This window comes from Petromyzon marinus, chromosome 53, assembly GCF_048934315.1.
Source record: "Petromyzon marinus isolate PM22_M1 ecotype Great Lakes invasive population chromosome 53, UKy_Petmar_22M1.pri1.0, whole genome shotgun sequence".
NCBI lineage: Eukaryota > Metazoa > Chordata > Hyperoartia > Petromyzontiformes > Petromyzontidae > Petromyzon > Petromyzon marinus.
Window position 1 is genome coordinate 3,565,977 of NC_133719.1, and position 56,826 is coordinate 3,622,802.

At 55.4% G+C, this 56,826-nt stretch overlaps 2 protein-coding genes across 4 annotated transcripts in view; both read right to left on the reverse strand.

The window, feature by feature from the left end:
* Positions 1 to 395: 395 nt before the first annotated feature.
* On the reverse strand, positions 396 to 38,166 carry UGP2 (UDP-glucose pyrophosphorylase 2). Of its 3 annotated transcripts, XM_076051928.1 has the most exons (12): positions 38,042 to 38,158; positions 21,924 to 22,036; positions 19,727 to 19,876; positions 16,768 to 16,875; positions 14,985 to 15,170; positions 14,417 to 14,550; positions 9,133 to 9,430; positions 8,447 to 8,635; positions 4,143 to 4,385; positions 3,889 to 3,993; positions 3,407 to 3,540; positions 396 to 3,348 (listed from the first exon to the last, which is right to left on the reverse strand). In XM_076051928.1, the coding sequence occupies exons 3-11, from the start codon at positions 19,853 to 19,855 to the stop codon at positions 3,433 to 3,435; spliced, it is 1,500 nt and encodes a 499-aa protein (XP_075908043.1). In that variant the 5' UTR covers positions 19,856 to 19,876; positions 21,924 to 22,036; positions 38,042 to 38,158; the 3' UTR covers positions 396 to 3,348; positions 3,407 to 3,432. The 3 variants fall into 3 exon arrangements, with proteins under 3 accessions (XP_075908043.1, XP_075908042.1, XP_075908044.1); XM_076051927.1 differs by having other exon boundaries at positions 396 to 3,540; XM_076051929.1 differs by lacking the exon at positions 21,924 to 22,036 and having other exon boundaries at positions 396 to 3,540; positions 38,042 to 38,166.
* A 17,012-nt stretch (positions 38,167 to 55,178) lies between these two features.
* Positions 55,179 to 56,826, reverse strand: part of EXOSC5 (exosome component 5) — a 7,812-nt gene continuing 6,164 nt past the window's right edge. The window contains exons 4-6 of the mRNA XM_032974089.2: positions 56,729 to 56,826; positions 56,075 to 56,164; positions 55,179 to 55,684 (exon numbers count right to left, since the gene is read on the reverse strand). The exon at positions 56,729 to 56,826 is cut by the window's right edge and continues 43 nt beyond it. Coding sequence (XP_032829980.1) covers positions 55,592 to 55,684; positions 56,075 to 56,164; positions 56,729 to 56,826 — 281 coding nt within the window. The 3' untranslated portion in view covers positions 55,179 to 55,591. The remainder of the gene's footprint in view (positions 55,685 to 56,074; positions 56,165 to 56,728) is intronic.

A 56,826-nucleotide genomic window follows, 5' to 3' on the forward strand; every position in this document is an offset into this window, starting at 1 on the left:
ACCAGGATTTCGAACTCGCGACCTTCCGATCGCGAACTGCTCGCTCCGAGCCAGTGACGGAAATTCCACCTTCCTATGCTGGGGGCGATATCATCCATAGGACGACAACCACCGTTGACTTACCCACGAAGTGGTGCCAATTTTATCGACTCGAGAGGGGGGGGGGGGAGGGGATGATGATGATGGGCCGAGTCAATGCACAAACCAGGATATTGAACTCGCGACTCTCTCTCTCTCTCTACCGCCGAGCGCCCATCCAGGAGGCCGCCGCTAACGCGAGAGCCGCCGCTCCCAAGTCGCTCCGCGAGCATCAGCGTAGCAGCGTAGCAGCGTAGCAGCACAGCAGCTGTTGGAATCATCGACTCGCGCGGTCCCCCCGCTCACGACCACTCGACGACTTTCCACCTCGCCTTTATTGTCGACGGATGCCGCGAGCTGGTGGCAGACCGACAGATCGCACTGCGGATCCCCGCAACGCGGCCGCTTGCCCACACAGCGGCGGGCGCTTCTCTCACGGGCACGGCTCAACAACACGCGCGGGTTCACATCAATATATTATCGTCATTATTGTTATTGTACCGTACCGTATAGACATCTCATCTCGGCCATCATCGCCACACTCGTGCACCCAACGGGACTCTGTAAATACACAGCGACGACGACGACACGTAGGTAGGTGGCGGTGGCGGAACGTCGTTCGCTTACAACGCTCCGGGCCGCACCGTTATTCACCGCTCCGCGCTCCTCTCCAGGCAAGGGGGCACGGCTGGGCGGGGCGGGGGGGCGGCGAGGGTCTCGTTCCATCGCGCGTGGAGTTTAAAAGCATAAATAAACCAGGGTCGGAGTTCACTCCCTTGCTGGATTGTGGATCGGAGGGAGTAAGGGAAGCGGAGAAGCTGTCAGCGAGTCTCCCACCCCCCCCCCCCCCCCCCCCCGCTGAGATCCATTCGTTAGTTCCATCGCGCCGTCTATGGGACAGCGGTTTGCTTAGCGACTTGTTAGCGGCGTGCGTTACTACGAGGCTTCACCCGGTTTTCCTGCTCAGTTTGGTTCCTAGGAGGGAACAAACATTGTTGGTAGTGGTGGTGGGGCGGGCGGGGGAGGCCGGAGGGGGTGGTGGAGCATCCCTTGTGTGGCACACTGCCTCCTATGAGAAGCCGTGCGAGGGGGACATGGGGGTGGGGTGGGCGGTGAGAATCCCGTCGCGTTGTGCCACCAACCCCGGGCCCCCCACGACTTGGGGCGGCTCCTCTCGCTCCTCCACCGCGTCGGCGTCGCCGCCGCCACGGACGACGCCTCCCGCAGCCGCCCGGGCGAGAATGACGAGAAATACAATTAATAAATAAAGCCTCACCGCAACAACAACAACAACAACAAAATGAATCCCTCCGAGTAACGACGACGAGCGGAAGGAGCAGCCCGCCAACACAGGGGGCATCGCGAGCACCACGGAGCCACGCGGCAGGTGTTGGGTGGGCGGTGTGCGAGGGGGTTGATATCTTTTTCCACTACAACACGCGAGCTGGGGGGGTAGGGTGGCCCTCAGACGATTGGGTGGCTTTCCACCGGACTATTCGGCGTGCCGACCCGGAACCAAACCGTGCCACCGCGTGGCTACGCAAGGCAACAACATCTGAATCTGGCTCGGCGTTGCGTGCGACGTCGGCCGGCGACACCGCGCCGGGTGCGTCTCGGCGTCGGTGGCACGGTTCGGCTGCCGCGGTGGATAAACGGACCGGAGGGGGCTTTGCCGAGCCACACCGGGCCGGTGTCTCGGCACGGCTGTGCGGTGGGGGGGGGGGAAAAAGAGGTATCGGAGGGGCGACCGAGACGGGAGATTCTCTTTCAACCGCGCCGAACGCCGGGCCCTTGTGGCGTACACCACAGGCGATACTCTAAACAAAAACCGTGCGTCCGCCTCCACGTGTCCCAGCAAGCAGCGATCACCACGCGAACGAGCCGGGGGAGTCAGTGCAATGACCTCGACGACCCGGGTTCAAATCCTGGACGGACGACATCAGCGACGAGGCTGGGGGCGGGGCAAGGTTCTAAGTGGAACAGCCGATGTGCCGTTCCGGCCTTGGCAGGCGCTCGCGAAACACGGCACACGTTCCTTCACAAACGGGGGGGGGGGGGGGGGATGCTTTGCCTCCAACGCGAGCCCCGCGGCACCAGCGCCACTCCGGCGTCGGCGAGCCGACAGATGCCGTCGTGGCGGAGTAGAGAGCAGAGATTTGGCCGGGCCACGCGGCAGGAAGCTGCGAGTGGCCCGGCAAAAAAAAAAAACAAAAATTGGCTCGGCGTCGCCTGCTGCAGCTCTTCATTGAAATGCGGAGGCGCATCAATTTGACAAACGCGCCAGGTACCGGTCGGGGCTCGGTAGCGGAACGGCCTCTCGCCCGGCTGGCCAACACCACGGCCGGCCGCCTTTGTCTCCCCAGTGGCGATGTTTAACAGACCGCGCCAGGTACTCATCCGAGGCCGATTCGACCTCGAGGAGGACCCAAGGACCGGTTCAGACATTAGTCACCGGTGTTTGCCGTGAGCGGGAATCGAACCGGGGAGTTACAGGGCTTTGTAGCGCAGCGCGCTATCCTCTGCGCTACCACTCCACACCACCGCACGCATGCAGCCCCTTAATTCAAGTAATTGCCGAGAGCTGCATGCGACTTATTGTGCAGCAGCTGCAACCCGGCGACACCGAATCGCCGACGATGGTGCGCGTGGGCGGTTGCTCCTCTACGGTGGTTAATGCACATTTTTCCGAGGCACCAAGGGGATTTTGTATCTGACGCAAATCGAGGATTCCGTGCGTGCGATCGGACAACACCGGGGTAGGTTCTATAATCGGATGACACGAGGGTTCCGTTTCAAATCACAGTTAATATGGCAAGGAGAGTAATTTAAAAAAGCGTCGTCACCGCAAACCGCATTTCCAGACTACATAAATATTTATTACAGCCGCTCCATCGATCCGCCATGCTGGACGACGGCATCGCTACGGCGTGTCAAGTCACGTGGTTTCCTCCGACCATACTTCACCACGCCGGCAAACGGAGCGGACACTTGGGGAGGGGCGGGGGTGACGGCTCGGACGTCGCTCGCCACCGACCGCCGACCGCTGCCTAAAGCCGGCGGCGACGCGTCGCCGGCGCACGGCGACGCGTCACCGGCGCACGGCGACGCGTCACCGGCGCACGGCGACGCGCCGGGCGAGCGAGGCGGAGGGAGGCGACGACGAGCCGAGCGCGAGACATGGAGCGGGCTGGGCGACGCGCGACCGTCGCCATCGGCGTCGCCCTCGTCGTGGATACTTCGTTGCCGGGGCGACCCCGCCGCCGGGGCGACCTTAGTTGCCGCGGCGACCGCGTCGCCGCCGCCGCGGCTACCCCGCCGCCGCGGCGACGCCGTTGCCGCGGGGCGGGCGACTCCTCAGTGGTCCAGGATGCGGAGATTGCCCGACACGATCTTGTTCTCGAGGAGGGCCCCCGTGGGGATGTCGATGCGGTCACCGTGGTTTGCGATGATGATCACCGTGCCCTGCACGCCAACGCACGCGATGGGAGTCATCGGCAGGCCACGTCTGGATTCAAATGAAATGACGTTCATTTCGCCTCCACGGCGGCTTTTAGTTCCGTTCACAGGAGGCCGAGAAGGACGCGGGCGTCCAGAATGAACGCCTCTCTTCCGAGAGCCAAACGTCATCGCACCGTCCATAAACGGAACGTCATGGGAGGGAGGAGCGGGGAGGAGGAGGGAAGATGGGGGATGAGGACGGAGGGTGGAGGATGGAGGGAGGGGGGAGGAAACGCAAAATCGAGAGCATCATAGCTGGCTTTGGCCAACGGAGCGTGGGGGAGGAGCCGAGGGCCACGCCGGCTCGCTCACCTTGAGCACGACGCCCTTGCCGAAGGTGACGTCCCCGGACACGGTGAGGTGGTCCAGCTCCAGCATGTCGGGGATGCTGGCAAAGCGGCGCAGGTAGTCTTGCACCTGCGCACACCACAGGCAAAAGTTCCCCCTCGTCAGCACGTGTACCTGCGTGTCACACGTGTCACACGTGCCCCCCCCCGCACGTCACGCGTGCACGTGCGCCCCGCGCGCCCCATCCTCGAGTCCCCCAAGCGCATGCCCCCGCGTGCCTTGGTGAAGGAGCTGCCGAGCTTGACGAGCGGCACCGTCTTGAACTCGCGCGCGTCGCTCATGGTGAGCGAGCCGGCGCTCAGGCTGTACAGGTTGGACATGACGAGCAGCAGGTCGGAGGTCGTCTTGACGGGCAGGAAGCGCGAGCGGGGCACGTTGATGCCCAGCGCGTTGTCGAAGTTCTTGAGGGCAGCACCCACGGCCGTCTCCAGCTGGATCACGTTCAGGCCCCCGTCCAGGGTCTGCGCGGCGTGGGAATGGGAATCGTCGGAATATTTTTTTGATACTGCAGGAGGGTTCCGATGAGCTACAAAGCTCTTTTTGACCAGGTGTTCAGTAGCGCGGGGGGGGGGGGGGGGGCACGGGGTCAGAATGTTACGCCAACGACAAACACACCCCCATATCCCCCTCGCACGGCTTCTCAGAGGAGCCAGTGCCACACGACGGATGTTCCACCAAACTACACGAAAGGTAAACAAATCCCTTAAAACAAAAAGATATACCACAAATAAAGCTAAAACTATTTTTTATCTTACCACTGGAGCTATCCGCTTATTTTTCAGAAGGGATGTACGCAGTGCGCGCAGTTGAGAGGATGCAATTGGCGACGAGTAGGTGTTCGCGTTGGGGACACGGGATTGGCGCCTGAAAGGCGGGAGGTGGGGGCGGTGATTAGAGGCGTCATACTCGCCCCTCACTTGGTCGCCGGGCGGGTGCTGGCTGAACCCCCCACCCGGGGCAGACGGGTGAGTGGGTACGAGGCAGCGTGGGTACGAGAGCGTGGGTACGAGAGCGTGGGTACGAGAGCGTGGGTACGAGGCAGCGTGGGTACGAGAGCGTGGGTACGAGAGCGTGGGTACGAGAGCGTGGGTACGAGAGCGTGGGTACGAGAGCGTGGGTACGAGGCAGCGTGGGTACGAGAGCGTGGGTACGAGAGCGTGGGTACGAGAGCGTGGGTACGAGAGCGTGGGTACGAGAGCGTGGGTACGAGGCAGCGTGGGTACGAGAGCGTGGGGTACGAGAGCGTGAGTACGAGGCAGCGTGGGTACGAGAGCGTGGGGTACGAGAGCGTGAGTACGAGAGCGTGGGTACGAGAGCGTGGGTACGAGAGCGTGGGTACGAGAGCGTGGGTACGAGGCAGCGTGGGTACGAGAGCGTGGGTACGAGAGCGTGGGTACGAGAGCGTGGGTACGAGAGCGTGGGTACGAGAGCGTGGGTACGAGGCAGCGTGGGTACGAGGCAGCGTGGGTACGAGAGCGTGGGTACGAGAGCGTGGGTACGAGAGTGTGGGTACGAGAGCGTGGGTACGAGAGCGTGGGTACGAGAGCGTGGGTACGAGGCAGGGTGGGTACGAGAGCGTGGGTACGAGGCAGCGTGGGTACGAGAGCGTGGGGACGAGGCAGCGTGGGTACGAGAGCGTGGGTACGAGGCAGGGTGGGTACGAGAGCGTGGGTACGAGAGCGTGGGTACGAGGCAGCGTGGGTACGAGAGCGTGGGTACGAGGCAGCGTGGGTACGAGAGCGTGGGTACGAGAGCGTGGGTACGAGGCAGCGTGGGTACGAGAGCGTGGGTACGAGGCAGCGTGGGTACGAGAGCGTGGGTACGAGAGCGTGGGTACGAGAGCGTGGGTACGAGGCAGCGTGGGTACGAGGCAGCGTGGGTACGAGAGCGTGGGTACGAGAGCGTGGGTACGAGGCAGCGTGGGTACGAGAGCGTGGGTACGAGAGCGTGGGTACGAGAGCGTGGGTACGAGGCAGCGTGGGTACGAGAGCGTGGGTACGAGAGCGTGGGTACGAGAGCGTGGGTACGAGAGCGTGGGTACGAGAGCGTGGGTACGAGGCAGCGTGGGTACGAGAGCGTGGGTACGAGAGCGTGGGTACGAGAGCGTGGGTACGAGAGCGTGGGTACGAGAGCGTGGGTACGAGGCAGCGTGGGTACGAGAGCGTGGGGTACGAGAGCGTGAGTACGAGGCAGCGTGGGTACGAGAGCGTGGGGTACGAGAGCGTGAGTACGAGAGCGTGGGTACGAGAGCGTGGGTACGAGAGCGTGGGTACGAGAGCGTGGGTACGAGGCAGCGTGGGTACGAGAGCGTGGGTACGAGAGCGTGGGTACGAGAGCGTGGGTACGAGAGCGTGGGTACGAGAGCGTGGGTACGAGGCAGCGTGGGTACGAGGCAGCGTGGGTACGAGAGCGTGGGTACGAGAGCGTGGGTACGAGAGTGTGGGTACGAGAGCGTGGGTACGAGAGCGTGGGTACGAGAGCGTGGGTACGAGGCAGGGTGGGTACGAGAGCGTGGGTACGAGGCAGCGTGGGTACGAGAGCGTGGGGACGAGGCAGCGTGGGTACGAGAGCGTGGGTACGAGGCAGGGTGGGTACGAGAGCGTGGGTACGAGAGCGTGGGTACGAGGCAGCGTGGGTACGAGAGCGTGGGTACGAGGCAGCGTGGGTACGAGAGCGTGGGTACGAGAGCGTGGGTACGAGGCAGCGTGGGTACGAGAGCGTGGGTACGAGGCAGCGTGGGTACGAGAGCGTGGGTACGAGAGCGTGGGTACGAGAGCGTGGGTACGAGGCAGCGTGGGTACGAGGCAGCGTGGGTACGAGAGCGTGGGTACGAGAGCGTGGGTACGAGGCAGCGTGGGTACGAGAGCGTGGGTACGAGAGCGTGGGTACGAGAGCGTGGGTACGAGGCAGCGTGGGTACGAGAGCGTGGGTACGAGAGCGTGGGTACGAGAGCGTGGGTACGAGGCAGGGTGGGGACGAGGCAGCGTGGGTACGAGAGCGTGGGGTACGAGGCAGCGTGGGTACGAGAGCGTGGGTACGAGAGCGTGGGTACGAGAGCGTGGGTACGAGGCAGCGTGGGTACGAGGCAGCGTGGGTACGAGGCAGCGTGGGTACGAGAGCGTGGGTACGAGAGCGTGGGTACGAGAGCGTGGGTACGAGGCAGGGCGGGTACGAGGCAGCGTGGGGAAGAGCAGGGGGCAGCAGCGATGAGTTAGGAGAGAGTAGGTGAGGTGCGGGGTAGATGAGAGCGGGTAGTAGGAGGAAGCAGCGTGCGTGGTGGCAGTGAGAGGCAGCCATAGGTGTACCTACAACTGGTGCGAGAGTAGGATTAATACAGTGTAAGCAGGTGTTATACTCTTTGGTTCTTTCGGTAAAGTCACGTAGGTGAAAAATAAAAAATAAATAAAAGTAAATTAAATCGCGACGTTTCGGATGCAACACAAGCATCCTTCATCAGGTGGGAACAATCAGAGCAAAACAACAAACGTTGCTGAAATAGGCAAAAGAGCTGCGATTACCAGGGGGTTATATAGGTGAGGGGGGGGGGCGGAGCCAAGGATAGAGAGGGTGGAGGGGAAAGGAGGCAAATGAGACATTGAGGGTCAATAGCCTGAAGAGCAGGGGGCGGTACATGGAGCACGTAAGGGAAAATTTCTAAATGATGGGACTGAGCAGGGCTGGGTGTAAGAGACTGGAGATGCGGATATGAGAGCAAACAATAAAGAATATCCTTCCAATTATTGCTCAATTTGTATCCATCTTCTCGGTTGAAGTTATGTCTATGTTTATATATCTTCAAATCTAGAATGTGAGCAGGTGACCCTGTTACTCCGTGTCAGTGTGAGTCATATCATACACTACAAATGTATAGCTCACCCAAGTGGCCCCATCATATGGGAATTTAAAGCAAAAAAATATAATAGAGACGCACGTTTCTAAATGTTGTGGGAAAAACCCGGAGAACAAAATCCTCTCTCCCCGTGGTCACGTGTGAGAAAGACGCCGTGAACTCCAAATATACAGGAGTCAGTGTCCGGATCGAACCCCCGACTTCCTGCATATCAGGCGAGCAAGATAACATCACATAGCCACTGTGGTGGCCGGCGGTGTCACCGCGTGACCAGCGGTGACGCGCTCGCCGAAAAGGTTAGCGGTTCCAGCACGGCGGGCCGCCCTGGTTATTACTGCGGCGGTGCGGTGTCAACGCCGAAGCGCCGCTACTACACGCCGTCCGCCCCGCTCGCCACGGACGTTGAAGATCGCCCGGACGCCGCTCGAAACTGGGGGTCCCCCCCCCCCCCCAGTGCCGAGTCACCTTGCCCCGCACAAGGACGGCTGCCACTGGGGGTGCCCACTGCGCTGACGCGCTGCGGTGAGACGCCATCCCTGGCAGCAGTGTGCCAGGTGAGGGGTGGTGGTGAGTGGTGCAGGTGAGGGGTGGAGGTGAGTGGTAGTGCGGGGTGGAGGGCGAGTGGTGCAGGCTAGTAGTGGTGGTGGTGATCGTTGAGGGTCGAGGTCGCACCTTGGGGTTCACGATGACCTCCATGTCCAGGTCCGTGTTCCTCTTGATGGCTCCGAGCGAGATCCATAGGTTGTTGGTGTTGAAGATCTTGAACTTGGTCACCGACTTGAACTCGTCCACGCGGTCCTTGGGCACCTGCGCGATCTCCAGCAGGCGCAGCTTCCCGTCGTACTGCATCAGCGTACCGCCCTGCAAGGCCGCACGCCACACGGGGGGGGGGGGGGGGGGGGTCACGGCGGGGTCACGGCGGGGGTCAGCGGCAAATGGACACGAGTCGGCGACTCTCCGTTTCGAGTCGCCAGAACGCAGGGAAAAATAAATAAATCGGAAAGCCAAAGACTCGGCGGTGCCGGCTCAAGTGGCTGTAGGGGCAAGTGCTGTTAACGAGCAGCACCTATGAAGGCTGGCATGGCACACGAGGGGGTGGGGTGGCCAACACCACGCCTCGCCGCCTTTGTCTCCCCAATGGCGCTGTTTACACTCTGCACCAGGTACTCATTTGAGGCCGAGTCGAAGACCGCTTCAGATAATCGTGAGCGGGAATTGAACTCGGGTCGCGGCGTTCGAAGCCCAGCGCGCTGACCGCTACTAACACTACCGCTTTCCCACACACGCACACACGCACACACGCACACACGCGCAGACACACGCGCGCCCACACACGCACGCGCACACACGCGACAAACCTTGACGTCGGCGCGTGTCTTGTCGGTGACCTCCATGACGAACTCGCAGCGCTTGCCGTTGGGCGGGTTCACCAGGTGGTTGAGGATGTGCAGGTCGACGGTGGCGCCCAGGTTGTCGATGTTGGAGACGAAGAGGAACTCCTTGCCCTGCGCCAGCAGCTTGTCCAGCAGGCCCGAGTTGCGGAAGCTGTCGTAGATGTCGCCGTGGCCCGGCGGGTACCACGCCTCGCTGGCGCCACCCACGCACGACACGTTCTCCGCCACGGGCAGCAGCGTCTCCTTGTTGATGCGCGGGTACCTGGGCGGTTGGGGAAGGGGGGGAGGGGCGGTGGGGAGACGCGGGAGGTGTCACGGGAGTGGGGAGACGGGGTCGGGAGACGTGGCGATGCGCGGCGACGCCACGTGGTACGGAGGAGAAGGGGGGGGGGGGAGGAGAAGGGACATAGGACACGGACGGGGGACGTTGAGGGGGAACGGGGCGAGAGGCGGGAGATGCAGGAGACGGAGAGAGGGGGACGTGGGCGGGAGACGCAGGGTACCGGACGTGGGATGCGGGGCGCGAGAGAGAAGATTACGGGACAAAAGGGGAAACGCGTGGGACGCAGGACACAGGACACAGGACACAAGACACGAGACACCGAGCGGGGGGAGAGCAGATACAGGAACACCGATGAGGAATAGAGGAACACACGAGAGAGAGAGAGGGGGAGCGCGAGACATCGGCTAAAAAGCACGCGGAATCGATATAGAAAGAAATAATTTTGATTCCACCAGGACGGGGAAACCGGGGGGCATGAGACATTGCGATTGCTCCCCTCCCCCGCAGCAAGTCACGCGGAACGCCGTTGGCGTGACCCAGGCGGGGGTGGGGGGGGTGGCGGCTATTCTTATCCCCGTGCCGTCTCTGCCGTTGCCACGTTTAGACCGCTCGGCAGGGAGCGGCCTCTCGGCCTGCGTCTTCCGTCCGCGTCTCTCGCCCGTCCTTTATTTTGGGGTCGGCGATCACGTCGCGCCACGCCCGCGCCTGTCCCCTTTTTAAAAAATAAGCGGCTCACGCGTGCGTCTGCACGTGTGTGCGTACATACGTGTGCACACGCGCGTTTGTGCACGCACGGAAATACACACGCGTACGCATGCGCGCGTGTGCGTGTTTGTACGTGCGTGCGTGTTTGTGCGCGTGTGCGTGTTTGTGCGTGCGTGTTTGTGCGCGTGTGCGTGTTTGTGCGTGTTTGTGCGCGTGTGCGTGTTTGTGCGTACGCATGCGCGTGTGCGTGTTTGTACGCGCGCATGCGTTTGTCCGTTGAACACCTCCCGGGCCGCTCCACCAGCAGTTTCAACGACTCACGTTCCATCTGAAAGTAGTTCGCGTGAACCGATTCATTCGTGTTACCTCTGGCCCGGCGATTCGGCTTATTGGCCCCCGAAATAAATTACCGTTTACAACGGCCTGTGGCGCAACCAAAGTCCCATCTCAAAATGATACAGTGGATAGGCCGGTGCGCTGGGGGGGTGGGGTTGACGGGGGGAGGGGGAGCGTGCGGTGCAGGGTGAGATTCATCAGGGAGTCGACGAACACCGACGGGCTTCTCACTCTGTCGTGTAAAAGTTGGAGTTGCGAGGGTCAGGCGGGAACTCATTTGGTGAGCGTTACGCGATTTCATTTTCTTTTTGTTGTTTTTTTAAATCTTCCGTGAAGCTCCTGGGCCCCCACCAACCCTGCCCCCCCCCCCCCCCCCCACCTCGAACCACAACCACGCAAACCATGCCAAGCAGCAGATGCGGATACTCGGTGGTGGCGATGGTGATGACGACTGCGGCGAAGGGAGATTAAAAACTCCGTGCAGCGACTGTGGTCATCGTCGCCACCAAGCAGAACGAACGGAAACCATGGAATTCTAGATTTAAAGCTTTCGTGACTGCAAGGATCCATACTCTCTGGTTCTATTGGGTAAAGTCACGTAGGTGAAAAAAGCTAATTCCCTTGTCAAGGGGTGCCTTTGCGGATGTGTATGCTTTAACTTTAACATAGCCATTTCTGTGACCAGTCACAAGCTAATCACTCAGCCATTTCAATGCTAAATTCTATGCTAATTCCTTTGTCAAGGCGCTTTGTTTCTTCTAACACAGCTTAAAGGTCGTGATCTGAGCGTGGCTTTTTTCACTCCAGCGCTGTCCTCCAGACAGTCTCGTCCCTTCACCTGATGAAGGCTGCTTGTGTTGTGGCCGAAACGTCGTGATTTTTGTTATTTTATTTTTTACCTACGTGACTTTACCCAATAGAATCAGAGAGTATGGAACCATTGAACATAGAAACGCGAAGGGGGCATCGTCGTCGTAGCAACGCACCACGCCGCTTACTCCTGACGCGACCGCCCGGCTTCGTCAAGCACCTCCACGTTAAAAACAAAAGAAAGTCACGGCCGTCCCATCCTCTCGACATGAACACCCAGCGGCCGCGTGAACAAGAAGCAGCGGCAGCTTTTGTTGTTGTTGCTGTTGTTGCGACTGCGCGCCAGAAAGCGGCCCCTGGCTTACGTGCCGTTGCCACACGGCCAGAGGGATGCAAGGTGACCTTGGGGAGAGAGCGGAGGGCAGGCGTGGAGGAGGGGCGAGCGGGGAGGCGGGGGGCGCCAGCGCGGAAGGGGCGGGGGGTCGAGCGGGCGAGGGAGCGCGTCCGGGTGACCCCGCCGCTCCCGGAGCGAGTCTTGCCGTTTATTCCGGGACCATGAGTGCAAGCGCCCGGAATAACCGCAGGAAATGTCACGGCGCCAAGAATAGGGCGGCGGCAGCGAGAGGCGTTCGCAAACAGCTGGGCACGTTCGCAAACCGCCGTTTCCACACGCACGGCGGGGAGGGCGCAAACCAGCTGACCTCCGCCTGCTCAGAGAAAAGCCAGACCAGTAAGCGAGCCCGAGCCAAGACTGTTAAACGGCCGGCCGAGTCAATCGAGTGCGAGGACGCGATGGCTGTGGTCCTTTTTGGAAAGGGTCATCGCCCTTTCCTACCGTCAGATCGATGCCCGCTCTCCGGCTATGTGCCGGAGTCACCTTGTGCCGCACAGGGGACAGCTGCCCCCGGGAGTTTCCCTCGGCTAGACCACGAAGCAGCGTTCGCCGCCCTCTCGCCGGCAGGCCGATGCCCGCTCGCAGACCGGCATCCGAGCCGCCTTGCATGCCACACAGTGACAGCTACCCAAGGGGGCGCCCCCCCCCCCCCACCTCCTCTCGAAATTATTTTTTGAGATGTGACGCGGGGGACGTTTTGAGCGGCAGGGGGCGTTTACGCGGGCGTCACCATGCGCCCAAAGACGATTACCCATCAAGATTGTTGTTGTTATTGAGCGTTTACGCAGGTGCAATACGGATTACTAATGCAGCGGGCGCTGCCGTCTCGCCGTGGATTATTACACCCGAGTTCGTCTCCCGACTGGAGTGATTACACAGTAACAATAATAATAATAAGAATAATATATTAACAAGGTGCCCCCCCCACCCCCCCAAAGACAAAGATTCCCCGTGTAGCCTTAACAGACTGTTGGGGCAAGTGCTGTTAGCGAGCACCCTATGAAGGCCGGGACGGCACACGACGGGGTGGGCGGCCAACACCACGCCCGGCCGCCTTTGTCTCCCCAGTGGCGATGTTTACTACACACCGCACCAGGTACTCATTTGAGGCCGAGTCGACCTAGTGGAGGCCTGGGACCGGTTCAGATAAACGTCACAGGTGTTGGCCGTGAGCGGGAATGGAACTCGGGACGCCGGGCTTGTAGCGCAGCGTGGCGCTAATCGCCACGCTACGCTACCGCTAACCGCCACTACGCTACCGCTAACCGCCACTACGCTACCGCTAACCGCCACGCTACGCTACCGCTAACCGCCACTACGCTACCGCTAACCGCCACTACGCTACCGCTAACCGCCACTACGCTACCGCTAACCGCCACTACGCTACCGCTAACCGCCACTACGCTACCGCTAACCGCCACACTACCGCTAACCGCCACACTACGCTACCGCTAACCGCCACACTACGCTACCGCTAACCGCCACTACGCTACCGCTAACCGCCACTACGCTACCGCTAACCGCCACGCTACGCTACCGCTAACCACCACTACGCTACCGCTAACCGCCGCTGCGCTACCGCTAACCGCCACTACGCTACCGCTAACCGCCACTACGCCACCGCTAACCGCCACTACGCTACCGCTAACCGCCACTACGCTACCGCTAACCGCCACGCTACGCTACCGCTAACCACCACTACGCTACCGCTAACCGCCACTACGCCACCGCTAACCGCCGCTGCGCTACCGCTAACCGCCACTACGCTACCGCTAACCGCCACGCTACGCTACCGCTAACCGCCACGCTACCGCTAACCGCCACGCTACCGCTAACCGCCGCTACGCTACCGCTAACCGCCATGCTGCGCTACCGCTAACCGCCACTACGCCACCGCTAACCGCCACTATGCTACCGCTAACCGCCACTACGCTACCGCTAACCGCCACTACGCTACCGCTAACTGCCACTACGCTACCGCTAACCACCACTACGCTACCGCTAACAGCCGCTACGCTACCGCTAACCGCCACGCTACGCTACCGCTAACCGCCACTACGCTACCGCTAACCACCGCTACGCTACCGCTAACCGCCACGCTACGCTACCGCTAACCGCCACGCTACGCTACCGTTAACCACCACTACGCTACCGCTAACCGCCACCCCGCCCACCCCGCCCACCCCCGTCAACGATCGCTCGCCGTACTTTGTTCCACACGCCTGGGGTTGGTTTCCGAGGATGGCCTGCGCCACACGCTGGGGCACCGTCGCTCTCGCGCGGGTCCAAAGGTGCCAACGCCGGGGTGCGGGCGTGGGGAGGAGGAGGAGGAGGGGGGGCGGAGGGGGGGGGGGGTCACGGGAGTCGGCAGTTTTGTAACGAGCTCCATTAACGAGTCATGAAAAAGAACGTGTTCTTTTTTCACGTCCCATCAGCCGCGCGCGGCCGGCCTACTTCTAAGGAGTGCGTTTTGTCCGTCAGCTCTCATGTCAAGGCCGAGGTCGGCTTAAGGGGAGGGCCCGTGCTAGCAGCGAGCGGGAATCGAACTCGGGTCGCCGGGTTCCGATCGCAGCGCGCTCACCGCTGCACACACACACACACACGCTCTCGTGCACATACGTACGAGTTCACACAGACACGGCAACGTGCGGACACACTCGCGCACAAGTACCACAGACTGATAACGCACTTTGCTTCCTTGTGGTGGGCGAGCGACGCACCTGCTCTGGTTGAAGGTGTAGATCTTGACCTGGAAGTGCCCGTACTTCTGCAGGATCTTCTGCGTGTCCTCGTCCGTGTTGAAGGAGTTCATCAGCACCAGCGGAACCTCGCTCTTGTGCGTCTTGTTGAGGTGCTGCGCTCGGAACGACGGCACAAGCGCAAAAAAAAAATCGAGGGTCGACCAAGCGCCCTGGCGTGCCGCTAGCACCGCGGGGTCAACGGGCGCAGCCCCCGCAATTTCCGGCTCGCGCCACTGCCGGCGGGATGGGCCTCCGCCAACTACGGGGAGCCCTTCTAGATGGCATTTGGCCTACTCTTCCACGATGGCCAGGCGTCTTGGAAGAGGTGGGAGCGCCCACGGTTTCTGTCGCTTCGCCACGCTTCACCGTCGCGCCTCTCCTCACCGCCGCACTCACCGCCACACTCACCGCCGCACTCACCGCCGCCCTCACCCTCGCCTCGCCCCCGGCCACACCCTCGCCTCGCCCCCGGCCACACCCTCGCCTCGCCGCCGGCCACACCCTCGCCTCGCCGCCGGCCACACCCTCGCCTCGCCGCCGGCCTCACCTCGATCTGCTGCACGGTGAGGTCCAGGAAGGTGTTGTCGCTGCGCACGCCGATGAGACTCTTGGGGCCCTTGCATCCCATGCTGGTGCCCAGGCCCCCGTTGAGCTTCACCACCACCAGCTTGTTGAGCAGCGACGCCAGGTCCGAGGGCAGCTGCCGGCTGCGGATACTCTCGTACGGCTCGATCTAAGGGCAGTCGCGATAATAATCACGATGGTGATCGTGATGATGATGATGATGAATAATCACGATGGTGATCGTGATGATGATGAATAATCACGATGGTGATGATGATGAATAATCACGATGGTGATGGTGATGATGATGAATAATCACGATGGTGATGATGATGATGAATAATCACGATGGTGATGGTGATGAATAATCACGATGGTGATCGTGATGATGATGAATAATCACGATGGTGATGATGAATAATCGTCATGCAGCAGAACCCCTCTTAACGACCGCCCCTGTTAACGACTAATCGCTTCACGACGGGCTTCCATAGAGCCCAATGTGCAGTGTATAGCGTAGCGTAGAGTAATGTAGCGTAGAGTAGCGTATAGTGGTGTAGCGTAGAGTAGTGTAGCGTATAGCATTGTATAGTAGTGTATCGTAGTGTATAGTAGTGTATAGTAGTGTGTAGTGTATCGTAGTGTGTAGTGTATAGTAGTGTGTAGTGTATAGTAGTGTATAGTGTAGTATATAGTAGTGTAGTATATAGTAGTGAAGTGTATAGTAGTGTAGAGTACTATAGTGTAAAGTACTATAGTGTATAGTAGTGTAGTGTATAGTGTAGTGTATAGTAGTGTAGTGTATAGTAGTGTAGTGTATAGTAGTGTAGTGTATAGTCGTGTAGTGTATAGTGTAGTGTATAATCGTGTAGTGTATAGTGTAGTGTATAGTCGTGTAGTGTATAGTGTAGTGTATAGTCGTGTAGTGTATAGTTTAGTGTATAGTCGTGTAGTGTATAGTCGTGTAGTGTATAGTAGTGTAGTGTATAGTGTAGTGTATAGTCGTGTAGTGTATAGTGGTGTAGTGTATAGTCGTGTAGTGTATAGTGTAGTGTAGTGCCTCCATAGAGCCCAATGTGTTCACTTACTGACCATTCCCCGTTAACGACGGGCTGTTGTAGGTACAGTAAATATTAACTCATGCATTGATTAACCATGTTTCTTTTAATATTACGTGTTTATAATGTTATTAGTATCTTAATGTATTAATATCCATTGTTTAAATATTATAAATATACGTTTTTTGGGTGAAAAAGGGGTAACATTCGATGCTATCGGAACGAATTAAGCCTTGAACGTGCATTTCCTCTGCTCGCTTATAGACATCACTTAACGACCGGTTTCTTGGAATCAATCACCGTCGTCAAGAGAGGCCTTCTACTGTAATAAATAATAAAAACAACGATAAGGATAGTGAATGATAGAAAAATATAAAAAAAAGGTTTTACCCTTTTGTCAATAAATAAGAGATTCAAACACCAAACATCATTAACTGTCTTGGTACTGGCAAAAAATGGTCAGCCCAGCCGCTTAACCAGAGCTATTTAATTATTTGGTTTTGGCATCCTTTGATCTGACTGGGCGAGTGTGGTGTAGCTGTGTGTAGCTGTATGTGGCTGTGTGTGGCTGGGCATGGCGTGGCTGGATGTAACGCTGTGTGATTGGGTGTCGTGTGGCTGGGTGTGTCTGGGTGTAATGCGGTGTGTCCGAGTGTGGCGTGGTTGGAAGTAAGGCGGTGTGACTGGGTGTCGCGTGCCCTGACGCACCGAGCCCTCGGGCGGACGCTGGATCTTCTCCCAGTTGAGCGAAGGCCCCTTCTCCCCGAGGAAGCGGTGGAACAGCTTCTGGAACCCATTGAAGTCCCTCTGAACGGCCTGCAGCAACACACAGAGGTCACACACACACACAGAGGTCACACACACACAGAGGTCACACACACAGAGGTCACACACACGCAGAGGTCACACACACAAGTCACACACACGTAGAGGTCACACACACACACACGCAGAGGTCACACACACACCACACAAAGGCAGATGTCACAGTCACACACACAAGTCACACACACGCAGAGATCACACACACAAGTCACATACACGAAGAGGTCACACACACACGCAGAGGTCACACACACCACACAGAGGTATAACACGCACATCTCTACATCTCTGCTTTACTGTCCTGGTCAAGGCCTACCACCAGTAGACCAGGGCTCTGGGTTATTCTTCATGCTTTCGGGATCCCTGATCCATGCTCACAATCACGAAGGACCTTCGTGATGGCGTGAAGGTCAGGGGAAATCTACGTGGCAGGAAGTTGGAGCCTTAATCTGTTCATGTTTGAGTACGACACGGATGTCATCTTGACTCCTACATTATTAAACATTTTTTTTGGGGATCTAACACACACACAGAGGTCACACAAAGCCAAAGATCCCCCGTATAGCCTTTAACAGACTGTTGGGGCAAGTGTTGTTAACAAGCAGCGCCTGTGAAGGCTGGCACTGCACACAAGGGCGCTGGGTGGCAAGCACCACGCTCGACCACCTTTGTCTCCCCAGTGCGGACGATTTACACACCGCACCAGGTACTCATATCAGGCTGTGTCGACCTGCTGGTGCTCGCTAACAGCACCCGCTCCAAAAGTCTGTTCCGGCTATACGTGGTATCTTTGTCTTTGAGAAAGCGTGCGGAATTTTGCGTGTTCTCTCCCCGTCCTGCGTGGGTTTCCTCCGGGTTCTCTGGCTTCCTGCCGTAGCGAACAAAAAAACCCCAAAACCACGCGTAGCCGGTATCGGCCAAAACACCACCAACGCTGACACATTTCCTGCAAGTGACTCAATTGGGATCGCACCGCACAGCAGCAACATCGACCCCCCTCTGCTGTGAAAAAACTTGGCAGGACCCTCCCGAAAAACACCCCCAGGAGTCTTGGGACTCAGCGAGGCTTCAACTGGGCAACTTAAGCACAGTAGTCATGCCCTGAATTTGCGGTCAAACCCCAAACGGCTGAACTGCAGCGTGCACGAGCGTTGAGCAACGGGCCAATTGTTCTCCTTTCCGCTCGCCCGCTCGCTCGCTCAGGCGAGTTGACCGGCTCTCACAGCCAGGCCCCTTGAGCCACGGGCGCTGACCTGCAAAAGCATTAATAATATTGGTGCGGTTAGGTTCGGCGAGTCACGTGCTAACCCCCCCCAAAAACTGCGCACGTTCTCAGCGACGCTGATGTTCTTTTTACTATTGTGGGGCTCCCTTTCTTTTGTATGTTGCCGTCCACCTCCCCAGTACAACAGCTGGGGAAACCGGCTAAACGGAATCTGCGTAAAAAAAACAAATCAAGTGAGACGTCGACGCGAAAGGGGGGCGGGGCAAAGATATCCCCCGCGTAGCCTCAGCGCGCTCGTTGGGACAAGTGCTGTTAAGCGTGCGCTTACGATCGACCGAGGAGAGGCTCGGGACCATTCAACATGCTTGCCACCGTTGTGAGTCGCGGGCGGGACTCGAACTCGGGTCGCGGGGTTCGTGGTGCAGCGTGCCAAACGCCGTGCCACTCGGACCCGCCAAAAAGGCAAAGGTCCCCCGTGTAACCTTAAAAAAGCTGTTGGGGCAAGTGCTATTAGCGAGCACGTACGAAGGCCGGAACGGCAACACGAGGGGGGATGGCTGGCCAGCACCACACCCCACCGCATTTGTCTCCCAAATGGCGGTGTTTATACACCGCAACCAGGTACTCATTTGAGGCCGAGTCGAACGAGGAGTGGCACAGGACCATTTCATATATTTGCCACCATTGTCGGCCGTAAGCGGGACTTGAACTTGGGAGGCACACGCAGACCACCCCATTGCCGCATGGCCCGCAGTCGCAAAACCAATTCGTCGTCCGTGTGGCGCTTAGCTGGGCACCGCGCTCTGCCCGCAGCCACGGGCGGCGAAGCTGGCGCGACCCACCGTGACCCCCCGCGTCCCCTAGGGCCACTGCCGTGGGAGGGGGACTTGTTATGCCGCGGTGGCGAGATGTTAACAACCTCGCCTGGTATGCAGGAGGTCCTGGGTTCGACTGCAACCCTCACGCCTGCTGTATATTTGGAGTTTGCGTGTTTGTCTCCCTGTAGGAGCGTGGATTTTTCTCCGGGTCCTCCCACTTTGTCCCTCCAAATTTATTAACATGCGTCTCTATTATTTTGATACATTTTTTGCTTTAAATTCCCATGTGATAGGGCTACTTTGCTAAGCTATACATTTGTGACCGAGTCCCTTCTGAAAAGTAAGCTAATAGCTCAAGTGGCAAGATAAACATTTTTTACTTTTATTTGTTTTTTATCTTTTTAAAGTGATTAGCTTACCTTTCCTGAAGTTTACACTACTATCGTGTTTGTCGTTGGCGTAACATTCTGGCCCCCTGTTCCCCCCGCGCTACTGGACACCTGGTCAAAAAGAGCTTCGTAGCTCATTGGAATCCTCCTGCAGTATCAAAAAAATATTCCGACGATTCCCATTCCCACACCGCGCAGACCCTGGTCGGGGGCCTGAACGTGATCCAGCTGGAGACGGCCGTGGCCGCGGCCCTCAAGAACTTCGACAACGCGCTGGCAAGCCGCGTCGTTGAGCCATCGCTCGTGGCGAGGTCGCTTCTATTAAAAAAGAGCCGTGTATATGTATATTATTTTTCCAGGCCTTAACCTGGAAAAATAAAAAAATTGTTTCGAGTTGAGTTTTTAGTTACCTCCAGCTGGTCCTTGCTGCACGTGTGCATCAGCTTCTTGAGCTCATGGTCCATGGACTTCTCGATCTCCAGCTGAACCTGAGCCTGGAACTGCGAGGTGGCGTGAGCGGAGTCCATCGCTGTCGTCATCCGTGTGCGGGGTGTGACCGCCTGCAACAGAGACAAGGGGGGTTCCACCCCCCGTGTAGCCTTTCACAGGCTGATGGGTGCAAGCGCCGTTCGCGAGCGCCTCTTGAACGGACGGCACGGCACACGAGGTGGCTTGGGTGGCCGGCACCACGCCCAGCTAGTTTCGTCTCTCCAGTGCGTATGTTTAATACACACCGCACCAGGTGCTCAGTTAAGGTTGAGCTGACTCGGGTGATGGTCCAGGACCGGTCCAAATATTTGCCACCGATATTTGGTCGCGGGCGGGGGAATTAAACTGTGGCCTGGCCGGGTTCGTGGCGCAGCGCTCAAAACACTATGCCACCGCTCCCCCCCACCCCCCCTCTTCCCCCACACGCCCAGAATATTTCCGACGCAAGTTCGGCAGGTCTGCAGGACGGCTGGGTATTGGCACAATGGAAACCACTCGTGCCTCGCAGCAAGAAGCGCCCTGCGTTCGATTCGCGTCGCGGGCAACTTTCCGCGTGGAGTGCTGTACGTTCTCCCCACCCCTGTTCTGCAACGGGTTTCCTCTGGATTCTCTGGTTTCTGTCCCACAGCTAAAAAAAAGACCACACAACAGAACCGGTAATCTTGTCCAAACAACATCCCAATGCTGGCACGGCAGCGATCCTGGGCTCCAACCCAGGTGTCAGCTGCCCGTGACGAGGGTGACGTTAACTACCCCGCCTGGTTTTACAGGAGGTCGTGGGTTCGATCCCGACCCTGACGCATGCTGCTGTATATTTGGAGTTTGCGTGTCTCTCTCTATCATCATCACGGTGGCCATGAGATGTTAACTACCCCGCCTGGTTTTACAGGAGGTCGTGGGTTCGATCCCGACCCCGACGTCTGCTGCTGTATATTTGGAGTTTGCGTGGTCTCTCTCCCCGTGGTCGCGTGGATTTTTCTCCGGGTCCCCCGGTTTTTCCCTCCACACCTCGTAATGTGCGTTTAAGAGTATTTAGTTACAGGTATAAATTTCCACGCGACAAGCCACTTCGTCGAGCCACCCTTTGTGATGGCCAGGTCGCTTGTGAAAAAGAGCTACATAGCTCAGTGGGGCCTCACCTGGTAAAATGTTTATTTTTTACTTTAATAGTTTAACCCATGACTGCACAAAAATCTCCCCCGTCATATCAAATTCGGACCAGCACTTAATTTGGACCAAATCCCGGCTCTAGCGATTAAACAAGATATTGACGCTCTCATACATGTAGAACTTCTTCCGCGCCGTACGTAGCCAACCGTGCTAATTAAAGCGGAAGAGCGGGTGGGAAAAATACTGCTCCGAGCAGCATGGACTACAGCGTCACTTGAAGCAGGGATCTCAGAGGCAGCTCTGCGGAATCCGCTTCCGCGGAGAGTTGCGGCGCTCTGCGAGATGCGGCTGGGCATCCGCTGAGCGATGCGACGCCGATAGCAACCGGTGAAAACGACACCGGGGAAAAACAGGTTTGTAAAAATACGTTTGAGAAATGAGACGTCGTTTCGATTCCAGGAGTTAAGCTCAGCGTCATTTGAACCAATCGATGCGAGCTCTCGAATGAAGGCAGCGAGTTAAATCCCCGGCACTCCGAAGGGGTTAACGCTCGCGAGGTTCATCCGAGGACAGAGACCGAGCGACTCCGCCTCCGGGTCGCTCGGCACAACCACGTCACGCACGCTCACCCCGCGTCACAACGTTGTTACATGCAAAGATTACGGTGGCGGGGGATTAACGATAGCGACGATGACGACGACGAGAATGCCGATCGTGCGATCATGTCGACGGAGGGACCTGCGCCCGAGAGCCCGACGAGCGCGGAGATGGAGCGACGGAGGTCGGCACGCGTGCAGGCGCCAGATGGATTGTGGCATCACGAGACAGCTTCGTCCAACAGTAGATAGATCACGCTCGACGATGCAGCGATCACGATCGTGATAATAAGATCAGAACCTTGACGACAACAATGATGATGATGATGATGCTAATAATGATCTCGATAACAATGGCAGTGGCGACAATGATGATGTCCGCGATGACGAGGATGCAACAAGACAGACTGACCAGCAACGCTCGTCGACCCGCAAGTACGCTGCGCCGATGAGCGGAGGAGAGCGGAGGAGAGTGGTCGCTGAGAGGTAGGAGCAATTGGATCGGAGCGAATGAAGGTCAACTGACTGCACCAGCCAGGAGGGGAAGGGGGGGAGATGGGGGAGGAGAGAGCGCGGGGCAGGGGACAGGGAGCAAGGGGGGGGGGGCGGGGAGAGAGGCAGGGAGAGAGGAGGAAGGGAAGCAGGGAGAGAGTGGGACAGAAGGAGATAGCGGGAGGGAGGAGGGAGAGAAAAAAGTGGAGGGAGAGTGAAAGGGAGATATAGGAAAGAACGGGAGGGGGCAGTGAGAGAGGGGGCAGTGAGAGAGGGGGCCGGGGTAAAGGCGGAGTGAAGGGAGGTGGAAAACGCTGAGCATTGCATTTTCAGTGCGGCAGCTTGCAACCACGTAGGCAGGCACGTATCCAAGCAGCGGCCAAATCGCCCACACGCGCATGTACGCACACATACACTCTGGCACGTACGCTCTGGCACGTACGCTCTGGCACGTACGCACACGTACGCTCTCGCTCGCTCACGCATGCTCCGTTACGTCTCCACGGTGGGGGGGTGGGTCTAGCAGAGTGAGGAGAGCCCCGCGCCCTCCGACCCCTGCCTGGGGAGATGACGAGAGATGACGCACGGCAGAACGTGGGAGAGAGAGAGAGGGAATCGATGGCGCTACAAGGACGGCCCGCCCGCCCGCGTACGTCCGCCCGCCCGCCCGCCCGCCCCCCCGCTCGCGGGCACGATCAACGTCCGTGCCGCATGTAAAACGGGGCACAACGGCGGCACGGGTTTGAGGCTCTCGAGATCGGCAGTGCGTGGGTTCGAGTCCCAGTCGGGGTTTCACGTAGCCGATCGGAGACAAAGATCCTCAGCATAGACTGCAAAGACCGTCAGGGGCAAGTGCTGTTAGCGAGCGCCTACGAAGGCCGTTATCGGCACACGAGGGCGTGGGTGATGTTGTACCCCCAGCACAAAGGCAAAGTTCCCCCGTGTAGCCTTAACAGACCGTTGGGGCAAGTGCTGTTAGCGAGCAGCACCTATGAAGGCCGGCAGGGTACGCGAGGGGGTGGGTGGCCAGCACCAACGCCTGGCCGCCTTTGTCTCCCGAGTGACAATGTTTAACATCGCACCAGGTGCTCATTTGAGGCTGAGTCGACCTAAGGGGAGCAGGACCAGGACCGCTTCAGATAATCGTCACCCGGTGTTGGCCGTGAGCGGGAATTGAACTCGGGTCGCCGGGTTCGTAGCGCAGCGTAGCGCTAACCGCTACATCACCGCACCAAGGTATTAATTTGAGGCCGAGTCGACCTAACCCACCACCACCACTACCACCATCACCGTCACCACACTCATTTTCACCTCCACGGTGATGAGTTCCATTTCCAGGTCATAGGGAAGGGGAGGTCTGTGTCCATCGTCATCATCACCATCAATCGTACGTCAAAAGTAATCATAATAAGATGATTTGCTGCCACTGCTGTGTGGGCAGTGGTGCACAAGCCCAATGAACAACACTCGGAACCTTCGTCAACAGCAGTAGCACCGCTGCGGCCTGAATAGGACAACATGCAAATATATCCGTGTGCCAATTTGTAAAACAGAAACTGGTCATCAGTGTAAGTATGCTCACCCCGAGCCCTCAATACTCTGATAGTGCGCTGTTTTTTTTAGTTGTACGCCTTTTGGCGTCTTCTGGTCCAACACCAATGGAGACTAGGCTCTAAGAAAAGCTGTCTCGGGTGTGGACCAATCAAATTCAAGGACAGTGCATATTATTATCAGAGTTGTCTTTTTTGTTTGCATTTTGACTGCTTGTGTTGTGGTCATTGCAAACATGATGCCTTGAATAAAGGTGTCAGTTTTTGTGCCAGTTAAAAGGGTAAAACCTACTCCTATAAGCGAAGTCTTCTCCGACTCTTATTATCCACTCCATGTTTCTAGCACGGTCATCGTCATCATCCGGCAACTAAACCCGGCGCACATCACATCCAGAAGACGCACTAAAATCTATCATTCTGCGTCCGTAACTTAACATAATTTTTATTTATTATGTTACTATGAATAAGGGCCATTGCCTGAAACGTCGTTCATTACATATATTCTTTAAGGCCGCAGTTATCGTCGAACGTTTTGAGTTTTGCTCGTCTTAGACTGAAAACATTCAGCCTTTATTATTATTAATAACTATCAGCAATCATCGTTATGGCCATCAATCACAACGTTGACGATGAGAGCATTGTGAGCCATCTTTCTAACGCCAAGTGGAGGGACGAGGCAGAGATGAGTGATGAGGTCTCCTCCCAGCGCTGCTGCTATTGCTGTTGGTGCTGCTGCTACTGCTGCTGTTGTCGCTGCTGCTACTGCTGCTACTTCTGCTGCTTCTGTTGTTCTTGTCGCTGCTGCTACTGCTGCTACTGCTGTCGCTGCTTCTGTTGTTCTTGTCGCTGCTGCTACTGATGCTGCTGGTGCTTCTGTTGCTGCTTCTCTTGCTGCTACTGTCGTTGCTGCTGCTGCTGCTACTACTACTGCTGCTGTTGTTGTTGCTGCTGCTGCTGCTGGCCCGGTTCTCTGACCCGTGCGACATTTCATTTAAAATTCATCACCGCGGCGCCAAGAGAAGCGACGTGCCAGGCTTACGGGCGAGGAGGAATGCGATAACGGCAAGGCCGAGCAACACGGCCCCCCCCGCCCCCACCCCCACCGAGCTGCGTAGATCTTTTTCAGCGAGCGATCCGGGCCACAGACGATCGCCCAACGAAGTGGCTTATCATCATCACGTGGAAATGTAGAGCAGTCAAAACACTCTAAACGCGTGACGTAGAGTCTAACCGTGGAGGGAAAAAACGGGAGGACCCGGAGGAAAATCCACGCGACCACAGGGAGTGAAAACACGCAAACTCCAAATACACAGCAGCAGGTGTCAGGGTCGGTATCGAACCCACGAGCTCCTGCACACCAGGCGAGGTAGTTAACATCTCATAGCCACCGTGATGATGATGATGAGAGAGAGACACGCAAACTCCTCGTATACAGCAGCAGCAGGCGTCAGGGTCGGCATCGAACCCACGAGCTCCTGCACACCAGGCGAGGTAGTTAACATCTCATAGCCACCGTGGCGCCTTGCTCCACACTGGTCCAATCAGCCGCACAGCGGCCTGCAATGATGGAGAGGCCCTCATCCGGCAGTGGATTGACGCAAGGTCTGCTGCGGCTGTACATCAGTGGTTCTCTATTTCATTAGACCTCCTTTGCCAGCACCAAAATGTAATAATAGGGTTCTTCCCCTTTTTTCTGGCAACAAAACTGAAACCTTTTTTTACGAGGATCCATGTCTGCATTAACCACAATACCTGCAGTCAAAATGCAAACAAAAAAACACACTATGATAATATATATGCATTGTCCTTGAAACTGATTGGTCCACACCAAGGGACGGCTTTCTTTTGAGCCTCGACCCAATTGGTGCTCGACCAGATGTATTTTGACTGCAGGTATTGTGGTTAATGCTGTAACATGAATCCTTGTTAAAAGGTTTCAGTTTTGTTGCCAGGAAAAAGGGGAAAAACCCTTATTATTGGTTCTCTATTGTTTTGATATGTATACACATCGCACCAGGTACTCATTTGAGGCCAAGTAGACGGAGGGGTCGCCGGGTTCGTAGCACAGGAAGCCAGCCGCTACACCACAGCTCCCCCATAGAAATAAAGACAAACTCGCGCACACACACACAGCTACCGGATTCCAAGATGCACCACCCCAGCGTTTTCTTAAAAAATATGTTGGGCAGGAGATCAACGGGAGAATGCGGTAAGTTGTGTATTTTTTTTGCAACCTCAGCTGGTCCCTGACAATTAAAATATTTTTGCCACAGGGGCTGCGAGGCTCCCAAGCAGGCAACCACGTGGCTCCCAAGCAGGTAGCCACGTGGCTCACTCGCGGCCCCCCATTTCGCCACTCCGTCTCCCCAGCTGGAGACGTTCCCATTGGGGGGCGGAGGGGGGGGCGCATCACCGCTAGCAGTTGCCGGCCGGCCGGCAGGCCGCTGTCCCCCCTTCCGGCCACGCGCGACGCGTCCCGTGCCTCCCGTCTCGGCGGCGGTCGGTACGGCGCCTCCGACCTCGGGTTTCCGACTCGTCCGCCGCGCGGCGGCCGTTCCTCATTCTGTCCCCGGTGGAAATTTCAGCGGTCGTGTTTCGCCACGGGGGGGGGGGGTTTGTTTAAAGCGCCCTTTGTAGCCGTCGCTTGGGAGCACATCCCCCCCCCCAACTCCCCCCCCCCAACTCCCCCCCCCCAACTCCCCCCCCCAACTCCCCCCCCCCAACTCCCCCCCCCCAACTCCCCCCCCCCAACTCCCCCCCCCCAACTCCCCCCCCCCCAACTCCCCCCCCCCAACTCCCCCCCCCCAACTCCCCCCCCCCAACTCCCCCCCCCCAACTCCCCCCCCCCAACTCCCCCCCCCCAACTCCCCCCCCCCAACTCCCCCCCCCCAACTCCCCCCCCCCCAACTCCCCCCCCCCCCAACTCCCCCCCCCCCAACTCCCCCCCCCCAACTCCCCCCCCCCCAACTCCCCCCCCCCCAACTCCCCCCCCCCCCAACTCCCCCCCCCCCCAACTCCCCCCCCCCCCCAACTCCCCCCCCCAACTCCCCCCCCCCAACTCCCCCCCCCCCAACTCCCCCCCCCCCAACTCCCCCCCCCCCAACTCCCCCCCCCCAACTCCCCCCAACTCACTCCCCCCCCCCCAACTCACTCCCCCCCCCCCAACTCCCCCCCCCCCAACTCCCCCCCCCCCAACTCCCCCCCCCCCAACTCCCCCCCCCCAACTCCCCCCCCCCAACTCCCCCCCCCCAACTCCCCCCCCGCTTTGTTAATGTTTCCGAATCCACGCGTCAGAGGAGGGGTAAAAAATGACACGCGGATTATAGAAGTCGCACGCCCGTGGCCGGCTTAAGGCACATCGGCACGTCGCCTTCCGGAACTGGAAAAAAGCAAAAGCTCAACGCGTCGTTCGCCAATAACACCGTGTGTCTGTGGCCTCAGAAACAATGAAATTACGTACAATAGGCGACGTTTCAGGCAATGGTCCTTTCTTCATAGCACGTAAAGAGCATCTGCTACGGAGCACCACTGCCCGAAATGTCACCTTTTACATGTTCTTCTTTTACGGCCACGGCGAGACCGACGGAAGCCTTTGAGAGCTTGTGCTGCTTGCGCACCGTCGCCAATGGAGAGGCGGCAGCAGCAGCAGCAGCAGCTAGCAGCAGCAGCAGCAGCAGCAGAAGCAGCAGCAGCAGCTAGCAGCTAGCAGCAGCAGCAGCAGCAGCAGCTAGCAGCAGCAGCTAGCAGCAGCAGCTAGCGGCAGCAGCAGCGTCCCCCCCCCACCCCCCACATTATTTTTTTGCCAGCAGCTCAGGCGCCCCCTTTAAATCGACGGCAAAACCTCCTACTACCCTCCCGTTCGGCGCCGGAGAGAAGGCGGCAAGGAATACGAACGAGAGAGCAAGAGAAGCGTGACGTGGAAACGCGAAAGTGGTGAAACCGGAGCGCCGCTCCCCCCCGCCCCCCCACGACGGTCAATGCATTCCTCACTATCGAAACTCGGGCCGCCTGCCAATCAAAACTCCCCGCCACCCCCTTGCACCCCACGAGGAAACCCGAACAAAGCTTCTCCCTTGTGCGGCAGAACGCCATGACGGCACACGGAGGACACAACTGCCAACGCGGCCGCGACGCCGGATCGCCGCGGAGAAGTCGATGACAAAGGCGAAGATTCCCCAACGTGAATAGCCTTCGCAGACTGTCGGGGCAAGTGCTGTTAAGCGAGCACCTATGAAGGCCGCCACGGTACACGAGGGAGTGGGTGGCCAGCACCACGCCCGACCGCCTTTGTCTCCCCAGTGGCGACTTTTTTTTTTACACACCGCACCAGGTACTGATTTAAGGTCGAGCCGACCTAGGGGAGTCCCAGGACCAGTTCAGATAATTGTCACCGGTGTTGGCCGTGAGCAGGAATCGAACTTGGGTGGTCGGGTTCATGGAGCAGCGCAATGTTGCACAACCGCTCACCAACAACAACCGCCATTCACCGCTAAGTGGTGGTGACGTCACCACGACGCTAGTGCCAGGCTATGTGCACGTTCAGAATGTCACGGGACAGACCCAGGTGCCATGGGTCGACTGACTGAGACGACTGGCCGATGGACCACCTTTGCCCTCTACTGTGCCAATTTGCTGTGTTTAAGCCACCTGGCGCTCCGTTCGTTGTTGTGAGCGTCACTCCTCTGCCCTCCGTTGTTGCCGGAGGGCGACTGCCTCTAACTGCCCAGGAGTGCCCTCACGAGCCTCCTCCACAGAGGCCGATCTTGACACCGCTGGTATCAGCCGTCGGCAAGTCCACTCAGCTCCACATCCTCTTTTACCACATCACTCCATCTCTTCTGTAGCTCGTGCCGCACCCATTTAGCCCCCTCTATCCAGCCGAACAAAAGCTCTTTAGGCATGCAGTGGCTGGGTATGCGGGCTACATGACCCAGCCAAAGCAGCCTTGTCTGTCAGAGGAACTCACCGACGGGACTTTGTCCAGATCTTTCAAGGATTTGTGAGCTCCTCACACAATGCAGCCTGGTTAAACAAAGGATGGATCGTAGGCACTAGGCAGGCCACCCAAAAATGTTTCTAACTGGAAAAGATCTTCCGTTAGGGAGGTCCACGTAGAGAAGGGAGGGCATGACCATGGCCGAGAAGACCTGAAGTTTTGTGTGGAGCAACAGAGCAGGTAGCTTACACACAGCGTTATGCCACCGATGAAAAAATACCACTCGACTGATTCGGAGTGAGACCTCTGTTGTAAAACTGGAGCCGGTCATGAGAAAACTGTCCAGATATGGACGACTCTGCACTCTCTCCACAACTGCCTCATCACCAATTGGGAGTTGTGGGAGTGGCGTGTCGGATGGTAAAACAATACCCAGGTAGGTGCTTAGTTTTGGCGAGGCTGATGGTAAGGCCCCACCTCTGAGTGGCATGCTCCAGGTTCAGCAGCAGTGCCTCCAACTCCTCCTCTGAGTGAGCAGCAATCACCAGATCATCGGCATACATAACATAATTGACCAATTGGGAGTCATCCCTTTACCACACCCGGGCATTGATCAACCTCCCATTGTATCTGTACCAGATGGAAATTCCTCCGGTACAGCCATGGAAGGCTTCACAAACTACATAGTCAAAATAGATGTTAAATAATGTGGGAGCCAGAGGACATCCCTGTCGCACCCCAAAGTGAACAGGGAATGGCTCCGACTCCCAGCCACGTAATTTTACCCGGGCTTGTTCACCATCATGAAGGTCATTAATGATTGTGAGCAAAGAGTCAGGGACTCCGAAAGCACGAACAACAACCCAGAGCCCAGGCCTACCGTTGGTATCATAGGTCTTGACCAGGTCAATAAAGCAGAGATGTAGCGTATGGACAGAAAATATGGCATCTACGCAGGACCGCCCTTTCCTGAAACCACATTGGGGCTCCATAAGCCTCTCCTCAGCATGCCTGGCAAGGCGATGTTGAATAATCCTTGCGAGGACCTTTGCCGGTACACTGAGGAGGGAGATGCCCCTGTAGTTGTTACAGTCTGTGCAGTCCTCCTTCTTAAAGAGGGGGACCACCAGGGCATCCTTCCAATCCTGCGGAACCCGCCTAGTGGTCCAGACTGTTGTGATGACATGTAGGGCAGTCTGTGCACAAATGCCACCCTCCCTCAGCATTTTGCTTAGGAGATAATCTCTGCCCAATGCTTTTCCTGGTCTCAGATTCTGGATCGCCTTCTTTACTTCCTCAACAGATGGCACCTCAGCCAGCCACTCACAGGGGGTGACTACTACTACTTCCAATATTTGAGGTCCACAGCCTCAGCAGGGTCATCCACACTTTGCCCCATGATGTTTTCTAGGCTGAGGGATTTCCCCTCCCCCAAAGCCTCATAAATGCTCAGAAAATCTGCAAACCTGTTCCTGAGGGTCGGAGATCGGATTACCCTTCTTTCCCCTAATGATAGTAATATGTGGCACTGCAGGTTACTTTTTTATGGAGTGAAAGAGTGATTTGTGATCGTGGGCCACTGAGGCAGATTCCATCTCCCCAGCAACTCGCGCCCACCACCCATCCTTGCAGCACCTCACAGCTCTCAGAGTGAAGGCTGCGGTAAGCCTCCTCATTATCTGACGTGGGATGCTGTGGACAGTGAGTGGGCCTGTCGCTTTTTTTCAGCCAGCCTGAACACCTCCTCTGTCAGCCAGGGTCTCTAGGGAGGTCTGGACCGTGTAACCAAAGCAGCCATTGCAGCTGCATGAGCCACAGTCCTAAACCTTGCCCATTTCCCCTCGGCATCAGGAGGAGTGGGGGACGATGCCAACCCCAGCTGTAAGAGATGATGAAATTCTCGCTTGCAAATTTAATCTGCTAGCTGAGACCAAGCCCCTGTGGGTTTGAATGGGGTCCTGGGTGTATACTCACCACCCGAGTGGAAGAATGGCAGGCACATCTTACAGATGACAAGACGATGGTCAGTGGACACATTTATATTTACACGATCTGACCCAACACAAAAACCTCTATCATGGATAATATTGGTAGCGAAAGCCTACAACGTGTTAAACTGACAAACCTCACTAATTGGCTTCGTCGGGTTTAACGACACATTTAAATTCGCGCAATCTAACCAAAAAAAAAAACCTCCATTATGGATAATATTGATCGCGACAGCCTATAACGTGTAAAACTGATTAACCTCACTAATTCGATGTGTCGGGTGGTGCCGGATTCAACAACACATTCACATTTATGCAATCTAACCCCAAAGAAACCTCCATTATTGATATTTGTCACGAAAGCCTCCTGCCACGTGTTAAACCGAGTCAGCAGATCGCACTCCCAATGACCCCCCCCCCCCCCCCCCCGCTTCTTCCGTGGGCTCTCTTTGTGTAATGTCTCTATCACGACGGCTGGTGGGCAGACCTCTGGCTGGATTCTGGCAGCCCAAATAAACCAGCAGCATCGTCATCATCATCGTCATCATCATCGTCGTCATCGTCGTCTTCATCATCGTGTGCCTCCCGCCCCACGGACGCCGCCTTATTAGCAATTTTAATGAGAGGCTATGCGTCAGTCTTGGTGTGGTTGAGGACTGGTTTTGCTGTTGGTTTGCCGCAGGAATGTTATGTCCTTGTGCAATTTGCACTCCCATATACTTTATACTTTTGAAACGACATGAGCCGTTCTATGGCGCCAGGAGGTGTACTATACCTGGGGGCTCACTAGAGGGCAGATGCCGGATGTCACGGAGGTCGGGTCAGGACATGACAGTCTGAGTGAACCCGGGAGAGCACGTGACCGAACGAGGGGGCACGGGGACCCCCAGGAGGGGGCGAGCGGGCCACGTGATGTGGACCCAGAGCCTCCGCGAAGGATCGAGAGAAGGGGGCGTGACCAGGGGCGGAGCCTGGTCACGACCAGGGGCGGAGCCTGGTCACGGCACAGGGGATATAAGCCGAGCCCCGAGAGGGAGCGTGGCTGTTCGACCCGGGAATGAAGCAGCCTTCTTTGATCCTCGCTCTTCAGTCTCCGCACACGAGGGCCCGACGGCATGTCGGCTGTTCTGGTTCAACCGTATAGTGAATCTGTTCAAATGGTTAGGTGGTTAGGAACGGTGGCCACCACCTTACATAGTTAACCCGTAATGTGCATAGTTAAGCTTGGAACGTCGAGCAGTGTTGGTTGCATTAGTGAATAAACGTGTTGTTTCCAAGTTCTTGGTGTGCGCCTGATTAGAACTCACTACACTTATATTTATCTCTAATAAGTGACTTGCTTACCCCCGTCTCTATTTCATAGTTTTTTGCATTGTTCACTGTTGTACACTTGTTGAAACCTGTGCCCCTACTGGGCATCCTCATCAGATTCCTCCTCCAGTCTAAATAAAGAATCTGATTCTGACGGCGGGGGGGGGGGGGGGGGTCAGCACCACGCCCGGCTGCCTTTGTCTCCCCACAGCGCTTAACGCTGAGTCGACCTCGGGGAGGGTTCCAGGATCGTTTGAGATATTCGCTGGTCGCCGTTATCAGTCGTGAGTGGGAATCGAACAGGATAAAATAAAGATTCCGATTTCTGATCTAATACTTCACTGGAGATCAAAGATAATGATCATTTCTCAACTCCAGTCCCCCGTGAACTGTCATGGCCAGTTCCCACTTCTCCACGTTTACCAAGTCACCTCGGGTTTTAAGCAGAGGTCGAGTAAGCCATTACTCACTGCACACACCGCATTATTGCTAAACAGCAGCCATGAATGGCTACTGTTTAGCAATAAACAAAAATCATGCATACAGCCTTCAACAAATGGTTAGGTCAAGTCTGGCTTGACACACGAGGGACGTGTGGTGGTCAGCACCCTGCCCGGCCGCCTTTGTCTCCCCAATGCTGAGCTAACCTAGGGTAGGCCCAGCACACGTTCCGGATATTCGTTACCGATGTTGTAAGCCGCGAGCGGAATCGACCGTGCGTTTGCCGGGGGGTTCGCAGTGTGGCGCTCCACAACCTTAGGGCACGCAGAAAGTGCGTCGTGATCATAGGGCACGCACGGCGTATGCAACAACGCGATTTGCACCATTTAGGGAGGGAAGGAAAGTCGTAAAGGTGGGAGGAAAGTTGCGAGCACCAGGAGCCGAGTGAACCGTGCCCTCCGGGAACACACCTTCGTGACGTGCGCGAATTGCGTTGGTTTAAAGAAATGTTCTCCCAACACCTCAAATGAACCGGTCTGTCGCAATGGCATGGTAAGCGCGTGACGCTCGCTTGCAAAAATAATCGCAGCCGCCAGTGTGTTGGGGAATGGGGTGGGGACGGTTTAACTCAGGATTCAGAACAAACGAAGCGATAGAAGCCTCCGCTCAAGTTTCACTCGGTGCGAGGCTGTTCGCTCTCCTCTGGCGATCCCAAGGTTTGCACCTCCCTTCCTCAGGCCGTCCACGTTGTCGGCTCCCTGCCCAGTCTACTTTCCAACTCCTTCCCCTCTTGCCCGTCAACCGATGGCTGCCTCTTTGTCGCTCTTACAAAGGAAGCACGACCACCGTTTCCATACGGCGTCCTGAGCGTGCCCTCACAAGCAGGCTCCGTACAGAGCCACGTTCAGTTGTGTAATCTGGATCGTGTGTACGCAACGCTGCAAAGCGAGCCCGTCCGCTTGACACGAAACACGCCAAACGCCCACATCACGCCGAGCTTTGCTACTCGAACGGAAACAATCGCAGCGACCGCCCAAAAACATTCCAAACTACACAGTTGTTGAATGCGTAAACTAAAAATAATCGAACATCCCAGGACCGTTTCAGATAATCGTCAGCGGTGTTGGCCGGGAGCGGAAATCGAACTCTAGTCACCGGGTTCATAGGGCAGCGCGCTAACCGCTACACTACCGCTCCTCACCCACCACCGCTCACCATCATCATCATGATCAGCCGTGGTTAGTCCACTGCTGGATAGAGGAGGCTTCTCCAAGTCGTCGCCATGTCTCACGATCGTGCGACGTGACAATATATCCAAGGACCCGCACGTGTGCCGGTTTGAATCACTCCGTCTCCACGGTTGATGTCCTCTCGGACGCGTTCCAACTCCTTGACTGCCACTCCATCACTGTTCATGACCATCGGCCATCCTCCCTACCAGCGACATGTCATGGTGGTGAAATGTCATCTCCCTCGTCTGGTATGCAGGAGGTCGTGGGTTCGATCGCCTGTATATTTGGAGTTTGCGAGTCTCTCTCTCCCCGTGGTCGTGTGGATTTTCTCCGGGTCCTCTGGTTTTTCCCTCCACATTTAGAATCAACGTGCGTTTAGCGTAATTGGCTGCTACAAATGTACATGTGATAAGCCACTTCGTTGAGCTATCAGTTGTGGCCAGGTCGTTTCTGAAAAAAGAAATATGTAGCTAAGTGGGGCCTTTTCTGCTAAAATATTTTTTTTGTAATTTTAGTGTTTAGTAAACCGCCCCAAGCCCGTGACTCGCGCCCCGAGAAAGTAACGCGTTATTTAGCGGGAGTTAAAAAAAACATTAAAGTGTCACCGTAACACGCAGAGAGCGGCCCTCATCTCTGTTGGCAGCCTTGAGCCAGAGGTGTAAATTCCACATTCCGATGGCGACGAAAGCCCATCCCCACAGCTACCCGACTAATTCTCATGATGAAATCACCTGGACTGCACCCAATCTCGTCCTATATCGGAAGCTAAGCAGGCATTTTTGGGCCTGGGCAGTGTTTGGATGGGTGACTACCGACGCATAAAACCGGGGACAGTTCAGAAGAAATGCGCCATTGTACTGTACTGCGCTATGCTCCCCACATCTATGCTCCTGGTCATCAACACACCGCAGCGACCACCGTAGTGCACTGCAGTCCGATCCAGGCGGTGTATTGACGGAAGCGGTTGTGCATGGATGTGTGCACGATATGGACACTCCAAAGACCTGCCATAGAGTCTTTAACAGGCTGTTGGGGCAAATGCAGTTGGCGTACGCCATCTGGTCGAGCACCAATTGGGTCGAGGCTCAAAAGAAAGCCGTCCCTTGGTGTGGACCAATCAGTTTCAAGGACAATGCATGTATTACCATAGTATGTTTTTTGTTTGCATTTTGGCTGCAGGTATTGTGGTTAATGCAGACATGAATCCTTGTAAAAAGGTTTCAGTTTTGTTGCCACAAAAAAGGGAAAAACCCTATTATTAATATGTGTTGTTAAACCCGCCACATCTTCTGTTTACGTGACAAACATCACTAATTCGTTACGAATGATCACAACTACCACCATCACTTGCAACTCAGTCACTACTGTCAAAACTATCACCATCACTAGCAACTCAGTCACTACTATCACAACTACCACCATCACTAGCAACTCAGTCACTACTATCACAACCACCACCACTCACCACCACCACACCACTCATCATCACCATCATCACAACCAACACCACTCACCACCACACCACTCATCATCACCATCATCAACACAACCACCACCACTCACCACCACCACACCACTCATCATCACCATCATCACAAGCGACACCACTCACCACCACCACACCACTCATCATCACCATCATCACAACCAACACCACTCACCACCACCACACCACTCATCATCACTATCACCACAACCAACATCACTCACCACCACCACCACACCACTCATCATCACCATCATCACAACAACCACCACTCACCACCACTACACCACTCATCATTACCATCATCATCACAACCACCACCACTCACCACCACCACACCACTCATCATCACCATCATCACAACCAACACCACTCACCACCACCACACCATTCATCATCACAACCAACACCACTCACCACCACCACACCACTCATCATCACCATCATCACAAGCAACACCACTCACCACCATCACATCACTCATCATCACCATCATCACAACCACCACCACTCGCCACCACCACACCACTCATCATCACCATCATCACAACCAACACCACTCACTACCACCACCACACCACTCATCATCACCATCATCACAAGCAACACCACTCACCACCACCACACCACTCATCACCATCATCACAACCAACACCACTCACCACCACCACACCACTCATCATCACCATCATCACAACCACCACCACACCACTCATCATCACCATCATCACAAGCAACACCACTCACCACCACCACACCACTCATCATCACCATCATCACAAGCAACACCACTCACCACCATCACACCACTCATCATCACCATCATCACAACCAACACTACTCACCACCACCACACCACTCACCATCACCACAACCAACACCACTCACCACTACCACACCACTCATCATCACAAGCAACACCACTCACCACTACCACACCACTCATCATCACCATCATCACAAGCAACACCACTCACCACTCATCATCACCATCACCACAACCAACACCACTCACCACCACCACCACACCACTCATCATCACCATCACAACCAACACCACTCACCACCACCACACCACTCATCATCACCATCATCACAACCAACACCACTCACCACCACCACCACTCATCATCACCATCATCACAACCAACAACACTCACGACCATCACACCACTCATCATCACCATCATCACAAGCAACACCACTCACCACCACCACACCACTCATCATCACCATCATCACAACCACCACCACACCACTCACCACCACCACTCATCATCACCATCATCACAACCAACACCACCATCACACCGCTCATCATCACCATCATCACAACCACCACCACTCACCACCACCACACCACACCACTCATCATCACCATCATCACAAGCAACACCACTCACCACCATCACACCACTCATCATCACCATCATCACAACCACCACCACTCACCATCACACCACTCATCATGACCATCATCACAACCACCACCACTCACCACCACACCACTCATCCTCACCATAATCACAACCACCACCACTCACCACCACACCACTCATCACCATCATCACAACCAACATCACTCACCACCACCACACCACTCATCATCACCATCATCACAACCAACACCACACCACTCATCATCACCATCATCACAACCACCACCACTCACCACCACCACACCACTCATCATCACCATCATCACAACCAACACCACTCACCACCACCACACCACTCATCATCACCATCATCACAACCACCACCACTCACCACCACCACCACACCACTCATCATCACCATCATCACAACCACCACCACTCACCACCACCACCACACCACTCATCATCACCATCATCACAAGCAACACCACTCACCACCACCACACCACTCATCATCACCATCATCATCATCACAACCACCACCACTCACCACCACCACACCACTCATCATCACCATCATCACAACCACCACCACTCACCACCACCACCACACCACTCATCATCACCATCATCACAAGCAACACCACTCACCACCACCACACCACTCATCATCACCATCATCATCACAACCACCACCACTCACCACCACCACACCACTCATCATCACCATCATCACAACCAACACCACTCACCACCACCACCACACCACTCATCATCACCATCATCACAACCACCACCACTCACCACCAACACCACACCACTCATCATCACCATCATCACAACCAACACCACTCACCACCACCACACCACTCATCATCACCATCATCACAACCACCACCACTCACCAACACCACACCACTCATCATCACAACCACCACCACTCACCACCACCACACCACTCATCATCACCATCATCACAACCACCACCACTCACCACCACCACACCACTCATCATCACCATCATCACAACCAACACCACTCACCACCACCACCACACCACTCATCATCACCATCATCACAACCACCACCACTCACCACCAACACCACACCACTCATCATCACCATCATCACAACCAACACCACTCACCACACCACTCATCATCACCATCATCACAACCACCACCACTCACCAACACCACACCACTCATCATCACAACCACCACCACTCACCACCACCACACCACTCATCATCACCATCATCACAACCAACACCACTCACCACCACCACACCACTCATCATAACCATCATCACAACCAACACCACTCACCACCACCACACCACTCATCATCACCATCATCACAACCACCACCACTCACCAACACCACACCACTCATCATCACAACCACCACCACTCACCACCACCACACCACTCATCATCACCATCATCACAACCAACACCACTCACCACCACCACCACACCACTCATCATCACCATCATCACAACCACCACCACCACCACACCACTCATCATCACCATCATCACAACCAACACCACAACGCACCACCACCTCTGCTATGACGATGTCATCCGCACTCACAGTGAGACCGGGGTCGCGTCTCGCGAGGTTACCCCGTGTGTGATGAACGCGCGAGGTTACCCCGTGTGTGGTGAGCACGTGAGGTTACCCCGTGGGGGGTGAACGCGCGAGGTTACCTTCAGAAGTCACTACGCCAGGGAGGAGGTGAAACGAATCGCGCCGCCTCGGCCGTTTTGAACTCCTCGGCCTCCCGTAGCCGCGCAACGTCACCTAGGGTGGTGACGTCATCGAGAGATTATATTACCCCGCCCCTCACGCGCCTTACCCCGCCCCTTACGTTTCCAACCCCGCCCCTCACCCTCCAAATCTAGTCCCTTACCCTCCTAAACCCTCCCCTCACCTTTCCAACCACGCCCCTCACCCAAACCCCGCCCATCACCCTCAAAACCCCGCCCATTACCCTTCAAACCCCGCCCTCCAACCCTCCCAACACCCAAACACCGCCCCTCTACCCCCTCCCCTAAGTCTGCCCCCCCCCCCCCGCTGAACCCCACCCCTCCCCACCCCGAGCACGTGTGAACCCGGTTGCCTCTGTCAACACGACCAATGCAGCAACAAGACAAGCGTGGGGGTTTTCAACCTTGCCCCTAGACCCCAGCCCCAGTGCACGCTGAGTGAAGACGTTTATCCCAGCCCTACCAATTTCTCGGGATAATTTAAGACGCACCCCCCCTCACCCCCCCCCAGAATTTTTATTTTTATTTTTGCCCCTGTCCCCAATACGGCGATAAAAATCTGCTGCTCACACACGCACGCAACGCACCGGAGTATAAAATGCAAGCCTGGAGTTTTAGTGTTTTTTAAATATTTAAATCCAGGGGAGAAAATGTGCGGAGCGATGGCGCGGCGGTTAGCACGTCGACCTTATGAATCCCACGGCCCGAGTTTCTATTCGCGGCACACGTGCCAACAACACTGACGAATATCTGAACCGCTGCTGGGCCTCCCCCCCCCCTAGGTCGACTCAGCCTTAAATGAGGACCTGGTGCGGTGTGCGTAACATCAGCGCTGGGGGAGACAAAGGCGGCCGGGCGTGGTGCTGCCACACCACCCCCTCGTGTGCCCTCACAGTCTGGCAAGGCTGCACGGGGGACCTTTGTGTGACCTCTGCGGAGACATCCCTGTCGCACCCCAAGGTGAACAGAATCAATAACTGCAGGAGGAATCCGATGAGCTATAAAGGTCTTTTTGTAAAAGATGTCCAGTAAGGGGCACGGGGTCAGACCGTTAAAACAACAACAAACAATACACAAACACTAAAGGAGTGCAACAGCATTGGAAAGGGTAAACAATTAACTTAAATATGTACAGGGACTCCTCTACTTGCGAACGAGTTAGGTTCCAGAGGTCTGTATTCGTAAATCGATTTGTTCGCAAGTCCAACTCTACGCCTGTCGATTCCAAACATGTTGTACAGCATGTTCACTAAACACGGGGAATGGCTTTAAAAGTTGTATAATCTCCTGCAGATGTCACTGGTTCTTCCCATTCTGCAGATGTAGATGCCACTGATTCTTCACGTTCTGCAGATGTAAATGTCACCGGTTCTTCACGTTCTGCAGATGTAGATGCCACTGGGTCTTCACGTTCTGCAGATGTAGATGCCACTGATTCTTAACGTTCTGCAGATGTAGATGCCACTGGGTCTTCACGTTCTACAGCTGTAGATGCCTCTGGTTCTTCACGTTCTGCAGATGTAGATGCCACTGATTCTTCACGTTCTGCAGATGTAGATGTCACTGGGTCTTCAGTTTCTGCAGATGTAGATGCCACTGATTCTTCACGTTCTACAGATGTAGATGCCACTGATTCTTCACGTTCTGCAGATGTAGATGCCACTGGTTCTTCACGTTCTGCAGATGTAGATGCCACTGATCCTTCACGTTCTGCAGATGTAGATGTCACTGGTTCTTAACTTTTGCAGATGTAGATGCAACTGGTTCTTCACTTTCTGCATATGTAGATGCCACTGATTATTCACGTTCTGCAGATGTAGATGTCACTGGGTCTTCACTTTCTGCAGATGTAGATGCCACTGATTCTTCACGTTCTACAGATGTAGATGCCACTGATTCTTCACGTTCTGCAGATGTAGATGCCACTGGTTCTTCACGTTCTGCAGATGTAGATCCCACTGATTCTTCACATTCTGCAAATGTAGATGCCACTGGGTCTTCATGTTCTGCAGATGTAGATGCCACCACCGCCATCTATTGCGCGGTGATTGAACTTACGACTCTCGGTCCGAACTGGCAACTGGACATGCGGACAGATTTGTTCATAAACCTGAAAGTTCGTAAGTCGAATGTTCGTAAGTAGCGGAGTTCCTGCATACAAACAAAAACCTGAAGAGGCAACGGCTCCGACTCCCGACCACGCAGCTTTGCCGGGGGCCTGTCCTGTGCCCACCTACACTGAGGTCCTTCACGATCGTGAGCAGCGACACCGCCCCCCAACCCTCCCGGGAAGCATGAAGAACAACGACCTCAGGATTTGTGGTTTGTTTTAGCCTATCTGGAATGAAGGTCACACGCAGCCTCCGTGCCGTGAGCGTGTGGTTGGTGGTACAACGGGGAGCGGTCGTGTCGCAGCGCTCCTGCGCTGCTGCGCTACGAACCCGGCGACCCGAGTTCCATTCCCGCTTAGGGCCACCAACGCCGGCGGCGATTGTCTGAAGCGGTCCTGGACCTCCTTCCCTTCGTCGACTCACCCTCCTGGTGCGGTGTGTAAAACATCGTCGCTGGGGAGACAAAGGCGGTCGGGCGTGGTGCTGGCCACCCACCCCCTCGAGTACCCTGCCGGCCTTCATAGGTGCGGGTCGCTAACAGCACTTGCCCCAACAGTCTGTTAAGGCTACACGGGGGGACTTTGCCTTTGTGCTGGGGGTACAACGTCAACGTGGGTGCAGAACGCAACTGCTGCGGCTATAGTTTCTACAACGCCAATAAGGAAATTTGACCCTTGGCTTTCGCACGTAAACAGTATACAAATAAAAGTCCCCCCCCCCCCCCCCCCCGTGTCGCCTACACCGTTACGTTGGGCGCAAGTACGGTTTAGGGAGCACTTTTATATAAAAACAAACCCTGAAGAACGTGAAGAACCAGTGGCATCTACATCAACAGAACATGAAGAACCAGTGGCATCTACATCTGCAGAACGTGAAGAACCAGTGGCATCTACATCTGCAGAACGTGAAGAACCAGTGGCATCTACATCTGCAGAACGTGAAGAACCAGTGGCATCTACATCTGCAGAACATGAAGAACCAGTGGCATCTACATCTGCAGAACATGAAGAACCAGTGGCATCTACATCTGCAGAACGTGAAGAACCAGTGGCATCTACATCTGCAGAACGTGAAGAACTAGTGGCATCTACATCAACAGAACATGAAGAACCAGTGGCATCTACATCTGCAGAACGTGAAGAACCAGTGGCATCTGCAGAACGTGAAGAACTAGTGGCATCTACATCAACAGAACATGAAGAACCAGTGGCATCTACATCTGCAGAACGTGAAGAACCAGTGGCATCTACATCTGCAGAACCTGAAGAACCAGTGGCATCTACATCTGCAGAATGTGAAGAACCAGTGGCATCTACATCTGCAGAACCTGAAGAACCAGTGGCATCTACATCTGCAGAAGGTCAAGAACCAGTGGCATCTACATCTGCAGAAGGTCAAGAACCAGTGGCATCTACATCTGCAGAACGTGAAGAACCAGTGGCATCTACACCTGCAGAACGTGAAGAACCAGTGGCATCTACACCTGCATAACGTGAAGAACCAGTGGCATCTACACCTGCAGAACGTGAAGAACTAGTGGCATCTACACCTGCAGAATGTGAAGAACCAGTGGCATCTACACCTGCAGAACGTGAAGAACCAGTGGCATCTACATCTGCAGAACGTGAAGAACCAGTGGCATCTACACCTGCAGAATCTGAAGAACCAGTGGCATCTACATCTGCAGAACGTGAAGAACCAGTGGCATCTACATCTGCAGAACGTCAAGAACCAGTGGCATCTACAGAACGTGAAGAACCAGTGGCATCTACACCTGCAGAACGTGAAGAACCAGTGGCATCTACATCTGCAGAACATGAAGAAGCAGTGGCATCTACATCTGCAGAACGTGAAGAACCAGTGGCATCTACATCTCCAGAACGTGAAGAACCAGTGGCATCTACATCTGCAGAACGTGAAGAACCAGTGGCATCTACATCTCCAGAACGTGAAGAACCAGTGGCATCTACATCTGCAGAACGTGAAGAACCAGTGGCATCTACACCTGCAGAACCTGAAGAACCAGTGGCATCTACATCTGCAGAACGTGAAGAACCAGTGGCATCTACATCTGCAGAACGTCAAGAACCAGTGGCATCTACAGAACGTGAAGAACCAGTGGCATCTACACCTGCAGAACGTGAAGAACCAGTGGCATCTACATCTGCAGAACATGAAGAAGCAGTGGCATCTACATCTGCAGAACGTGAAGAACCAGTGGCATCTACATCTCCAGAACGTGAAGAACCAGTGGCATCTACATCTGCAGAACGTGAAGAACCAGTGGCATCTACACCTGCAGAACGTGAAGAACCAGTGGCATCTACACCTGCAGAACGTGAAGAATTAGTGGCATCAACATCTACAGGAGATTGTACAACATTTTAAAGCCATTCCCAGTGTTTCGTGTACATGCCGTACAACATGCTTGGAATCGCCAGGCGTAAAGTTGGACCCCACTCCCCTCCCAGCGACGCCGTTTTCATCTCTCGCAATCCCGCGATGTAACAACAATCCCACCGGATGCGACACGCGAGTCGATTTAATCGCTCCGTCTCCACGATAGTCGTATGTCTCTCGTGCGCGTCCCGTCACGTGGGCTGCCACTCGGCGGCTCGTCTCCTGTGGCAATCAGTTAAGCCCCTCAACGTCATCATCATCAGCAGCAGCGCCACCCATTCATCATCATCATCAGCCTCCACCCATTCATCATCAACACCATCATCATCAACAACAGCCCCACCCATTCATCATCAACACCATCATCATCAGCAGGCGCGATCTATCCACTGCTGGATGAAGGCCTCTTTCCCCAAGCTGCCACCACCTCTCATGGCACACAAGCCGATTTCCACTTCATCTCGGGCTCGTTTCATCCTTCGGCTGCCAGTCCAATGTTAGTCTCGACCACCGGGGCCTTATAGCCGTGACGCTTCCTGCTCCGGCCCAACTTACTTTTCTCAAGGCCATTCGGGGGGTCTCTTTGTTTTGTAAATACGTTGTTCGTTTTTTTTTGCTGTGGTTTTCATATAATCCCTCTTGGGTGTCCAAGCTCACCTGCACACTTTTTTATCTTCACCGGTTGTCTTCCACTTGTCTTTTTTGTGTGCGAGTAAAGAAATAAAATAATAATTAAATGTGCGTCTCCCGGTGTGTCTCCCCCTCCCGCCCACAGTGTGCCATATAATCTTAATCTCCGCGCCTCTTTGCGACACGTTTCAGCTTTTGTTCTGTTGGTTCAAATAATTTCCGGGTTTCTGACTCGAGGGTCGCGCGCGTCTGACACTTTGTGGCCGTGGGTTGGCTTTTTAAATCTCGCACAGCCACAAGATCGTGGACACCTGTGAAAAAAAAAGACTGTACATGCGCGGAAAAACGACTCTCACCATCGGTGAAAAAGACTTGGAAACGCGTGAAAGAGACTGAACATGCCTGAGACTGGACATGCGTGAAAGAGAGCTTTATTGCTAATCGGATTCCTCCGGTATAAGTAAATATTCAGATTCTTCGGTACAGAAAAAACCCATCACGAAACAACATCGGATGGGATCCGACAAACGAGCATAACTCGTTCCACGGGCCTTCGGTGAGGTTTTAAGCTAGAACACAAATACAAGTTCCTTCCCCAGACAATAACTCAGCTGCCGGAGGGCTTGTCGCGCCCGGTGAATACTGCAGCGTGGATGGTGGTGTGTTACACCGGTCCTGGGCGTCCCCTAGGTCGACTCAGCCTCAAATGAGTGCCTGGTGCCATGTGTGAACATCGCCACTAGGGAGAGAAAGGCGGCCGGGCGTGGCGCTGGCCACCCACCTCCTCCCTCGTGTGCTGTCGGCCTTCATCGGTTCTACTCGCTAACAGCACTTGCCCCGACGGTCAGTTAAGGCTATACTGGGGATCTTTTGTCTTTTTGTATTAACCGTGAAATACAACGTCAGTCGCGAAACAAAGTGAGGCCACCGTGGAACAAAGTGAGGCCACCGTGGAACAAGGTGAGGCCACCGTGGAACAAAGTGAGCCCACCGTGGAACAAAGTGAGGCCACCGTGGAACAAAGTGAGGCCACCGTGGAACAAAGTGAGGCCACCGTGGAACAAGGTGAGGCCACCGTGGAACAAAGTGAGGCCACCGTGGAACAAAGTGAGGCCACCGTGGAACAAAGTGAGGCCACCGTGGAACAAAGTGAGGCCACCGTGGAACAAGGTGAGGCCACCGTGGAACAAAGTAAGGCCACCGTGGAACAAAGTGAGGCCACCGTGGAACAAGGTGAGGCCACCGTGAAACAAGGTGAGGCCACCGTGGAACAAGGTGAGGCCACCGTGGAACAAAGTAAGGCCACCGTGGAACAAGGTGAGGCCACCGTGGAACAAGGTGAGGCCACCGTGAAACAAAGTGAGGCCACCGTGAAACAAGGTGAGGCCACCGTGGAACAAGGTGAGGCAACCGTGGAACAAGGTGAGGCCACCGTGGAACAAAGTGAGGCCACCGTGGAACAAGGTGAGGCCACCGTGGAACAAGGTGAGGCCACGGCGGCGTGCCAGCCTCATGGTCCAAATTCGTCAACATTAAAAAAATTGCTTTACATTCCAAATTACTTACATTGGGTTTCCACCACAAGGCAGCGGCAACATCGCACAGGCATGTTGGGCCTGTGCCAAGTGACTCAAGCTCACCTGTGAGCTTCACTAAACACACGTACAAATGATTGCTCAACGAAGTGGGCTTACTGTATCTTCGTGTGGACATTTATAGCAGCAGCCAAAGACTCTAAACGGGTGATGTTGATTCTAAATGTGGAGGGGGAAAACCGGAGGACCCTGAAAAAAATCCACGCGACCACGGGCAGAGAGAGAGAGATAGAGAGGCAGACTCAAAATATACATTAGCAGGCATCGTCAGGGTTTTGATCGAACCCATAAACTCCTGCATACCTGGCGAGGTAGTTAACATCTCCTGCATATCTGGCGAGGTAGTTAACATCTCCTGCATACCTGGCGAGGTAGTTAACATCTCCTGCATACCTGGCGAGGTAGTTAACATCCCCTGGCCATCTATGCTGCCCACTGCATCAACTCGCCGCGTTTGATCCGCCCCAGCGCTCCGCTCGTTCAGTTCAGTTTCAGTTTATTTATTTTGGTATAGCCCTGTGAGCCATTTGGTTCTTGAATCGGGTGCAACCACAACAAACAAAAAAACAAAAACACGAACAAGAAAAACATCTTAAAGTGACTATGTGACTGTGCAAACAGAAAATCCATGAAAAAAAACCAGCTAAATATTCCTAAAAAAGCACCGGATACCAACGCTGTGTGCAAAAAATCCCAGTGGGATGCAAGTCAAACAACAACCACAAGAAAACTTAGATTAAGGCCATCAGTCTAACTCCGTACTACAACAAAACAAACATGTCCATACCAAAAAACTTTTCGAAATCACCAAAATAAAGCCATAAATGCAACGTAACAGTGATCATAGGGACTGTGACCGAATTTTTACACTCCTCCGCCCTCAATGTATGTACGTTGAACTTCTTCCACGTTTTTGATTTAAAGCTTTCGTGACTGCAGGGATTCATATTCTTGGTTCTTTCGGTAAAGTCACGTAGAAGGCAAACAAAAAAATAATAAAAATATAAAACAATAAAATTATCACGACGTTTCGACTGCAACACAAGCAATCATCATCACCTGATTAATTTTATTGTTTTACATTTTTATTATTTTATTGTTTCCCTTCTACGTGACTTTACCGAAAGAACCAAGAATATTCTTCCACATTGTACGTAGCCAACCGTGTTAATTGGGGGGTGGGAGGGTGACTATGTGAGTATATGTATGTAAGTTTAATCTGAGGGTGGGTGTGCGTGGGTGAGCGACTATGTGTGTGACTGTGAGTCTGTGTGTGTGTGTCTGTTGAACTTCTTTCCGTGCGAATAGGCGGTGCGGGGGAAGGACAACAAACTAAACAACAAGCAGCAGTAGCAGCAGTTCTAAAGAAATGAGTTTGTAAACCTAGATAATGATGATGAGTATTTAAAAGTGCAGCATGGCTCCCAGTGGCTTCCTAACATCGGAAGAGCATTCCAGACGGGCAGCAGAAGTGCGGCTGAAAGCGCCGCGCGATGATTCGGTGACCACCGTCTTTGTTCGATCACCAGCAGCCAAACAGTTGCGGAGAGTTCTTGTGTTTGTTTGTTTAAAGGTTAACAACAATAACAACGAAGATAACCACGTGGAGAGAGAGAGAGAGTGAACATGCAAACTCCAAATATACAGCAGGCGTCAGGGTCGGGATCGTACCCACGACTTCCTGGATACCAGGCGAGGTAGTTAACATCTCGCCACCATGCAAACTCCAAATATGCAGCAGGCGTCAGGTCGGGATGGAACCCACGTCCTCCTGCATATCAGGCGAAGGTGGTGAGCATCTCCTAGCCACCGTGACTATATACCCGTTTGCAAGGCGGCTTAACTGAGATTTCACCTGGCCACAACGTTCATCCCCATGCTCACACCCGACCCAGAAGCAAAGTTCACTCAGCGCAGAGACATTCGCGAGGCGCCCCACGGCACCCGAGTAGACGCGGTACCGGTACCGAGGTCCTGTTAGGAACCGGCCCGCACAGCAGCAGTAGGAGGTGAGCGCGGTGAGTCCGCGCGTCGCCCGCCCCCATTATTTTACTATTTACCACTTTCGTCCGCGCCTCTTTCCCGCACTGCGCACTTGTCTCAGTCACAGTTTTGGTAAGCCCACAAGCTCTAACCCCTAGTAGCCACAATGAGTAAGCCCACAAACTCTAACCCCTAGTAGCCACAATGAGTAAGCCCACAAGCTCTAACCCCTAGTAGCCACAATGAGTAAGCCCACAAGCTAACCCCCTAGTAGCAACAATGAGTAAGCCCACAAGCTGACCCCTAGTAGCCACAATGAGTAAGCCCACAAGCTGACCCCTAGTAGCCACAATGAGTAAGCCCACAAGCTCTAACCCCCTAGTGGCCACAATGAGTAAGCCCACAAGCTAACCCCTAGTAGCCACAATGAGTAAGCCCACAAGATCTAACCCCAAGTAGGCACAATGAGTAAGTCCACAAGCTCTAACCCCCTAGTAGCCACAATGAGTAAGCCCACAAGCTATCCCCTAGTAGCCACAATGAGTAAGCCCACAAGCTAACCCCTAGTAGCCACAATGAGTAAGCCCACAAGCTAACCCCTAGTAGCCTACATGAGTAAGCCCACAAGCTAACCCCTAGTAGCCACAATGAGTAAGCCCACAAGCTAACCCCTAGTAGCCACAATGAGTAAGCCCACAAGCTGACCCCTAGTAGCCACAATGAGTAAGCCCACAAGCTGACCCCTAGTAGCCACAATGAGTAAGCCCACAAGCTGACCCCTAGTAGCCACAATGAGTAAGCCCACAAGCTGACCCCTAGTAGCCACAATGAGTAAGCCCACAAGCTGACTCCTAGTAGCCACAATGAGTAAGCCAACAAGCTGACTCCTAGTAGCCACAATGAGTAAGCCCACAAGCTGACTCCTAGTAGCCACAATGAGTAAGCCCACAAGCTCTAACCCCTAGTAGCCACAATGAGTAAGCCCACAAGCTGACCCCTAGTAGCCACGATGAGTAAGCCCACAAGCTCTAACCCCTAGTATCCACAATTAGTAAGCCCACAAGCTCTAACCCCTAGTAGCCACAATGAGTAAGCCCACAAGCTCTAACCCCTAGTAGCCACAATGAGTAAGCCCACAAGCTCTAACCCCTAGTAGCCACAATGAGTAAGCCCACAAGCTCTAACCCCTGGTCGCCACAATGAGTAAGTCCACCAGCTCTAACCCCTAGTAGCCACAATGAGTAAGTCCACAAGATCTAACCCTTAGTAGCCACAATGAGTAAGTCCACAAGCTCTAACCCTAGTAGCCACAATGAGTAAGTCCACAAGCTAACCCCTAGTAGCCACAATGAGTAAGCCCACAAGCTCTAACCCCTAGTAACCACAATGAGTAAGTCCACAAGCTCTAACCCCTAGTAGCCACAATGAGTAAGCCCACAAGCTCTAACCCCTAGTAGCCACAAGGAGTAAGCCCACAAGCTCTAACCCCTAGTAACCACAATGAGTAAGTCCACAAGCTCTAACCCCTAGTAGCCACAATGAGTAAGCCCACACGCTAACCCCCTAGTAGCCACAATGAGTAAGCCCACAAGCTATCCCCTAGTAGCCACAATGAGTAAGCCCACAAGCTAACCCCTAGTAGCCACAATGAGTAAGCCCACAAGCTAACCCCTAGTAGCCTACATGAGTAAGCCCACAAGCTAACCCCTAGTAGCCACAATGAGTAAGCCCACAAGCTAACCCCTAGTAGCCACAATGAGTAAGCCCACAAGCTGACCCCTAGTAGCCACAATGAGTAAGCCCACAAGCTGACCCCTAGTAGCCACAATGAGTAAGCCCACAAGCTGACCCCTAGTAGCCACAATGAGTAAGCCCACAAGCTGACCCCTAGTAGCCACAATGAGTAAGCCCACAAGCTGACTCCTAGTAGCCACAATGAGTAAGCCCACAAGCTGACTCCTAGTAGCCACAATGAGTAAGCCCACAAGCTCTAACCCCTAGTAGCCACAATGAGTAAGCCCACAAGCTGACCCCTAGTAGCCACGATGAGTAAGCCCACAAGCTCTAACCCCTAGTATCCACAATTAGTAAGCCCACAAGCTCTAACCCCTAGTAGCCACAATGAGTAAGCCCACAAGCTCTAACCCCTAGTAGCCACAATGAGTAAGCCCACAAGCTCTAACCCCTAGTAGCCACAATGAGTAAGCCCACAAGCTCTAACCCCTGGTCGCCACAATGAGTAAGTCCACCAGCTCTAACCCCTAGTAGCCACAATGAGTAAGTCCACAAGATCTAACCCTTAGTAGCCACAATGAGTAAGTCCACAAGCTCTAACCCTAGTAGCCACAATGAGTAAGTCCACAAGCTAACCCCTAGTAGCCACAATGAGTAAGCCCACAAGCTCTAACCCCTAGTAACCACAATGAGTAAGTCCACAAGCTCTAACCCCTAGTAGCCACAATGAGTAAGCCCACAAGCTCTAACCCCTAGTAGCCACAAGGAGTAAGCCCACAAGCTCTAACCCCTAGTAACCACAATGAGTAAGTCCACAAGCTCTAACCCCTAGTAGCCACAATGAGTAAGCCCACACGCTAACCCCCTAGTAGCCACAATGAGTAAGCCCACAAGCTATCCCCTAGTAGCCACAATGAGTAAGCCCACAAGCTAACCCCTAGTAGCCACAATGAGTAAGCCCACAAGCTAACCCCTAGTAGCCTACATGAGTAAGCCCACAAGCTAACCCCTAGTAGCCACAATGAGTAAGCCCACAAGCTAACCCCTAGTAGCCACAATGAGTAAGCCCACAAGCTGACCCCTAGTAGCCACAATGAGTAAGCCCACAAGCTGACCCCTAGTAGCCACAATGAGTAAGCCCACAAGCTGACCCCTAGTAGCCACAATGAGTAAGCCCACAAGCTGACCCCTAGTAGCCACAATGAGTAAGCCCACAAGCTGACTCCTAGTAGCCACAATGAGTAAGCCAACAAGCTGACTCCTAGTAGCCACAATGAGTAAGCCCACAAGCTGACTCCTAGTAGCCACAATGAGTAAGCCCACAAGCTCTAACCCCTAGTAGCCACAATGAGTAAGACCACAAGCTGACCCCTAGTAGCCACAATGAGTAAGCCCACAAGCTGACCCCTAGTAGCCACAATGAGTAAGCTCACAAGATCTAACCCTAGTAACCACAATTGGTAAGCCCACAAGCTAACCCCTAGTAGCCACAATGAGTAAGCCCACAAGCTCTAACCGCTAGTAGCCACAATGAGTAAGCCCACAAGCTCTAACCCCTAGTAGCCACAATGAGTAAGCCCACAAGCTCTAACCCCTAGTAGCCACAATGAGTAAGCCCACAAGCTCTAACCCCTAGTCGCCACAATGAGTAAGTCCACCAGCTCTAACCCCTAGTAGCCACAATGAGTAAGTCCACAAGATCTAACCCTTAGTAGCCACAATGAGTAAGTCCACAAGCTCTAACCCCAGTAGCCACAATGAGTAAGTCCACAAGCTAACCCCTAGTAGCCACAATGAGTAAGCCCACAAGCTCTAACCCCTAGTAACCACAATGAGTAAGTCCACAAGCTCTAACCCCTAGTAGCCACAATGAGTAAGCCCACAAGCTCTAACCCCTAGTAGCCACAAGGAGTAAGCCCACAAGCTAACCCCTAGTAACCACAATGAGTAAGTCCACAAGCTCTAACCCCGAGTAACCACAATGAGTAAGCCCACAAGCTGACCCCTAGTAGCCACAATGAGTAAGCCCACAAGCTCTAACCCCTAGTAGCCACAATGAGTAAGCCCACAAGATCTAACCCTAGTAACCACAATGAGTAAGTCCACAAGCTCTAACCCCTAGTAGCCACAAGGAGTAAGCCCACAAGCTCTAACCCCTAGTAGCTACAATGAGTAAGCCCACAAGCTCTAACACCCTAGTAGCCACAATGAGTAAGCCCACAAGCTAACCCTAGTAATCACAATAAGTCCACAAGATCTAACCCCTAGTAGCCACAATGAGTAAGCCCATAAGCTCTAACCCCTAGTAGCCACAATGAGTAAGCCCACAAGCTGACCCCTAGTAACCACAATAAGTCCACAAGATCTAACCCCTAGTAGCCACAATGAGTAAGCCCACAAGCTCTAACCCCTAGTAGCCACAATGAGTAAGCCCACAAGCTCTAACCCCTAGTAGCCACAATGAGTAAGTCCACAAGCTAACCCCTAGTAACCACAATGAGTAAGCCCACAAGCTAACCCCTAGTAGCCACAATCAGTAAAAAACAAACGTAGCTGGAGAGCTTCTTTGAAAAGGGGGAAAGACCCAATGATGAACACCCCCACCCCCCCCGGTCCGTGAAAAAAATTGTCTTCCACGAAACCGGTCCCTGGTACCAAAAAGGTTTGGGACCGATGCTGTAACGGACGACAAAAATAATAATAATAAACCACGCTCGCATTTTCTACCCCCATGCCCCCCTCTAAATCGTTTTCTGTTATTGCTCCCCCCACCCAAACTCCCGCCTCTCCGAAAATGCCCCTTGGCTCCTCTGCCGTCTAAAAATAAAAAAAATCTCCATTCGACGCCGAGCTGTGTGTGGGTTCTTTGTGAGAAGCTCCACTTGTAATTGCGAGCGGCTCGCGTATCGCTCTCCGTTGACGCGTTTTAGTTGTTGTGTGGGGTGGTTGTGTGTGTGTGGGGTGTGTGTGTGTGTGGGGTGTGTGTGTGGGGTGTGTGTGGGGTGTGTGTGTGGTGCGTGTGTGTGTGGGGTGTGTGTGTGGGGTGTTGTGTGTGTGTGGGGTGTGTGTGTGTTGGGTGTGTGTGTGTGTGGGGTGTTTGTGTGTGGTGTGTGTGTGTGCGTGTGTGTGTGGGGTGTGTGTGTGTGTGGGGTGTTTGTGTGTGTGTGGGGTGCGTGTGTGTGTGTGGAGTGCGTGTGTGGGGTGTGTGTGTGTGGGGTGTGTGTGTGTGTGTGTGGGGTGTGTGTGTGGGGTGTGTGTGTGTGTGGGGGGTGTGTGTGTGTGGTGTGTGTGGGGTGTGTGGGGTGTGTGGGGTGTGTGTGTGTGGGGTGTGTGTGTGGGTTGCGTGTGTGTGGGGTGCGTGTGGGGTGTGTGTGGGGTGTGTGTGTGGGGTGTGTGTGTGTGGGGTGCGTGTGGGTGGGGTGCGTGTGGGTGGGGTGCGTGTGGGTGGGGTGCGTGTGTGGGGTGTGTGTGGGGTGTGTGTGTGGGGTGCGTGTAGGGTGCGTGTGGGGTGTGTGTGTGGGGTGTGTGTGGGGTGTGTGTGTGGGGTGTGTGTGGTGTGTGGGGTGTGTGGTGTGTGTGTGGGGTGTGTGTGGTGTGTGTGTGTGGGGTGTGTGTGGTGTGTGTGGGGTGTGTGTGTGTGGGGTGTGTGTGGGGTGTGTGTGTGGGGTGCGTGTGTGTGGGGTGTGTGTGTGTGGGGTGCGTGTGGGGTGCGTGTGGGGTGTGTGTGTGTGTGGGGTGCGTGTGGGTGCGTGTGGGGTGTGTGTGTGTGGGGTGTGTGTGTGGGGTGTGTGTGTGGGGTGTGTGTGTGTGCGATAGTGTAGCGGTTAGCGCGCTGCGCTATGAACCCGGCGACACCGGTTACCATTATCTGAACCGTTCCTGGGCCTCCCCTCGGTCGACTCAGCCTCAAACGAGTACCTGGTGCGGTGTGTAAATATCGCCACTAGGGAGACAAAGGCGGTCGGGCGTGGTGCTGGCCTCCCACCCCCTCGTGTACCGTTCCGGTCTTCATAGGTGCTCGCTAACAGCACTTGCCCCTACAGTCTCTTAAGACTCTACCGGGGGAACTTTGTCTTTATCTATGCCTTATTTCTGCTCGACGACGTCTCCGAAACCGAACATCGCACCACGATAACAACGCCACACACAAAGATAAAGATTCCCCATATAGCCCTAACAGACTGTAGGGACAAGTGCTGTTAGCGAGCACCTTTGAAGGCCGGAACGGTACACGAGGGCGTGGGTGGCCAGCACCACGCCCGACCGCCTTTGTCTCCCTAGTGGCAATGTTTACACACCGCACCAGGTACTCATTTGAGGCTAAGTCGACCTAGGGGAGGCCCGGGACCGGTTCAGATAATCGTCACTGGTGTTGGCCGTGAGCGGGAATCGAACCCGGATCGCCAGGTTCATAGCGCAGCGCGCTAACCGCTACACCCCCCCCAAACACACACCCAACACACACACACCCCACACACACACACCCCACACACACACACATCCCACACACACACATCCCACACACACACATCCCACACACACACACCCCACACACACACACACACCCACACCCTACACACACGAGGGGGTGGGTGGCCAGCACCACGCCCGACCGCCTTTGTCTCCCTAGTGGCGATATTTACACACCGCACCAGCTACTCATTTGAGGCCGAGTCGACCTAAAGGGAAGTCCGGGACCGGTTCAGATAAGCGCAATCACCGGCGTTGGCCGTGAGCGGGAATCGAACTCGGTTGGCCAGGTTCACGGCGCAGCGTAGCGCTAACCACTACACCACCGCTCCCCATGCAACCTGCATAGACTCACACGAAGATTGCCCCGTATAGCCCCAACAGACGTGTTTGGTTTGATTTCATTTCTAACTCCGTGACTTTATCGAAAGAACCAAAGAGTATGGAGTCACGAAAGCTTCAAATCAAGACCCTAACAAGACTGTCGGGACAAGTGCTGTTATCGGGCACCTATGAAGGCACGAGGGGGTGGGTGGCCGGCATCACGCCCGGCCGCCTTTGTCTCCCTCGTGGGGATGTTTACACAAACACACACACACGGCACCAGCTACTCATTGGAGGCTGACACGCACACACGCAACAGCGGGCCACAGCAACGTGACGCTCGCGTTTCACTTTCACGGCAAATAAAAAAAAAGAATAAAGCACGTGGAGCTAAACTGGGAGCAGATGCGGGGCTTGCTTAATCGGGGGGGGGGGGGGGCACGGAGGCGACGGGGAAGTTCTGGCTGGCCGCACAGCCCCCCCCCCCCCCTCTTAAAACCCGCGTGGGCTCTCAAAACGAGTGGCGCGCAGCACGGCGCCAGCTGCGGTCCCGGCCACAAGAACCAACCCCATGGCTCGGGCAGCGCTGTCGGCAGCGGGCACCGCGAGGGCCGCGGGCTTGGGCTATTAGCCGGGGATTAAATAAACAACCCACACCACCACACACCAGCCCACACCACCCACACCACACACCAGCTCACACCACCCACACCACCACACACCACCACACAACACCAACACACCACCCACACCACCCGCACACCACCCACACACCACCCACACCACACCAGCCCACCCCACCCACACCACACCAGCCCACACCACCCACACCACCACACACCACCCACACCACCACACACCACCCACACCACCCCACAGCACCCCACAGCACCCACACACCACCCACACCACCCACACACCACCCACACCACACCACCACCCACACAGCCCACACCACCCACACCACTACACACCACACCAGCACACACCACCCACACCACCACACACCACCCCACACCACCCACACCACCCACACCACCCACACCACCCACACCAGCCCACGCTACATCAGACCAGCCCACAACCCGGGCACACGTAGTGCGCTCTCTCTCGATTACACACACACACGTATCAACAACTCGTCAATGGGAGTTGGCCAAACGTCCTCATGTAGGACCACAGAGCTTGGGCAATTGTTGGCGTTCATGCTGGATCCAAGGTGGGGAAAAGGGGGGGGGGGACTGTGCCCATACCTGGAGTATTTTACAACGGAAATTGTATCACTTGACGCCATACATGGACTACATTGTTCCGTGTTGGTGTAGGGCCCGAGTTATTCGTTTACATTTTTACCAGGTAAGGTCCCACTGAGCTGTGTGGCTCTTTACCGGAAGCGCCGTGGCCATCACAAAAGATAGCCCCAAAAAAGGGGCTTCATCATCATCACGTGGATACGTATTGCAGCCAAATACTGCTAAACGCATGGCGACTCTAAATGTCGAGGGAAAACCGGAGGGCCCGGAGAGAAATCCACGCAACCACGGGGAGAAAGCGCGAGCACGCAAACTCCAAATATACAGCAGCAGGCGTCAGGGCCGGGTTCGAACCCACGACCTCCTGTACACCAGGCGATGTAGTTAACATTTCACCACCACACAAACTCCAAATATACAGCAGGCGTCAGGGCCGGGTTCGAACCCACGACCTCCTGTACACCAGGCGATGTAGTTACACAAAGCCCCCCCCCCCAGATTCCTGGTTTGAAATTCCACCTCTCGCCTACGAAGAACTAAAACCCCGGCGACCGCTACAATCATTTTCAACAAGTCATTTATTAACAACAAGTCATTTATTAAAACGCCTCTTGCAAAACATGGCAGTCCGCCGCCGCCGCTTTCCTCAACAAATATATAAAAAAAACATCGACACACAAACGTTCAGTGATCCGGCCGGCGTCGCGCGTTCAGGTCAGCGCGTCTGACCGCGCGGCTAGAGTTACGGAACAGCCGCCACAGCCGTTCTCCGTTCAACTGCCGGCGGCGTCTCCGCGTGTCCGCGTGTCCGGGTGTCCGGGTGTCCGGGTGTCCGGGTGTCCGCGTGTCCGGGTGTCCGCGTCTCCGCGCGTCCGTGTCTCTGCGTGTACGTGTCTCCGCGTGTCCGTGTCTCCGTGTCTCCGTGCGTCCATGTCTCCGTGTCTCCACGTGTCCGTGTCTCCACGTCTCCGTGTCTCCGCGCGTCGGTCTTCAGCACTTGGAGTAGCGCCTGCTGATGGAGTCGCGGTAAAACTCAAAAACTTTGGTGGACGCTTCCCGGCTGAGCGCCAAGCAGCGCTGATACTGGGGTGCGGGGGAGGAGGGGGGGCCAGAAATCATCGATCATCAGATCACAGTCTCTACACAGGCAGCAACTTGCCGTTTAATTAACTAAACGATATTTTATTTTACCAGGTAAGGCCTCACTCGGCTACGTGGCTCTTTGTCAGAGGCGACCTGGCCACCACAAACGATCGCCGAAGGAAGGGGCTTTATCGTCACCACGTGGAAATTCACTGCAGCCGAACACTCCGAATGTGTGACGTCGATTCCGAATGTGGAGAGGGAAAAACCGGAAGCCGCGGAGAAAGCCCAGCACCCTGTCGCTGCATACGATGGGGGGGGGTGCGACACTCGTCCACCGAGCCGGTGGTGGTAATTCCACGTTCATGTGGCGAGGGTGAGTGTGGCTACCTCGGTGGCGTCGAGTCGCCCCTTGGTGGACGATGCCAGGACGTTCTTGCCGCTGCTGTCCAGGGCGAGCGTGACGAGCGCTCGGCCCTCCTGCGGAGAGGGCGGCCACGCGGAGTGAGCCAACAGTCTGGCTCGCACGCGGCCTCGCTCAGCCGCGGCCTCACCCAGCCGCGGCCTCACTCAGTCGCGGCCTCACCCAGCCACGGCCTCACCCAGCCGCGGCCTCGGTCAGCCGCGGCCTCACCCAGCCGCGGCCTCACCCAGCCACGGCCTCGGTCAGCCGCGGCCTCACCCAGCCGCGGCCTCACCCAGCCGCGGCCTCGGTCAGCCGCGGCCTCACCCAGCCGCGGCCTCACCCAGCCGCGGCCTCACCCAGCCGCGGCCTCGCCCAGCCACGGCCTCGCTCAGTCGCGGCCTCGGTCAGCCGCGGCCTCGGTCAGCCACAGCCTCAGTCAGCCGCGGCCTCGCCCAGCCGCGGCCTCACCCAGCCGCGGCCTCACCCAGCCACGGCCTCACCCAGTCGTGGCTTCACCCAGCCACGGCCTCACCCAGCCACGGCCTCACTCAGCCGCGGCCTCACCCAGCCACGGCCTTCACCGCTGGGCGCCCAGGGCGGCCTGGCCGGGGTTCGCGACCCCCCGGTGACCTCCTCACCTTCTCTGCCCTAGCGTCGGGGTCGAGGCCGATGGTGCCGTCGCGTGCGATGGCGCAGGCCACGCCGCAGAAGAGGCAGCGGAGCGCGAGCCCCGCGT

Excerpts from the sequence above, each read along its gene's own strand:
- UGP2 (XM_076051929.1), bottom strand. The coding sequence starts at position 19,855 with ATGACGACAGCGATGGACTCCGCTCACGCCACCTCGCAGTTCCAGGCT. Across the intron at positions 9,431-14,416 it reads TACACCTTCAACCAGAGCAG|GTACCCGCGCATCAACAAGG; the intron begins GTGCGTCGCTCG and ends CCAACCGCCCAG. Across the intron at positions 4,386-8,446 it reads AGGTCATCGTGAACCCCAAG|ACCCTGGACGGGGGCCTGAA; the intron begins GTGCGACCTCGA and ends CACGCCGCGCAG.